Genomic DNA, 62,017 nt, shown 5'->3' on the forward strand with positions numbered 1-62,017 from the left:
TGTGCTCGCCAGGAATGTCAACTTACTTTAACTTGAGTGCTGCAGTGTCATCATGCAATATGGTGTGTAGCTCGGAATCTTCTTGTTGCACCCTGGCAAGCGCCATCATGTCCACAGGCTGAGAGACACTGGCCTCTCTAGAGAGGCAGTCCGCAACCACATTAGTGATGCCTGATATATGGCGGATGTCCGTACTAAACTGGCTAATAAATTCCAGTTGGACATAGTGCTGTGGACAGCAAATGCTGCTGTATTTCTTGAAGGCATATGTTAAAGGCTTGTGGTTGCTGTATATCACAGACCCTCGTCCCTCAACCACTGGTCGAAAGTACTTGATTGCTTGATATATGGCTAAAAGTTCCCGATCATATGTGCTTCATCTTTGTCGTGTAGGTGACAGCCTGTGCGAGAAATAAGCTAGTGGCTGCCAGGCATCGTCCACCTATTGTTGGAGGGCTGCACCAATGGCTAACTGACTGGCATCCACCACTACTGCCAGTGGACCTTCGAGCCTGGGGTGCGCCAGCAGTACTGCTTGTGCTAGGCTCTTTTTGTTTACTTTGAAAGCCGCATTCATCTCGGTCGACTGCACAGAACTGGTCTTAACCTTGGGACCAGCCAGTGCTGCGTTCAACAGCGTCTGTTGTTCGGCAGTGCGTGGTAAATGACGGCGGTAAAAACTGAGCATTCCTAAGTATCTGCGTAGCTCTTTTATTGTAGATGGCTTGTATAATTGCAATATGGCTTCAACCTTCTCAGTGAGTGGTAATGAGCCTGATGAAGATATTCGATGACCCAGGAAATCGACTTGATGGTGGCCAAACACACATTTAGCTGTGTTTAACACCACGCCATACTTCTCGAAACGCTCAAAAACTTCTCTCAGGTGCTGGCGATGTTTCTCCTTGAACAATGAATACACTAACACATCGTCCAGATAGGCAAAACAAAAATTCAACCTATGCAAGACAGAACCGATGAACCTCTGCGAGGTTTGAGCAGTATTATGCAAACCGAAGATCATAAACTTGCTTTCATACAACCCAAATGGAGTAATAATAGCGGCCTTTTGAATGTTCTCTGTTGCCACGAGAATCTGGGTATGCGCTTTTGCGCAGTCTATAACACTGATTACAGTGGCTCCGTGCAGTCCGTGGCTATAGTCTTTTAGTAGTGGCACTGGGTAGCGATCAGGCACGGTCCGTGAGTTGAGCACTCTGTAATCGCCACATGGGCGCCATGCTCCTCCCTTTTTGGATACTAAATGCAGTGCAGATGACCATGGACTACTTGAGGGTCGGATGATACCTTCTCGTAACACCGTGTCGAATTCTGTTTTAGCAATGGCGAGGCGTCCTGGAGCCAATCGCCTCGGCTGGCAAGACACAGTCCGTAGTTCTTATGTGGTGGACCATATCGTGCAAAACTTGCTGTGGCGCGCCTGGAGGCCTCGTTAAGGTCGGGAACTCATGCAGCAGCGAGCGATACTCCTCGTCTGCAACCTGTATAACCTTGACGTTGTATGTTCTGGCATCACGATGGCACCCAGTGGTCGTTAAGTCCGGTAACATTGTCTATAAGGCGGGAATTCGCTACATCCGGCAGGAGCTGATAGTGAGCTAATAAATCGGCACCGATTATTGCTTCGGCCACGTCTGCTACAGTAAAGTCCCATGTGACGGCAGAGCCTCATATTCAATTCTTCACGCCGCGTGCCGCACATCGCAATTGTTGAATTATTTGTGGCAGACAAGCTAAATGCAGTGGGTGGCCTGCAACAGTGCAGTGACGCTCTGGGCAGGATACTAAGGTCGGACCCTGTGTCTATTACGAGGGCTATCCACAAAGTACATTACGTTTTGTAATTAAAAATAAATAAAGTATTGGAAATTTTTTTTTATTATATAAAGATGAAAGCCACACTTAAATACTACTTTTCTACATAGTTGCCATTTAAATTAAGGCACTTATCGTAGCGATGGACGAGCTTGGAAATTCCTTCGTCGTAAAATTCGGCCGCCTGCGCCTTCAACCACCTGGTTAATCAGTAACCCGGTAGAAATACGATTTTTGTGGATTTCCTGGAAAGAGGCACTACAATAAACTCTCAAAGGTATTGCCAAACTCTGCACAACCTCAGAAGAGCAATACCAAACAAGCGCAGGGGAAAGTTGGGCTCAACGCCCGGGCCCACACGGCAAATGCCACTCCTGAAGTTCTCGAATCTTTTAAGTAGGAGTTGTTTCCTCATCCGCCGTACAGTCCCGACCTGGCACCGAGCGACTTCCACTTATTCCCAGCAATGAAGAAGTGGTTGGCTATGCAGCGTTTTGATGACGACGCACAGCTTCAAGAAGAGGTAACCACGTGGCTGAAGGCGCAGGCGGCCGAATTTTACGACGAAGGAATTTCCAAGCTCGTCCATCGCTACGATAAGTAGCTTAATTTAAATGGCAACTATGTAGAAAAGTAGTATTTAAGTGTGGCTTTCATCTGTATATAATAAAAAAAATTTCCAATACTTTATTTATTTTTAATTCCAAAACGTAATGTACTTTGTGGATAGCCCTCGTAAATACTTCTGGCCTGATACTCTGTCAGTACGAATAGGCGCCAGGATGCCGACCGCCGTTTGCATTTGGGTCGGCGCAGGGGCCAGTGCACTTTTTAGCCTGCTCACGAAATCTTCTGTGGTACCAACAAGTGGTCGGATCAGCATCTGAAACAGACTGAGTCGAGGAATGGCTCCTAGATCGTTTGCAGCTACGTCCTCTGTAGCGACTAGGACCTTCTTGTGACAACAGTGTGCCAATATGTGGGCTCAGAGCATCAACTTTGGCGGACAGAGCGTCGTAGTCTGCACGTGAAACAGGAAGGGCCACGGACGTGCCTCCACCAGACATTGTCACAGCACTAACCTGTTGGTTCGGAGCGATGGCATCTTGGATGCTGTCGGCCGGTTCCGCAAGTGTCCAGGAACATCTCTGTCTGCGATGCGACAATCGCCTTTACCTGCGGCGGCAGACAGCTGCTCCATAGCGTACGGAGGGAGGAGGAGGAGATTAGTGTTTAACGTCCCATCGACAACGAGGTCATTAGAGACGGAGCGCAAGCTCGGGTGAGGGAAGGATGGGGAAGGAAATCGGCCGTGCCCTTTCAAAGGAACCATCCCGGCATTTGCCTGAAGCGATTTAGGGAAATCACGGAAAACCTAAATCAGGATGGCCGGAGACGGGATTGAACCGTCGTCCTCCCGAATGCGAGTCCAGTGCATAGCGTACGCACAAGATTGTTGGGCACTGTTCCGATGTCCACCTTGCTGCGGAGGTGACGCAGGTACTGAGACGGTTTTCTGTCGCCTATATCTTCGAGAGTCAGCACTTGTCTTATACGGTCTTCCTACGATGCTGCAACTCTGCGAATAAACTCAGCCTTTAATCTTTCGTTTGCATTCTCCGTCGGTGGTGCCGTGATTATATCTTCACTTCGGAAGTGTATCGTTGCTCGAGCTGACTCACTATTAATGCAAACTTAGTCGTATCCGCTGTAATTCCGGCATAGCAAAAGCTGGCCTCAACCTGAACGAACCATAGAACTGTATTATGTGACCAAAACGGTGGGAGGCGAACAGCCAGTCTCGATACTGCAGGCAATTCCATTCTGTAATCAGTTTCGTCGCGGGACCGGTTTTCTCGGCGCGGATCACGTCGGGGTTACCACTGACAGGTATATTTTCGTCGTGTCGCACTTATTAAATATTCAAACACGCACTGAGAATATACTTGAACGGTTTATTACTTGATATTACAGAAAAAGAAGCACAGTTGCTATATGTAACTTATAAACAACAAAACAGTAACCAAGGAACAGAATAAACTTAAAAACAAAAGTTATAACTTCGAGGAGTAGGCAACAACATTATTCGGTTCTCCAAGCGGCGGATTCAAACTTGGCGGTTTACGCCATTCATTTGTTGTCGTGCAGTCACTGAATTCGCGACACATTACATATCTCGATATCTGTATTTATGGATGGCGCGAACGGAACTAACGTGTAAAGACACAGCAGTCAATGTGAGTAGCGGTCGCAACAGCGTGAAGAATTCTCACCGCATTGTAGATAGCTTTCCGAAAAAAAAAAAAAAAAAAAGCCCTGCTGTACATATTGGGAGTAGTGAAGTGAATATGTAATTAGAAGTGACTTTTTTATCTTGGACCCTACTAAATTTTTCAGTAAGGCGCGGACGTAAACATAGGCATTTCTACCAGTCTTTTTCCTACCACAATCAGATTTTATGCTTTCACGTGCATTAGCTTCGTCAGCCCACAACCAAATTGTTGCCTTTCAACCTAACCTGTACCTGGACCTCATGCGGCACTACAGATCAGCAAAAATTATATGTGTGTGTTAAAATTTGGCTGAAGAATTATCGGTTATTTTAGACATGTTTTCTATTGATGTACCTTCTTAGTGGTTTTGTTTTTTAAATTGCTTTGCCAGTGGGGAGGATATTTAGCACGGCATCATTTCTGCTGCAGCTGTTATGTGATAACAACATTTCTATTTGTTTTGTTAATTCACTTTTCACATGTAATGTTTTGTAAATCTTCTGATGGAGAGTCTTCAGCGATGTGGAGCAAGTGAAGTAATGAATTAGTAGCTAGAAGTATCCACTCCAGTGGATGCCAGTAAATTATACAAACAATACATTGTGACTAATTGTAATCTGCTCACACCAGAAATTACAAGAACTACTGCACCTCTTCGTATACTACTCAACTGTTGTTTATACCAACTTCTTTGACCACTATATTGTTATTCAATGGCATGTGACCCAATAGTCAAGATTCTCCCAACTCGTACGTCTTTAGTTTTGATGAAGTGTGTGCAAATATATGTAAGGGACCAGCATTAACTTTTACCAAGTTCCAGGTCCATCTGTAACTTTGTGTAAGCATGAAAGACATTTTCACAAGGGTCACCCTTTGCAAAATTGGAAGTTCATGAAAAAAATTTCACAAGTTTTGCAAGCCATTGTTTCTTGAAATAGTGATGAAGTCTCTGCAACTTACCACCATGACAACTTGTGCATAATACAGAAATGACGTTCAGTAAACCATGGCCATAGCACCATTGCTCTTGCCATAAAACTTTGTCATGACAAGTTTTTCTCATATTTGTTGTCATGACAAGTTTTTCTCATATTTGTGACTAAAAAATAATGGAAACCTGAAAACTGCACTGTCTGTTTGCTAATCAGCAAGTTAATGAAACTGTCATAAGAATGTCTTCACTATGTTATCAGAATTAAATATAAAAAATTACTATACCAAACTGTGCCCATCATTGACAATGTATGGGATATCAACACGTCTGATTTTATAATTAACACCACTGAATAAAATCATGTAACTCTTTCAGGAACACATATTTCAGTTCTGGTTTATTTCAGTTGAGGTGCAAAAATATGTCTTTAATTAGTAAGAAGTAAACAACTTAATGATATTAATCCTTGCATTGACCCACATTGGCTGTACTGCTATGTCAGGTAAATTACGATCTGAAATATTCTACCTACACAAGCTGAGTCTGAACCAGCTGCTTAGTTATCAAAAATCTCAAGGATTTGTTGACTGATTTACTTCAGGTTATTGCCTGGTACTGTAAATCTTTGGACGGACATAGGCTACGTATTGTTTAAATATATATGATATGTCCTCCCCCCGTGAACCATGGACCTTGCTGTTGGTGGGGAGGCTTGCGTGCCTCAGCGATACAGATAGCTGTACCGTAGGTGCAACCACAACGGAGGGGTATCTGTTGAGAGGCCAGACAAACGTATGGTTCCTGAAGAGGGGCAGCAGCCTTTTCAGTAGTTGCAGGGGCAACAGTCTGGATGATTGACTGATCTGGCCTTGTAACACTAACCAAAACGGCCTTGCTGTGCTGGTACTGCAAACAGCTGAAAGCAAGGGGAAACTGCAGCCGTAATTTTTCCCGAGGGCATGCAGCTTTACTGTATGGTTAAATGATGATGATGTCCTCTTGGGTAAAATATTCCGGAGGTAAAATAGTCCCCCATTCGGATCTCCGGGCGGGGACTACTCAAGGACGTCGTTATCAGGAGAAAGAAAAATGGCGTTCTACGGATCGGAGCATGGAATGTCAGATCCCTTAATCGGGCAGGTAGGTTAGAAAATTTAGAAAGGGAAATGGATAGGTTAAAGTTAGATATAGTGGGAATTAGTGAAGTTTGGTGGCAGGAGGAACAAGACTTTTGATCAGGTGAATACAGGATCATAAATACAAAATCAAATAGCGGTAATGCAGTAGTAGCTTTAATAATGAATAGGATAATAGGAGTGCGGGTAAGCTATTACAAACAGCATAGTGAATGCATTATTGTGGCCAAGATAGACACGAAGCCCACGCCTACCACAGTAGAACAAGTTTATATGCCAACTAGCTCTGCAGACGACGAAGAAATTGAAGAAATGTATGATGAAGTCAAAGAAATTATTCAGATAGTGAAGGGAGACGAAAATTTAATAGTGATGGGTGACTGGAATTCGGTAGTAGGAAAAGGGAGAGAAGGAAACTTAGTAGGTGAGTATGGATTGGGGCTAAGAAATGAAAGAGCAAGCCGCCTGGTAGAATTTTGCACAGAGCACAACTTAATCATAGCTAACACTTGGTTCAAGAATCATGAAAGAAGGTTGTATACATGGAAGAACCCTGGAGACACTAAAAGGTATCTGATAGATTATGTAATGGTAAGACAGAGATTTAGGAACCAGGTTCTAAATTGTAAGACATTTCCAGGGGCAGATGTGGACTCCGACCACAATCTATTGGTTATGAGCTGTAGATTAAAACTGAAGATACTGCAAAAAGGTGGGAATTTAAGGAGATGGGACCTGGATAAACTGACTAAACCAGAGGTTGTACAGAGTTTCAGGGAGAGCATAAGAGAACAATTGGCAGGAATGGGGGAAAGAAATACAGTTGAAGAAGAATGGGTGGCTTTGAGGGATGAAGTACTGAAGGCAGTAGGTAAAAAGACAAGGGCTAGCAGAAATCCTTGGGTAACAGAAGAAATATTGAATTTAATTGATGAAAGGAGAAAATATAAAAATGCAGTAAATGAAGCAGGCAAAAAGGAATACAAACGTCTCAAAAATTAGATTGACAGGAAGTGCAAAATGGCTAAGCAGGGATGGCTGGAGGACAAATGTAAGGTTGTAGAGGCTTATCTCACTAGGGGTAAGATAGATACTGCCTACAGGAAAATTAAAGAGACCATTGGAGAAAGGAGAACCACTTATATGAATATCAAGAGCTCAGATGGAAACCCAGTTCTAAGCAAAGAAGGGAAAGCAGAAAGGTGGAAGGAGTATATAGAGGGTCTGTACAAGGGCAATGTACTTGAGGACAATATTATGGAAATGGAAGAGGATGTAGATGAAGATGAAATGGGAGATATGATACTGTGTGAAGAGTTTGACACAGCACTGAAAGACCTGAGTCGAAACAAGGCCCCGGGAGTAGACAACATTCCATTAGAACTACTGACAGCCTTGGGAGAGCCAGTCCTGACGAAACTCTACCAGCTGGTGAGCAAGATGCATGAGACAGCGAAATACCCTCAGACTTCAAGAAGAATATAATAATTCCAATCCCAAAGAAAGCAGGTGTTGACAGATGTGAAAATTACCGAACAATCAGTTTAATAAGCCACAGCTGCTAAATACTAACGCGAATTCTTTACAGACGAATGGAAAAACTAGTAGAAGCCGACCTGGGGGAAGATCAGTTTGGATTCTGTAGAAATTTTGGAACACGTGAGGCAATACTGACCCTACGACTTATCTTAGAATCTAGATTAAGGAATGGCAAACCTATGTTTCTAGCATTTGTAGACTTAGAGAAAGCGTTTGACAATGTTGACTTGAATACACTCTTTCAAATTCTGAAGGTGGCAGGGGTAAAATACAGGGAGCGACAGGCTATTTACAATTTGTACAGAAACCAGATGGCAGTTATAAGAGTTGAGGGGCATGAAAGGGAAGCAGTGGTTGGGAAGGAAGTGAGACAGGGTTGTAGCCTATCCCCGATGTTATTCAATCTTTATATTGAGCAAGCAGTAAAGGAAACAAAAGAAAAATTCGGAATAGGTATTAAAATCCATGGAGAAGTAATAAAAACTTTGAGGGTTGGAAGGTAGGAGACGAGGTACTGGCAGAAGTAAAGCTGTGAGGATGGGGCGTGAGTCGTGCTTGGGTAGCTCAGTCGGTAGAGCACTTGCCCGCGAAAGGCAAAGGTCCCGAGTTCGAGTCTCGTTCCGGCACACAGTTTTAACCTGCCAGGAAGTTTCAAAAACTTTGAGGTTTGCCGAAGACATTGTAATTCTGTCAGAGACAGCAAAGGACCTGGAAGAGCAGTTGAATGGAATGGATAGTGTTTTGAAAGGAGGATATAAGATGAACATCAACAGAAGCAAAACGAGGATAATGGAATGTAGTCGAATTAAGTCGGGTGATGCTGAGGTAATTAGATTAGGAAATGAGACACTTAAAGTAGTAAAGGAGTTTTGCTATTTGGGGAGCAAAATAACTGATGATGGTCGAAGTAGAGAGGATATAAAATGTAGACTGGCAATGGCAAGGAAAGCGTTTCTGAAGAAGAGAAATTTGTTAACATCGAATATAGATTTAAGTGTCAGGAAGTCATTTCTGAAAGTATTTGTATGGAGTGTGGCCATGTATGGAAGTGAAACATGGACGATAAATAGTTTGGACAAGAAGAGAATAGAAGCTTTCGAAATGTGGTGTTACAGAAGAATGCTGAAGATTAGTTGGGTAGATCACATAACTAATGAGGAGGTGTTGCGTGGGATTGGGGAGAAGAGAAGTTTGTGGCACAACTTGACTAGAAGAAGGGATCGGTTGGTAGGACATGTTCTGAGGCATCAAGGGATCACCAATTTAGTATTGGAGGGCAGCGTGGAGGGTAAAAATCGTAGAGGGAGACCAAGAGATGAATACATCAAGCAGATTCAGAAGGATGTAGGCTGCAGTATGTACTGGGAGATGATGAGGCTTGCACAGGATAGAGTAGCATGGAGAGCTGCATCAAACCAGTCTCAGGACTGAAGACCACAACAACAACATATGATATGTAAGTGTATATAAGCAATACAATTGGGAATGCTCTTGATGGAATTACTTCATATTTTTACACAGTACCCTAATAAACATATAGACTGACATACACAGCATTTTTTAAAAATATATATGGTATACAAACACATATATACTATAAAGAAGAGACATGCTGTTCACCAATTTCTCCAGAAGTTCTCGATCAATTTACTTCAAATTTTTACACAGTACTCTAATAACCTGTTCAGAGAGATGTACACTACATATTTTTAGTATATAATGCATATGAATCTCTACTACTATATAAAAAAAGTTGTCATTTAAATTTGTTACCAAAAAGCTTGACTAGTTCGTGACCAATTTATTTCAGATTCTTACACGATACCCTAATAAATGTTCAGATGGACATAGGCCGCATATTTTTTTAAACACGTGTTGTGTATAAATATAAATACAAATATCTAATACATAAAGGGGAAACATCGTTAGCAAAAATCTCAAGAAGTTTTTGAATGTTGTACTTTAAATTGTTACACCGTACTCTGCTAACATTCAGATGGACATGGATTATGTGTTTTTTAAACAAAATTGTACAGATTTTTTGTTAAAAACAACTGTTAGAAAGAAAATGCTGTGCTGTGAAAATTGTGCAGTTTTCTATTCTTTCTAACAGTCAATTTAAAGTCAGATATCAGGGCATTTGAACCATTAGACAAATTGTTTCTTCCACATACATTATTTCTCAAAAATTGTATGTACAACAGTATGCTGTTTTGTTGTATTTGTTGCAGACAGTGTTGAGAAGAAGGAGGAATATTGTATTTATGGCTTGTCTATTTATTATTCGAATATTACTATGGAATGTGAATCATGCAAAACTTTGCAGTTGTTCTCATTTACAGATAAAAACTGCAAGAAATACTGTCATTGAAGCTACTGTCCTAACACATCCAGCAGCCAGAGAGGTCTCTCCTCCACCCCTTATATTAATGATCCCAACCAATTTACCCATTTTCTTTAAATGAATTCATTTCCCAATTGAGGATTTGTTTGCAATAACAATAAACAAGGCTCCAGGTCAGAGAGATGAAGAGGAGATGAACCGAACATTTGCTAGTCATTATATAAAGACAAGCCATTGTTTAACATAGTTAGCAAAAATCTCAAAAGTACTTGACTGATTTACTTCAGATTTTTACATGATACTCTAATGAACTTTTGAACAGACATAGGCTATATTTTTTAATATATATATAATATAAAAATATATATACACTGAGGTGACAAAAGTCATGGGATAGTGATATGGACGTATTCAGATGCCGGTAATATCACATACACAAGGTATAAGAAAGCCTTGCATTGGTGGAGCTGTCATTTATACTCGGGTGATTCGTATGAAAAGGTTTCCAATGTGAAGAGAATTAACAGACTCTGAACGCAGTATGGTATTTTGGAAATAGACAAATGGGTCATTACATATCAGAAATTGTTAAGGAAGTCACTATTGTGAGATCCGCAGTGTCAAAAGTGTGCTGAGAATACCAAATTTCGGGTGTTAACTCTCACCACAGACAATGCAGTGCCCAGTGGCCTTCACTTAATGACTGAGAGCACTGGCTTTCATGTATAATTGTCAGTGTTGACAGGCAAGTAACACTACGTGAAATAACTGCAGAAATCAATGTGGGACATATGATGACCATTAGGACAGTGCGGCGAAATTTGGTATTAATGGGCTATTGTGTATTGGGGGTTTCAGGTTGCTTAGGATACTTTGTCATGTCGCCAGGGCCACAGCCCTCCTCGCCTTACAAATGTCAAAGAACTCCACACATTTTTAGGTAAAATTGCTTACTGTCATAAATTTATTCCAGGTGCAGCCACATTGGCTCATGCCCTCCACAAGTTGCTCCACAAGAACATTATTTTTGAGTGGGTATTAGCCTGTGAGTGCTTGTTCATGCTTTTGAAATCTAAATTACATTCAGCGCAATGTTTGGCTACTTTCCATTCAGGCCACCAATAGGTTTTGGCTATACACACTTCTCAGTATGGAATCGGGGCCGTTTCTCACATCAGTATCAGGGTGGTACCCAACACCCAATAGCTTATGTGTCAAAAATGCTCAACTTCGCTGAGCAGCGCTACTCCCAGGTTGAAAAGAAGGTGGTTACTATCGTATAAAGTCCTCAAAACATTTAATGTGTTCTTGTACGGGTCTAAGTTCCACCTCATTACTGACCACAAGCCCTAATTATTTCTGGGACTGATGACCCTGTGGTTTGGTCCCTTTATACCTCAAACCAACCAACCGACCCTAATTACCTCCATTGTTGGGCCTTGTTTCTGTCTCGTTAAACTATGAAATACATTTTCAACCTAAAGCGTGACATGCTGATGTTCTGCCCTGGCTTCTAGTGGGATTGGATCCTACTTTTGATCAGGATGAACTCATTTGTTTTCACTTTGGTGTTGAGACGCAACATACAGTGGAAGTGTTTCCTATTATGGGCCCCTGGATCACATCAGCTATAATTGCTGTTCCAGTTTTGCTTCAGTTTGTTCACCTTGTTTGGCATGGTTGGGCAGATGGGCCTCTGTGCAAGGCTTCTGATCCTTTGCATAACTATTATGCCCTCTGTTACTGATTTTTTTATTTTATTTTTTTTATTTTTTTTTTTTTATACAGGGCCGAGTTTACTATATTCACCACACTTTCTATGACTAGATTCAGTGGCGAACTTAAGATACATTAATGGGAGTGCTTCTCAGTTAATAATTCAATAAGAGCATACTGTTGTAGGTGTCTGGTATTGGAATATTTTTGTGGCATCAATGGTGCTACAGTGCACAGTTCAGGAAGCTCTACATAGACCCATAAAGTTATGCTGGGGAAACTACGATGTTACGTTGTCAAAGGCATTTGTTTTGCATGTTCCAAGTCATATCTTAATAATAGGTGAGAGTGTCACATTAACAAATGATATCACAGGAATGAAACTAAATATAGAGAGAGGAAACATAAATATGGTTTATCACAAGGTTCAATGCTTGGCCTACTACTGTTCTTGATCTACAGAAATGATTTTTATAGAACTCTTCAAAAATAGCCATGTTTTCTGATGACAACTGTTCTGACAGAAGGTCCCATTACATTCACAACAGGGTATAGCCAGAAGATTATTGGAACAGGCTTACAACTGATCCGCAACAAACATCTTGACCCTTAATACAAGGGTGAGTAAATGAAAACCTTAAAATTTTTTTTAAATATTATTTACTGTGCAGAAGTGGTACAAAGCTGTATCACTCTTCAACATAATCTCCCCCACGCTCAATGCAAGTCCTCCAGTGCTTACAAAGTGCATAAATTCCTTTAGAAAAAAATTCTTTTGGTAGGCCGTGCAACCACTCATGCACCGCGTGGCGTGCCTCTTCATCAGAATTGAACTTCTTTCCTCCCATTGCGTCTTTGAGTGGTCCAAACGTACGGAAATCACTTGGGGCAAGGTCTGGTGAGTATGGTGGAAGAGGAAGACACTCAAAATGCAGGTCTGTGATTGTTGCAACTGTTGTACAGGCAGTGTGGGGCTTTGCATTGTCATGTTACAAAAGGACACCTACTTGCAGCAATCCACGTCGCTTTGATTTGATTACAGGCCGCAGATGATTTTTTAGGACATCTGTGTATGATGCACTGGTGACAGTCGTCCCTCTAGGCATGTAATGCTCCAAAATGATGCCTTTTTCGTCCCAAAAGAGATTCAGCATAACCTTCCCTGCTGATGGTTCTGTTCAAAACTTCTTTGGTTTTGGTGATGAGGAATGGTGCCATTCCTTGCTCGCTCTCTTTGTTTCCGGTTGGTGGAAGTGAACCCAGGTTCCGTCCCCAGTAACGATTCTCGCAAGGAAGCTATCACCTTCTCGTTCAAAGAGCCGAAGAAGTTCTTCACAAGCATCAACATGCCGTTCTCTTGTTTCAGGAGTCTGGCACCCATCTTACAGACACTTTGTGAAACTGGAGCACATCATGCACAATGTGGTGTTATGACCCATGACTAATCTGTAAACATGCTGCAGTGTCATTCAGTGTCACTCGGCAGTTTTCCTTCACTATTTGCTTCAACTGCTGCAATGTTCTGTGGAGTCACAACTCATTGTGCCTGACCTGGATGAGGAGCATCTTCCACTGAAGTGACACCATTTGTGAACTTCCTACTTCATTCATAGACTTGCTGCTACGACAAACATGCATCACCGTACTGACCCTTCATTCGTCGATGAATTTCAATAGGTTTCACACCTTCACTATGCAAAAACCGAATAACAGAACGCTGTTCTTCCCTGTTGCAAGTCGCAAGTGGGTCGGCCATCTTTATACTGATAGTGCAACGGTACATGTGCATCTGCACTATGCTGCCACCTACAGGCCATTCTGCACGCTGTTTGTAGTATGCTTACCAACTTACAGGATAACGGTGCGAAATTTCGATTTATTATTACAAATTTAAGGTTTTCATTTGACTCACCCTCCTATTACAAAAACTTATATTATGCAATTCCAAACACACACAAATAACTTGCAGGTACTAGAAGTAGAGATCAACTGACACACAAAGTATGAGGTTCCACATGTGTAGTTCCTAGGCATCCAGATGGATAATAAACTGAGGTTGAGTCATCATATAGAAAAGTTATACCAAAAAATCCTGTTCTGACTCCTTTGGACTCAGAAATCACTCTGTGTTTTGATTGCATACAACTTGATACTGTCATGTAGCATAATCTTCTGGAGCAATGTAGTTAAGATACAACAACAACAACAAAAAACCAACATTTAGTCTACAAAATGGTGGTATCTTGCAGAGGTCTCTTCATCAATCCTGGTAGTCTTACAAGGGGAAGACCTCAGATATGAGCAACGAATCTGACTAATATTCAGCTGGTCACTAATGTTCAACCTAAAATGGAAAGCCAAAGATATTGTGGCTTAACAAATCCCCCATTTTTGAGAAGACTGCCCCTAAAATATACAATGCACAACTGACTCAGAACTGACAGGACCGGTAGATAATTGAAAACAGAATATTTTTCATCATTGTATATGGGTTCAGAAAATGCATGTTTTCCTTGAAATCAACAAAACAAACTGTGCAATCTTGAACATGACTTGACATTCAGCAACCTTATTTAAGTTTTGATGAAGAGTAAAAAAAGCCAACTGGTTGGACAAATTTTAGTGCATTGACTTGGTTTCAGTATCAATTAGGATATGTTAGCAGTTTTTACCCTTCACTTAAGAAAACTGTTACAATTTCCACTTATATATCTGTAAAACACAGATCAATGAAATAAAGTGAACAAGATATCTGGCTGAGAAGCAGAGAGCATGGGTTCGCTTCCCAAAAGCATTTTGCATACTTCCTTTTTCGTTTTTATTTTTCCTGTGTCAAAATTGGTAGGAACAGGAGAGTTAATAACTTAAGTAAGACAATAAGGAATAATAACATGGTAGGCAAGTAAACTTCTCAAACAACTTGGGTTAGTAAAGAATTAAAATTTTAACCTCATTGTACTGAAACAATTCTGAGTCAGGCTGCTATGAATTCATCACAGAGGACTGCAGGTACCCAACTGCATGACATTTGTTCACTGCCAGGTGTGGCACAGAACATTATTTCAAGGCTTGAAAACTGCAATGTACTTCTGGAAACCCAGCAGGAATTGCCCAGATGTAGTGACTGATAGCATAATTCATGATCAACTAACAGCACTGATTTTTCAGGCAATTTTATCGTATGCATGGTACGCATCAAAATTAATTCCAGGAAAAGAAATATTTTAAACTGTATCATACTGTTAAGAGACAAACAACAGTATGGCCACAATGAACCAAAGTTTATTCTTCCTCCACATACAAGTGAAAAATAGCTGTGAACACAGGCACAAATGTAGAAACAATTCAGATATTCATATAAGCAGTTGCTGACAGTAAGTATGAACACAGTGTGAGAATATGTCCCAGCTGCACTGCACTTATAAAGAGGAGAGATCCGGTAGACGGCGTGGCGGATGTCTTGTGTGTACAAGTCACATGGCCCACCGCATGTGGCCTCAAGTGGCCAGTCCGTCCAGATGCTTTTGGTGGAGTATTTGGAGTACAGACAGCTGCCTGGTGCCACGGTTTCTATCTAAGTATTATACATCAATGACCTCTGCAGTGATGCCACAGGCAGAGGCGGAAGGAAATTCTGGGTTGGAACCAGTGAATAGGGGTGGAAGTGGCACAGTTGCAGACACCTGCGAGAGCTGCTCCCCCACAAAGTACCATAAGAGAGAACCAGCAACAAGGGCACTCAGTGTCAAGACCCATCACGAACTGTGCTGGCCGCTTGGTCAAGGGTGCTGGTGTTGAAGGATCCAAAAGCACCAGCCTAGCTGGCAGTAAAAATGCTGGTGGCAGTGCAGCATCATGAGAAGGCTCAGCAGCAGACACTAGGGGGGCTGGACCACAAAGGAGACATAGGAGGAGGCAACAACTACAAGGAGGGCAGGACCACCACCACCACAGCAGGGACGCCCTGGGAGGCTGGACAGGCAGAGAGAGGAGGTGGACCCACAGCCCTCGCTGTTCCACGGGGACACAGCTGGTCATGGTGGCACACCACCAGCCCATCACTGACGCACACCATACAGCGGCGGCTGGCTCAGCAGCTGTGGACCAAGGCCGTAATCCACTTTGGTTGGCGGCTAAACTCCCAAGCCCAGTAACTAACCACCTTCCACACGGATCAAGTTCGTATCTCACCACTGACTTCTAGTATCAGCCGCTCGCAGCTGACGTCAACAAGTGTATGGGCCTGAAGATGATGATGTTACAACATTGAAACTAGTTGCCAAAATAAAATCGACACCTTAAATACAGCTGGAGGAATTTCTTCATTTTTAATAGAAGGCCTATTAGTTTTCAGTGACCTAATGGTTGTTGTAATATCTTTGGTAGTTGTTTTGACGAAATTGATTTCTTCTGATAGATTAGGCAATGTCTGTATAAGTGTATCTCATTAGTCTGGTGTCAGTGGTCATTTTTTCTCCCCATGTTTTCATCTATTGTTGGGAAGAATCCATTGACTGAAATCGACAGTAATTTGAATGTAATAGCATCTACTTCATGGCTACTGTCATTTGTCTTACACAGTTTGTTTCTTGCCTATTATGATCCATATAGTTATTGCTGTGTGTATATTTTTGCTCATGAAGAATTTTTCAGTACTGCTTGTAGTGTAACTTCAAGTTTTTATTAAAACTACAGCTCTGCATTAAATTCAGCCCTCTTATTGGCATATTTGCTTTGCAAACAACTGAGAAATGGATGACATGGTATTTGGTGTTATACCTCATGTTAGGGTTTCTATCTGTTCCAATTATGTATGGAATGACTGTTTAAATGCCTCCGCACTCACTGTAGTTAGGCTAATGTCATCTTTGCGGTTGCTATTGGAGCACTACATAGTGGCTGAAGAGTATTCTTAATTGGTCCCTTAATACTGGTTCTTGAAACCTCAGAAGTAGGATTGTGCTAGATAATTAGCATCTTGTCTTTAAGGACCTTTCACTTCAGGTTTTCAGCATTTTCATTGTGCTCTCCAGTGCCCTTCTTTGTATACATTCAGTATCACTTGTCAGTGCAAATTGGTATGGGTCTCACACATTTGAACCATATTCTAGAATAGGTAGAATCTTGTAAGTAGTCTCCTTTGTACACTGATTTCACTTTCCTGGTATCCCACCAATGAACCAAAGTGTGCCTTCTGCAATACCTGAGCATAAGCAATCATTCTAAGTTCATTACATGTTCCCTTTTTTTTTTTACTTCAAACTAAATTGATGTATTTGTCCGTGTAACTTGGCAGCATGTGAGTTCAGTTTTTGGAGCTCATCCTTTTTTTTTTTTTGGGGGGGGGGGGGGGGGGGCAACTGCCTCCCCCTCCACAACTGTGTATGCCCTTGATTTAAACTATGTTGCCAATCTTTGCACCAATTTAAAATTTTATAAATATCTTCCTGAATATTTTTGCAGCTTATCAGATAGTACTTCATTGTAGATAAACAGATTACACTGTTCGACATGGGTTCTATTTCTGATATTAAAGTATGTGCTTCTAGACCATTTTACCGTGGGAAATTCAAATATGTAAACAAAATATCATTGTCAGGGATACTTTTTATGTAATATGTATATATATGTATATTCACAGTTCATGGCAAACACAGAGACGTTATAGAGAAATACGGGTATGTTGCCGCATCCAGTAGTGATAGAACGTGATAATTTCTTGTGCAACAGCAGGTGGGAAGAATCAGACATCATTAGATAATCCCCCACCACACCTATGTCATTAAGACCACCTGAAACATTTCATTAACTCGAACGGCGACAGCCGGTCGCTGCCTCGGCAGTAAAGCTCCTCGCCTCCTAGGGGCAGGTGCATCGAATTTACAACAGTGGTGTTAGCCGCAATTTGTGTCAGTCTTAATGAGTGGGTGTTTTGGCTGATAAGTAACTGTCATATTTCCGAGCACGGTTGAATTTTTTAGTTCCTGTGTGTAAACTGATTGAGCCTGGTGCTGAAGGTAAAACGACTGCTTGTTTTTACACATCAGCGTTCCTCTAGTTCCCTACTATTAATTTAATACAGGTGTATTACCAAAGTGGTATTTTTAAATTTGCAGAAATGCCACGTCGCGGATGTCGATATAAGCCGGACAACTTCCGCTACATCTGTGGGAAGTTCACTTTTGCCAGAAATAGGAAGAAAATTTCTTCAGTCATAAAGAAAGCATACAAACATTACTTTGGAGTAGAGGTAGGAGACCAAGATAAAGAATGGGCACCACATTTCTGTTGTGCTACATGTTACTGCAAACTAATTCAGTGGTGGAAAGGTAAAGAGAATGTGGCTTTGTTTGCTGTTCCCATGGTACGGAGGGAGCCTAAGAACCATGTTGTTGTTGTTGTTGTTGTTGTTGTGGTCTTCAGTCCTGAGACTGGTTTGATGCAGCTCTCCATGCTACTCTATCCTGTGCAAGCTTTTTCATCTCCCAGTACCTACTGCAACCTACATCCTTCTGAATCTGCTTAGTGTATTCATCTCTTGGTCTCCCCCTATGATTTTTACCCTCCACGCTGCCCTCCAATACTAAATTGGTGATCCCTTGATGCCTCAGAACATGTCCTACCAACCGATCCCTTCTTCTGGTCAAGTTGTGCCACAAACTCCTCTTCTCCCCAATCCTATTCAATACTTCCTCATTAGTTACGTGATCTACCCATCTAATCTTCAGCATTCTTCTGTAGCACCACATTTCAAAAGCTTCTATTCTCTTCTTGTCCAAACTATTTACCGTCCATGTTTCACTTCCATACATGGCTACACTCCATACAAATACTTTCAGAAATGACTTCCTGACACTTAAATCTATACTCGATGTTAACAAACTTCTCTTCTTCAGAAACGCTTTCCTTGCCATTGCCAGTCTACATTTTATATCCTCTCTACTTTGTCCATCATCAGTTATTTTGCTCCCCAAATAGCAAAACTCCTTTACTACTTTAAGTGTCTCATTTCCTAATCTAATACCCTCAGCATCACCCGACTTAATTCGACTACATTCCATTATCCTCGTTTTGCTTTTGTTGATGTTCATCTTATATCCTCCCTTCAAAACACCATCCATTCCGTTCAACTGCTCTTCCAAGTCCTTTGCTGTCTCTGACAGAATTACAATGTCATCGGCGAACCTCAAAGTTTTTATTTCTTCTCCATGGATTTTAATACCTACTCCAAATTTTTCTTTTGTTTGCTTTACTGCTTGCTCAATATAGAGACTGAATAACATCGGGGAGAGGCTACAACCCTGTCTCACTCCCTTCCCAACCACTGCTTCCCTTTCATGTCCCTCAACTCTTATAACTGCCATCTGGTTTCTGTACAAGTTGTAAATAGCCTTTCGCTCCCTGTATTTTACCCCTGCCACCTTTAGAATTTGAAAGAGAGTATTCCAGTCAACATTATCAAAAGCTTTCTCTAAGTCTACAAATGCTAGAAATGTAGGTTTGCCTTTATTTAATCTTTCTTCTAAGATAAGTCGTAGGGTCAGTATTGCCTCACGTGTTCCAGTATTTCTACGGAATCCAAACTGATCTTCCCCGAGGTCAGCTTCTACTAGTTTTTCCATTCGTCTGTAAAGAATTCGTGTTAGTTCTTTGCAGCTGTGGCTTATTAAACTGATTGTTCGGTAATTTTCACATCTGTCAACACCTGCTTTCTTTGGGATTGGAATTATTATATTCTTCTTGAAGTCTGAGGGTATTTCGCCTGTTTCATACATCTTGCTCACCAGGTGGTAGAGTTTTGTTAGGACTGGCTCTCCCAAGGCCGTCAGTAGTTCCAATGGAATGTTGTCTAGTCCGGGGGCCTTGTTTCGACTCAGGTCTTTCAGGGCTCTGTCAAACTCTTCACACAGTATCGTATCTCCCATTTCATCTTCATCTACATCCTCTTCCATTTCCATAATATTGTCCTCAAGTGCATCGCTCTTGTATAGACCCTCTATATACTCCTTCCACCTTTCTGCTTTCCCTTCTTTGCTTAGAACTGGGTTTCCATCTGAGCTCTTGATGTTCATACATGTGGTTCTCTTATCTCCAAAGGTCTCTTTAATTTTCCTGTAGGCAGTATCTATCTTACCCCTAGTGAGATAAGCCTCTACATCCTTACATTTGTCCTCTAGCCATCCCTGCTTAGCCATTTTGCACTTCCTGTCGATCTCATTTTTGAGACGTTTGTATTCCTTTTTGCCTGCTTCATGTTACTGATTGTTATTTCTGTCTAACAAAAATTCAGGGTTTTACAAACAAAAAGTCGAAGAGGCACATTGTTTACCCAGATCTGCCTTCAGCGAGAATGCCAGTGCAACATTCCGACAACCTTCCAGTACCTTCAAGAGCTCGAGGTCAAATTCCGAGTGACAGTGAAATAAGTAGTACTGAAGAAATCACAGATGATGGTTCTTTATATCACTGCACAAGTGAGTCATCGCCACATTCGTTAACACAGGCAGATTTAAGTGATTTAGTACGTGATCTAGGACTAAGTAAACAAAAGGCGCAGCTGCTTGGTTCAAGATTACAAGAGTATAATTTACTGCACCAAAGTACTAAAAGTAGTGTGTTCAGGCACAGAGAACATGCCTTTATTTCTTATTTTTCAACTGACGAAGCACTGACATTTTGCAATGATGTTGCTGGCCTGATGAACGTGCTGAACTTCACTTATATTTCACAGGAGTTGAGACTTTTCATAGATGCATCGAAAACAAGTCTGAAGGGTGTTTTGTTCCATAACGGAAATAAAATACCCTCTGTTCCAGTAGCTTATGCTAGTTTGACAAAAGAGAATTACGAATTCGTACAAAGGATGCTAAATCCATTAAAATACAATGAACACAAATGGAAAATATGTGCAGATTTCAAGGTAATTGCTATGGTACTGGGAATGCAACAAGGCTACACAAAGTATGCCTGTTTTCTTTCCGAGTGGGATAGTCGAGACCGAAATTCTCACTACGTGAAAAAGAAATGGCCTAGGCGAAGATGGAAAGTTGGCGAAAAGAATGTACAACGTGAAAGTCTGGTAGCTCCTGAATATATACTACTTCCACCGCTTCACATCAAACTTGGCCTGATGAAACAATTCGTGAAGGCCATGGATCAAACAGGCTGTGGGTTTGCATATCTAGCTACCAAATTCCCCCGTCTTTCAGCTGCAAAAATAAAGGAAGGTGTATTTGTGGGCCCACAAATCAGGGAGCTGCAGAAAGATGCAAATTTTGAAGCATGTTTAACTGATAAAGAAAAAAACGCATGAGACTGTTTCAAGATGGTGTCGGAAAACTTCCTCGGAAGAAGAAGAGCTACTAACTACAAAGCAATGGTGAAGGATATGATCAAAGCATATCAGGATTTGGGGTGCAATATGTCTTTGAAGGTACATATGATGGACTCTCATCTGGACTACTTCACAGAGAGTTGTAGTGATGTATCGGATGAACATGGGGAAAGATTCCATAAAGACATTTCTACCATAGAAAGGCCCGATGAAGGGAAGTGGGTACCTTCTATGTTAGCAGATTATTGCTGGAATATCATTCGAGAGAAGAAAGATTCACAATACAAGAGAAAAAAGTGATGTGCATTACAAGGCAGTGGCTCATTGTTTGTCAATTTTCTGGAAGTTCTCATGTCAAATAAATGCTTCAAAGTGTATACACAAAGGTTACTGTGTTATATGTTAGATCCCACCCTCCATTAATGTGATGAACTTATAACATCATAAAGATGTGCATTTGTTTGTCGAATTTCACCTCACGTTTGCTGCACTATATCAGAAACTGAAAAGAGAAATAAAATTGTGATTACTCATAAACTATCCCTGACAGAAAAAAAACAAAAACAGTTTTCAATTCAGCACTCAAAATGCAGCTAGGATCGCAATATTTTTTATCAGAAATAGAAAAAAAGGTTTTTTTTTTTTGTAGAACAGTGTTATCTGTGAAACATGATATTGTTTCTGTTGTCTGAGAGGTCATTAATAATAAATAGCTATTGATATTTGTGACATGCTGTACAGCTTTTGCCTGAAGGCTGAGCATCATCCGCAACATGCGGCAGGTACAGAGAGCAGTGACATGTGTGTGTGTGTGTGTGGGGGGGGGGGGGGGGGGGGTTGGCTCTTACTTGTACATTATCAGTGTTGAGAATGGATAATGTTCTGAAACTGGTCTGCAAATATAGATATGGAAATTTTTTAAGTATTTGTGGGATTCTTTTTCCTCTACAAACTGAGTAACACAGCTGAGGGCCCAGCCAATGCATCCTCAACATGCAGTTGCATCAAGAAATCTTCTTGTCTTAGGCACCGTTTCTCTCAGTTTGCGCTGTAATTGTTTTGACCCACTCTAAAGGATAAACTCATTATAGCACTATAAGATTTATTTATTTATTTTTTTGTTGAAAGATTTAAGTTTTCTATGTACTTGTGGCCTTAGTTAACATTTTTCCTATGTTAGCTGTGTGAACTCTCTGAGTCATGTAGTGGAGTCAGCATTTATGGGTCTGTAAAACTGTAAGTTTCTGTTCTTAGCTAAATCGGGCTGATGGGGTGATTTAGTGTCATCATCGATCACTGGCAGACAAAACATTAATTGTGGAGAATACATCTACTTCCAGAAAGGCAGTTGAATTTATAAATAAGAAGCCACTACTGCACTACGTTCTTCTACACATCTTGGGATTGTTGCTGTTGGGAACGTACCAGAGCTGGACTTCAACAATATAACTGAAAGATAAACTGCTACTCACCATAAAGATGACATTTTGAGTTGCAGACAGGCACAATGAAAGGACACTTCTTACACATTACCTTTTGGCCAAAGCCTTCTTCAGAAAAGCACACGCATGTCCCCCCCCCCCCAACCCCAAAACACACACGCACGTACACGTATATTCATTCACACAAGCAAGCACACACCTCTCACACATGACTGCCAGCTCCGGCAGCTCGGACAACTCCTTTTATGAAGAAGGCTTTGGCCAAAAGCTAATGTGTAAGTGCCTGTCTGCAACTCAGCATGTCATCTTTATGGTGAGTAGCAATCTGTCTTTTTTTCTTATATTCCAAGCTGGACTTTAGTAACTCTTTAAGTGCCCTTGATAAGTACCAATACCATACAGAATGAAATCGCTTTAATCACTGCTGAGTTTTACTTAACTGAAAAAGATTGGTGCATTAATCATAGAAAAGAGAAAATGCACATGAGTCATGAAACAATGTCACCAACAGGCATGTAATTAGTGGAAATATATTTATGCCAACATGTTCATTCAGATGTTCTAAAATTGTATGTATTGTTTGTCCCATAGTTTCTCGTCACAAGTGATCTCCAGTACTTGAAATAACGGAGTTTTAAATAATGAGAACAATTTTTCTTCCGAGTTACATAGAGATATCTGTTCCTGTCGCTAGATACTTTAATCCCGCAGTGTGAAATTTCTGTATATACATTTTGTAAAACGTTACATTCCTTAAATAACACAGTATCTTCAGTTGTTAGTTTTTGTGCCATTTTGGGGCTGTTTGGTTGTAGATATATATCGATATTTTATTTTAAGGTATTAATGATATAAAAATAAGTACAAACAGTTCAACAGAATTTTTAAATAAATCAATGCTAGAGAGGATTTTAGCAAGTGGTAAGACATAGATAGATAGTAAACTGTCATGGAAAGCCCGCGTTCAGGCTCTTGTTCAAAGACGTAATGCTGACATTTTTACTATTCGAACTATATCTGAAGTGAGTGATTGTTTGACACAAAAATTAGTGTACTTTGCTTATTTTCATTCGCTTATGTTGTATGGCATTTTATTTTGGGGTAACTCTTCCCATTCTAAAATGATATTTTAGGCTCAGAGACAGGTGGTTCGGGCAGTAAGTGGTGTAAGTTTATGAACCTCTTGTCAACCCTGTTCATGAGTCTGGGTTTTTTGACATTGGCCTCTCAATATATATATTCCTAACTGTTATTTCTTGTTAACAATATTAGCTTATTCCCAAGAATAAGCAGCTTCCATTCAGTTAATACTCGGCAGAAATCAAACATGCATTTCGATTGGACTTCCTTAACTCTTGTGCAGAAAGGTGTGCCGTATACTGCTGCATCCAATTTCAGTAAGCTACCACTATAGTTCAAAAATCTTAGCAGTAATCCACGCTCTTTCAAATCGAAACTGAAGAGTTTCCTCATGGATCACTCATTCTATTCTGTCGAGGAGTTCCTTGAAAAATTAAACTGATTCTTGTTGTATTGTTGATTGCGTTTACTTAAACTTATGACTAGACGTTTTTTGGGTTCATAAACATTTTATTTTTATCTGTTGTTACTTTTATGTTGTAATTTCAAGTACTGACACGTTCCATGACGTTTGAGATTTGCTCATCAATTTGGTCCTACAGAATGTGACTTGTAAATAAAAAAAATAAAAAAAAAATCACAAGCATAGTACCACATGGCTCAGTTTTGCGTCTGCTAATTTTTCTTTTACATGTACTTGACCTTTCTCTCAACATATAACAGATTTAGCACTTTTGGATGGTGAGAAAAATTTTGTTGTTAAACCTATTGGAAAACTGGAAATGGAAGAAATGCCACTCTTTATCAAATAAGCATTATGTGGTTCTCTACAAAATTGACTCTTCCCTAATTCTGGATAAGATACAGTATATTTTTTCTGTTCAGTAAATACAGTAACAGTAAATTTAGTGTCTGAGCAGTAGCTAGTAATAATAGCAGAATGTTCCAGTTTTTGGGTATGCATGTTGGTGAAAATTAGAACTATAGCTTCTCAGACAGTTAATTTGGCAGTTTTTTGTCCTTCACATCATTGCTATTCTAAAAAACTCAACATCTTAAAATCCTTTTCATGTTTCAGTCATTAATATTTCTTGGTGACTATTATGGTGCATTTCATCATTCAGATAGAATGTTGCAGAAAAGTGGAGCAAGAGAATGATGTGTGTTCCTCTCAGGAGGCTTGCAACTTTTTTGGGTGTGTGCATCTGGAACATGGGGCCCAGAGCCATTACACCATTCTTTCCTCTTCTGTGTTGCAATTTCTACCTTTATCTTTCCTATTCCATCACTTGCATTCTTCATGCTAGTTGCCTTGATGACAACCTTAACACTTTTCTTTAATTTATTCTTTGTCCCCATACGGGTTTGCCACTTTTTTCCAAATACTTCAGAAGTGGTGGTAGGCAAACCTTCGTGAAGGGTTCACCAAGTATCTGTGCAGTAGTAGCTCCCTGGAAAAGCAGGGAACACTGTAATAGTTTCTGAGCTGCGAATTCTTCGCATAAGCCATGCAGTGTATGTATGTCTTCTTTGCAACAATGAAACTTGAAGCCGGCCGGAGTGGCCGAGCGGTTAAAGGCGCTACAGTCTGGAACCGCACAACCGCTACGGTCGCAGGTTCGAATCCTGCCTCGGGCATGGGTGTGTGTGATGTCCTTAGGTTAGTTAGGTTTAAGTAGTTCTAAGTTCTAGGGGACTTATGACCACAGCAGTTGAGTCCCACAGTGCTCAGAGCCATTTTGCTATGGTTTTACTGGGTATTTGGGCAATCTCGGCTCGATTATGGGTGCACGGTGTATGGGTCTGTGAGACCTTCTTATTTAAAGAGTTTGGACGTCATGCACCATAAAGGGATTTGGTTGGCTACTGTAGCATTCAGAACAAGCCCCATACCAAGCCTCTGTGCAGAGGCTAGTGAGCCACCCCTTCATGCCAGGCGACAGCTACTTACGGTGCGCCAGGCAAATACAACATTGTCCACACCATACACACTTGCCTACCATACCGTTGCTCAGCCTCCACTGGAAAGGCTTTTTTGTAACTGGCAATAGGCAATGAGACCCTATGGGATTAGTGCACAGGACTGCCTTCTAGGAATGGGTATGGCTGGTCTTCATGTTTCGTATTACGGTGGGAGCAGATTTCCATCTTGGCTTCTCCAGAGGCCCAGACTTATTTTTGACTTGACGAATTTTCAGAAACATCGTATGTCAAATTGGACATTTCAGTCTCTCTTTTTTAACATTTTAGATACACATCACGGTCTCACAGTAGTGCACACGATGGCTCCAAACAAGTTAATTCCCTTGGCTGCTCTGTCATGTTTCCTGACCATGTCACCAGGATTCGCCTTCCTGACAAGTATACCGTTTCCTCAGTGGAGCTCCATGCGATCTTGAACACACTTCAGCAGATGCATCGTATTAGGGGCAAACAGTTTCTCATTTGCTCCAATTCCCCTCCCAGAGATCCGAATGGGGGACTATTTTACCTCTGGAATATTTTACCCAAGAGGACACACCACACAATAAAGCTGCCCCAGGGAAAAATTATGGCTGTAATTTCGCCTTGCTTTCAGCGGTTCATAGTACCAGCACAGCAAGGCCGTTTTGGTTAATGTTACAAGGCCAGATCACTAATCATCCAGACTGTTGCCCATGCAACTACTGAAAAGGCTGCTGCTCCTCTTCAGGAACCACACGTTTGTCTGGCCTCTCAACAGATACCCCTCTGTCATGGCTGTACCTACAGTACGGCCATATGTATTGCTGAGGCACGCAAGCCTCCCCACCAACGGCAAGGTTCATGGGGAAGAATCATAATTAATTGATCATAATTTGAAGAAAGAAATATTGTCTACAGTTATAATGCTAGAAGAAAAAAAATACCTTCATTACTCAACATTAACACTTTCGCTGCGGCATCGGTGCAGGCACGCAACTCTCCAGTGCAGCCCGGCAACGTGCGAGTGCGGGCCGGTAACACTCCAAAACGGCAGGTACCGCTCGTAACCGATGCTCCTAAGCACACCTCAGCTACGGGATGACGTCAAGACCTTGTAAGATCTGTAGGATCATGTTCTATACCGAATTAATGATGATACCTTAGATGCATTACTTCAAATAAGCTGCAACTGTATTGTGGTCATGTTTTGAAGTCTGTTTGCTGTCTAACACCCATAGGGGTCACACAGGCGTCATTCAAATGTTCATTAGCCGCCGTTACGAACAATATATGTTCGATAACTGACCACACAAAACAAAAGTTTACATGCTATGATGCTAGCTTAGACACTGCAACTAGACTGAGTAATCCGATAGTGAGCGCGGGCGCTTATAAGCGTCGACCACACTGGCTCATGGCTTGTTGTGACGCTCATAAGCGTCAGCCACAGCGAAAGCGTTAAGCCAGTTAGTGATTCAGTAAGGTGTTAAGTATTACCCACAAAAGTCTCATCACATACACAATAGTATAAAATATCTGACAAACAGCAAAGTGGATTATGAATGTAAAATGAATTGCTTGTGTTGAACAAATTCTGTCGACTCTATAGACACACTTAAATCGACAACCTGTTGCACAGCAGAGAAACAGATTTATTTTTATTGTTATATTCATCTCACTGAGTGGTGACAGGCTAATTTGAAGCCATTGTGGGGTCATTCTACAGATAGACAGTATTGTGCAGCCACCCACACAAGTTGTATATATTTAAACTTATTTGTTCCATATCTTTTGACAGAAATTGGCAAATGATCTGTGGAAAATGGAATTAACCAAGACTTATGGTTCTGTATGTAAGTCTTTTCCACCCTTTATTGAGTTTCATATTTTTAAAAAACCATGTAAGTACACAATGAAATTTCAATTCTGCTGCTGTGTGTGCCTTAAAATAACACTTCTAATAGGTTAAAACTGTTTGATGGACAAGAATTCAAATTCTAATCTGTGCCTGTTGCAGAAGACAAAAAACTTAGTTGTGTGGACATTGCTTCAAATGGAAGAAAGAAAATTATGGGTTTTGTTCTGGTGTGTTACACCGTTTTAATCTGCATCATGTTTCATATAATTACTCGACCTCCACTATTGGGTGGAGAAATGTAGGGTCCCCCTGAATAGGTCAGGCGTGCATTACACGCCGAAAGCGGCTACAAGGATAGCAGAGTACGTGTGGAGTGCACATGTGGGTTTTTTAGGTTAGAGAATTCCCTCCCTAGGCCCGACAAGACGCCTCCTGAGACGTGGCAAGGTAGGGTAGGCAAAATGCAACAGGGAATAACAATATTAATGTGCTAATAGTAAACTGCAGAAGCGTCTATAGAAAGGTCCCAGAACTGCTCTCATTAATAAACGGTCACAATGCCCATATAGTACTAGGGACAGAAAGTTGCCTGAAACCAGACGTAAACAGTAATGAAATCCTGAACTCAGATTGGAATGTACACGGCAGAGACAGGCTGGACAGTGAAGGGGGAGTCGTGTTTATAGTGATAAGAAGTGCAATAGTATCGAAGGAAATTGACGGAGATCCGAAATGTGAAATAATTTGGGTGAAGGTCACGGTTAAAGCAGGCTCAGACATGGTAATTGGATGTCTCTATAGGCCCCCTGGCTCAGTAGCTGTTGTGGCTGAGCACCTGAAGGATAATTTGGAAATTATTTCCCCACCATGTTATAGTTCTGGTTGGAGATTTTAATTTGCCGGATACAGACTGGGAGACTCAAACGTTAATAACGGGTGGCAGGGACAAAGAATCCAGTGAACTTTTTTAAAATGTGCTTTATCTGAAAACTACCTTGAGCAGTTAAACAGAGAACCAACTCGTGGCGATAACATATTAGACCTTCTGGTGACAAACAGACCCAAACTATTTGAAACAGTTAACGCAGAACAGGGAATCAGCGATCATAAACCGGTTACGGCATCGATGATTTCAGCCGTAAATAGAAATATTAAAAAAGGTAGGAAGAGTTTTCTGTTTAGCAAAAGTGACAAAAAGCAGATTACAGAGCACCTGACGGCTCAACACAAAAGTTTTGTGTTCAAGAAGGGACGTCGAACAGATGTGCAGAACTATAGACCTATATCTCTAATGTCAATCAGTTGTAGAATTTTGGAACACGTATTATGTTCGAGTATAATGACTTTTCTGGAGACTAGAAATCTACTCTGTAGAAATGAGCATGGGTTTCGAAAAAGACAGTCGTGTGAAACCCAGCTCGCGCTATTGGTCCACGAGACTCAGAGGGCCATAGACACGGGTTCACAGGTAGATGCCGTGTTTCTTGACTTCCACAAGGCGTTCGATACAGTTCCCCACAGTCGTTTAATGAACAAAATAAGAGCATATGAACTATCAGACCAATTGTGTGATTGGATTGAAGAGTTCCTAGATAACAGAACGCAGCATGTCATTCTCAATAGAGAGAAGTCTTCCGAAGTAAGAGTGATTTCGCAGGGGAGTGTCATAGGACCGTTGCTATCCACAATATACATAAATGACCTTGTGGATGACATTGGAAGTTCACTGAGGCTTTTTGCAGATGATGCTGTGGTGTATCGAGAGGTTGTAACAATGGAAAATTGTACTGAAATGCAGGAGGATCTGCAGCGAATTGACGCATGGTGCAGGGAATGGCAATTGAATCTCAATGTAGACAAGTGTAATGTGCTGCGAATACATAGAAAGATAGATCTCTTATCATTTAGCTACAAAATAGCAGGTCAGCAACTGGAAGCAGTTAATTCCATAAATTATCTGGGAGTACGCATTAGGAGTGATTTAAAATGGAATGATCATATAAAGTTGATCATTGGTAAAGCAGATGCCAGACTGAGGTTCATTGGAAGAATCCTAAGGAAATGCAATCCGAAAACAAAGGAAGTAGGTTACAGTACGCTTCTTCACCCACTGCTTGAATACTGCTCAGCAGTGTGGGATCCGTACCAGATAGGGTTGATAGAAGAGATAGAGAAGATCCAATGGAGAGCAGCGCACTTCGTTACAGGATCATTTAGTAATCACGAAAGCGTTACGGGGATGATAGATAAACTCCAGTGGAAGACTCTGCAGGAGAGACGCTCAGTAGCTCGGTATGGGCTTTTGTTAAAGTTTCGAGAACATACCTTCACCGAAGAGTTAAGCAGTATATTGCTCCCTCCTAAGTATATCTCGCGAAGAGACCATGAGGATAAAATCAGAGAGATTAGAGCCCACACAGAAGCATACCGACAATCCTTCTTTCCATGAACAATACGAGACTGGAATAGAAGGGAGAACCGGTAGAGGTACTCAAGGTACCCTCCGCCACACACCGTCGGATGGCTTGCGGAGTATGGATGTAGATGTAGATAGTTCAAGGTTCACTAATAGAACCTGCAACCAATTGTTGTTGATATCTGTGACAGCACAAATCAGTCAAAATGGCTTCTATCGTTCAGTGGAACATTAATGGGTTAAGGACCCAAGTGAAGGATCTGAAGCTGCTAACACAGGAACGCCCATTTTATGCCCCTGTCCTACAGGGCTATACAGTCTATCACAAGGATAAACTGACTGGGGAGAGAGCCAATGGAGGTGTTGCTGTGTTTGTAAATCATGCACACCACTCCTGTGCTCTCTCCCTAGTTACTGACCTGCAAGCAGTTGCAGTTGAAATTCACACACATCAGAGGATCACAGTTTGCTCGCTGTATTTACCTCCTTCTGATGCAGTAGACTCTGAAGCTCTCACAGAGCTTCTAGAACAACCGCCCTGCCTATTTCTCCTCTTGGGAGTCTTCGATGTTCACGCTGTCTTGTGGGGCTCGACCTCCACTTACCCTCGGGGTCGGGCTACGGAGGGCTTCAGGACATATCAAGAGCTGTGCATCCTAAACACTGGTACTTCCACTCAGTCCTGTGCTGCAACTGGCTCATTCTCGGCTAGTGACCTCTCTCTCTCTCTCTCTCTCTCTCTCTCTCTCTCTCTCTCTCTGGTCTCCAGCCCTTGCAGACTCCATTCAGTGGGAAGTTGTTGATTTTCATTCCAGTGACCACTTCCCACTATACTCCATTCATCGAAACAAGAGACGTTCTGTAAACATGGCAAGACGCGTGACCACAGCGCTGCCGTCGAGGGGTGTACAAGGCAGGGGCGTCAGAAATTAAAAAATGAAAGTCGTGTTTTTTATAATTTGGCACCTGAACGTGATAAAGTGATCCGAGAACTACCTTCCGACACCTTTTTTTACATTACATTGAAATTTATTGTCACTGAAAAAGTGAAATATGTAAGCTTTCAGGAAAAGTTGTTTTTTCGTGTTACTCTGTATTTATCACGCTGTATCTCCTAAACTGTGTGTTGCACAGCAAAATAATTTTATAATTGCCTTCAGTACTATAGTTGATGACGTCTCCAAATTTTCTGCCCAATAGAGTCAGTAATAGTGAAGTAATAAATTAAAATCTCACGTCTGATGCAGAACTTTTACCAAATCATCGTCCGAAATATAGTAAGCGACAAACTTTTCCCCTTTAAATTTTTTTGTGGGTTTGTAAGTGAGAAAAGTTTCAGAAAGGTTTGAATTTAATGTTGTAGTTTGTTTGAATGCAACGGGTGCAACCGTTTGTCCTTTATGAGCAATGTATTGTGCGGTTCGCAGGTGTGGCGCTCAGTCAGTGTGACCGTCTCAGTTGCAGGTGTGAGCTCGTTAGGGGATGTTGTACAGCGGCGGTTTCAGGATATCTTAAGTTCATCTGTAAGAACGCTTGAAAGATTAGTTGTTGATTATTAGAGTAAGTATATGTGTTTGTAGTCACGCTGAGCATTCACTGTTTATGTGCACATCCAATAGCATCGCATGGTTTCTTATTTTATATATTCACTTATTTCATTAGCATCACATACGGCTGTCCTCATTATGTCATCCACAGATTCAGCGAGCGAGGTCGACGTGTCAGTTCTGATTCCACCAAAGAAGCAAGCAAAGAAGAAATCATTAAGTTCTTCTGAGAAGCACATGGTGCTTAATGTGTATAAAATGGAAGTGTTACATCCAGAGCAGTCGATGAGTGACTGTTTTGAAAACAGCTGCAACTACAGGTGTTGGACGTTCTTCAGTGTATCGTGTGATAAGTGAGTACAAGGCCACACTCTCTTTGAAGTCTCCCAAGAAAGGAAAATTACGACAGGAACTTTCTGAAAGTGTTGATGACTTCGATAGAAATGCGATACGAAGGAAAGTACAAGAATTTTTTTTTTTTCATAACGAATTGCCAACAATTGACAAAGTCCTTACAGTCGTGAACGAAGATGCAGATCTGGGCAATTTTCGGAGAACTACATTTTATAAGTTATTGAGAGAAATGAGTGATGTCCGGCATGGATGCGATAGCATGCTAATAGACAGGGATAACACCATTTTATGAAGGCGGCATTATCTTTGAACCATTAAACGGCTGAGAGATGAAGGCAGACCCATTTATTATTTGGACGAGATGTGGGTAAACGCAGGACATACCCGAAGTTACGTCTGGGTAGATGACACTATAAATTCCTCAAAACAAGCGTTTATGTCCGGATTATCCACCGGAAGCTAGGGCCCATCAGGTAAATGTCTGATTATCGCATGCATTGGCAGCAAAGCAGGGTTCGTTGAACAATGTTTGTGGACTTTCGAATCCAAGAAAAGTGGAGATTATCATGAGGAGATGTGTGCCGACCTCCCCCCATGAACCATGGACCTTGCCGTTGGTGGGGAGGCTTGCATGCCTCAACGATACAGATAGCTGTACCGTAGGTGCAACCACAACGGAGGGGTATCTGTTGAGAGGCCAGACAAATGTGTGGTTCCTGAAGAGGGGCAGCAGCCTTTTCAGTAGTTGCAGGGGCAACAGTCTGGATGATTGACTGATCTGGCCTTGTAGCACTAACCAAAATGGCCTTGCTGTGCTGGTACTGCGAACGGCTGAAGCAAGGGGAAACTGCAGCTGTAATTTTTCCTGAGGGCATGCAGCTTTACTGTATGATTAAATGATGATGGCGTCCTCTTGGGTAAAATATTCCAGAGGTAAAATAGTCCCCCATTCGGATCTCCGGGCGGGGACTACTCAAGAGGACGTCGTTATCAGGAGAAAGAAAACTGGCATTCTCCCGGAGCGTGGAACGTCAGATCCCTTAATCGGGCAGGTAGGTTAGTAAATTTAAAAAGGGAAATGGATAGGTTAAAGTTAGATATAGTGGGAATTAGTGAAGTTCAGTGGCAGGAGGAACAAGACTTCTGGTCAGGTGAATACAGGGTTATAAATACAAAATCAAATAGGGGCAATGCAGGAGTAGGTTTAATAATGAATAAAAAAATAGGAGTGCGGGTAAGCTACTACAAACAGCATAGTGAACGCATTATAGTGGCCAAGATAGACACAAAGCCCATGCCTACTACAGTAGTACAAGTTTATATGCCAACTAGCTCTGCAGATGACAAAGAAATTGAAGAAATGTGTGATGAGATAAATTACATAGGGAGTGAAGGGAGACGAAAATCAAATAGTCATGGGTGACTGGAATTCGACAGTAGGAAAAGGGAGAGAAGGAAACATAGTAGGTGAATATGGCTTGGGGCTACGAAATGAAAGAGAAAGCCGTCTGGTAGAATTTTGCACAGAGCATAACTTAATCATAGCTAACACTTGGTTCAAGAATCATAAAAGAAGGTTGTGTACATGGGAGAATCCTGGAGACACTAAAAGGTATCAGATAGATTATATAATGGTAAGACAGAGATTTAGGAACCAGGTTTTAAATTGTAGGATATTTCCAGGGGCAGATGTGGACTCTGACCACAATCTATTGGTTATGAACTGTAGATTAAAACTGAAGAAATTGCAAAAAGGTGGGAATTTAAGGAGATGGGACCTGGATAAACTGACTAAACCAGAGGTTGTAGAGCTTCAGGGACAGCATCAGGGAACAATTGACAGGAATGGGGGAAAGAAATACAGTAGAAGAAGAATGGGTAGCTCTGAGGGATGAGGTAGTGAAGGCATCAGAGGATCAAGTAGGTAAAAATACGAGGGCTAGTAGAAATCCTTGGGTAACAGAGGAAATATTGAATGTAATTGATGAAGGGAGAAAATATAAAAATGCAGTAAATGAAGCAGGCAAAAAGGAATACAAACGTCTCAAAAATGAGATCGACAGGAAGTGCAAAATGGCTAAGCAGGCATGGCTAGAGGACAAATATAAGGATGTAGAGGCTTATCTCACTAGGGGTAAGATAGATGCTGCCTACAGGAAAATTAAAGAGACCTTTGGAGAAAAGAGAGCCATTTGTATGAATATCAATAGCTCAGATGGAAACCCAGTTCTAAGCAAAGAGGGGAAAGCGGAAAGGTGGAAGGAGTATATAGAGGGTCTATACAAGGGCGATGTACTTGAGGACAATATTATGGAAATGGAAGAGGATGTAGATGAAGATGAAATGGGAGATACGATACTGCGTGAAGAGTTTGACAGAGCACTGAAAGACCTAAGTCGAAACAAGGCCCCAGGAGTAGACAACATTCCATTGGAACTACTGACGGCCTTGGGAGAGCCAGTTCTGACAAAACTCTACCATCTGGTGAGCAAGCTGTATGAGACAGGCAAAATACCCTCAGACTTTAAGAAGAATATAATAATTCCAATCCCAAAGAAAGCACGTGTTGACAGATGTGAAAATTACCCAACTATCAGTTTAATAAGCCACAGCTGCAAAATACTAACGCGAATTATTTACAGACGAATGGAAAAACTGGTAGAAGCCGACCTCGAGGAAGATCAGTTTGGACTCCGTAGAAATGTTGGAACACGTGAGGCAATACTGAACTTATGACTTATCTTAGAAGAAAGATTAAGGAAAGGCAAACCTATGTTTCTAGCATTTGTAGACTTAGAGAAAGCTTTTGACAATGTTGACTGGAATACTGTCTTTCAAATTCTAAAGGTGGCAGGGGTAAAATACAAGGAGCGAAAGGCTATTTACAGTTTGTACAGAAACCAGATGGCAGTTATAAGAGTCGAGGGGCATGAAAGGGAAGCAGCGGTTGGGAAGGGAGTGAGACAGGGTTGTAGCGTCTCTCCGATGTTATTCAATCTGTATATTGAGCAAGCAGTAAAGGAAACAAAAGAAAAATTTGGAGTAGGTATTAAAATCCAGGGAGAAGAAATAAAAACTTTGAGGTTCGCCGATGACATTGTAATTCTGTCAGAGACAGCAAAGGACTTGGAAGAGCAGATGAACGTAATGGACAGTGTCTTGAAAGGAGGATATACAGGGTGTATACGACCCGGGAAATCCGGGAAAAACCCGGGAATTTTTTCATCCGGGAGAAAACCGGGAAAAACCCGGGAATTTTTCGGAATTCCGGGAATTTTTCACTGTTTTAGCTTTCAGTTAATTTTTTTTAAATTTTGGCTGCAGAATTGATTCTCTAGCAAAGAATGTTATTGTATCCTGCACTGCAGCAATAAAATATAAACGAGAGGGAAAAAAATAAAACTTTAGTGACAAAGGAAATGTGCAATTTACAACAAAAAACCGTGCACGCACAAGCGTTTGCAAATAGCAAAAATATGTCAAAGGCCGTAGGGCGCAGACTGTAATTCTTCGTAAAAATAAACTGCTTGCTATGAGCATGACGTCACAACTGTTCACAATAGGTTCATGTGACCAATTGCCAGCGGTCTTTTGCGCATGCGCATTTGACTCCCGTATAAGCAGTACCTTCTCCTTCTACTTGAAGTTTGGCTGTTAGCTGTGTCTGTAGCAGTAGCAAGCAGCCAGATACAAACGAGAAAAATTTTTCTCACGCGCCCCAGCTGCCAGATTCACACTTGCACAGAGTTGTCTGAGTTGTAGTGGGGAGGGGGTTAACCTCCACGTGACCCGTGTTTACGTTAAGTGATTTCGCTGCTTCTCTTCGTGTACAGCTCCCAAGTCAAATGAAAACAAAACGGATTTCTGTGGCTGGGGCAAAAATATATTATTAATTTCAGTTTTCTGATTTTATTTTATTTCCAAGTTAGTAGCAGTCAAGCATTAATCGCCTTGCAGAACAGTGAAGTTATTTTAGCAAGTTTGCTAAAGAAATTTGGCTTTATTAATCTTTCCGCTGAGGCAATCATTTTATTTGAAACGAAGTGTTTCATTCTACAGTATTGGCTAGTTCCAACTTTTCGCTGAATTTAAAGTGCACGTTATCATCTTCTGCCATATATGGCATTATGCCATAATAAATAACCAAAAATGAGATCGTAGAGTACTGGTACTCCGAGAAAATTTACATCCCAAAAACCACACTGAAAAGCTTAATATCAGATGGGACATACTTGTGAATCTGGAAAAAGGCAATTCGCACTTCAAGCCGAATTATGCATTTTAGTATGGTTTACGAAATTCCTATGCTCTTTGGAGTACCCTCTGATGCCCTGTTTCTTTTATGGTGTAATATAAGCTCTTTTATTGCACGAACATACTGGCTTCCTACACCACTGCAGTTGCACACGCACAATAATGCCTGTTTTCTGGTGCTCTCTGGAAACTGGTAAATCGAACCTATTTCTAACAGTCTTCGGATAGTATTGCGAACGGTGGTTAGAAAAGCGTTACTTTCAAAGTAAATTTCTTTTTACACAAGATGAATTACGTTACGTGTGAGAAAGTGGGATGGATATCTAAACCACAGAGCGTTCGAAACTGAACAGTTTGAGGACCAGCCACTTACAAGAGTTTCGAGCCGAGACATTTATGTCATAATATTAAATTTACTGGCACATTTGTGTGATGTATCTTAAAGTATAACACACGCAAAAAAGAACAATATTACATGTGAAAGCTAAGCTTCTGTTGTAGCGTGTTAATCTTAGAGACTAATATTATATGTGAAAGCTTAGCTTTTATTGTAGATATACGGTACTGTGTACATTAATGTAAACTGTTAACTTTTCCTCTTGAGTGTTCACGCTGTTTAACCAGTGATCTTGCTATTGGCTGACTATAACACGTGTCCTATGCTCTGAATAGCTGCTGCCATCGGCTGACGAGATCTCGTGGCTTGAGATATGACTCGCTTACAAAAGGACATCGCAACCTCGGTTTCAACGCTCCGCAAACTAACGCGCTGTGTTTGGTGCAATTCGAATTTATACTTTCGTAATACGAAAATATGCAACGAATATGTTGCTGCAAATCAAAGGTCTCTTTTTTTGTTATAAGTCTCTCCAAAACTTCTCTGCCCGTCTTTTTTTTTCGGGAAGTTCTACGCGATTGTATAAAACGTTAACCATTCAAAGAATTGATAAGTTTTGCAGTTCCGAGGAAAAATCTGCGGAAAGTCTGTCAGTTAGCACAGAAAAAGTGTATTTTCGCCCGGGAAAAAGCGTATTTTTTAAACGGGATATCCGGGAGAAATCCGGGAATAATCCGGGAATTTTTTTTTCCTTGTCCCCGTATACACCCTGATATAAGATGAACATCAACAAAAGTAAAACGAAGATAATGGAATGTAGTCGAATTAAGTCGGGTGATGCTGCGGGAATTAGATTAGGAAATGAGACTTTTAGATATAGTTAAAAATCACAGAACAGCGCACAATGAATACACTATAGATGAAATGGCGAAGAATTCAGGGAAACCTGTTCTCAGAATTCCTCCATCCCACTGTGAATTAAACGCCATCGAGTTAGTGTGGGCCAGAAGCAAAGGCTATGTTGCAGCGAAAAACAAAACATACAAAATGCTGGAAGTTAAAGTACTGCCAGAAGAAGCAGTAAGAACAGTGACTGCAGAGGATTGGAACAAATGCGTACTCCATGTCATAGAAAAAGTGGAAACTCAAATGTGGAAATTAGACTGCATTATAGGGGAGAGAGAGGAGCAGTTTGTTATAAACCTCAATGAAAACAGTTCAAGTTCGACAGAGTGAACCTTGTTTCGTACTTTATCATTATTATTACTGGTATTGTTATTAAAATCAACAATTAACTGTGTTTGAACGGAGCGTTTTGTTAGCAACCTGAATGAAAATAAATCTGCTTCGACAGAATGAACTCAGTTTAACATTATTTTAACATTATTGTTAAATTTATTTTCTTACATTGTTTCCCAGGTTTCTCACGGTCCGCTGTGGCAGGTCGGCAGCCAGCCGAACGCTGCCAGCTGCAAAGCATGCGCCAAGGATTTTCCACACCCCTACGTATCACGTGAACACCGAATGCTTTCTCTGGAAATGAGCTCACATGATACTGTTTATGTTTCGTCCCAGCTCTCAGTGAATAGACCTTCTGTATTCACGTACTGGATGGATCACAACCTGAAGACAAGCCGCCAAAATGGATGGTCAGCAGGGATAACCAGATGCTGGGCAGCTGTGTTTGAACACCACAATAGTTTCCAATGGGTGGACCACATCACACGAGTGATCCACCATGCCACTGACTTATCCATCCTACAAGTCTTCCGGTCATCTGAGGAGTCGACATGTGCCTTGGTGGACAGATGAGTGCCGTTTAGCAATCCGGGTCAGGCGCACAGCACTTCAACATTTTAAATGTCGATTGACAGCAGACAATCTCAGGGTCTTTCGAGTTGCGAGCACCAAGGCTTGATGTGTCATTAGAGAGAGTAAGGAAAGGTCATGGCAAATGTTCCTGGAATCCATCAACCATTCCACATCTACTAAAGTATGGGAACCATCTGGAAGATTTTCAGTAAATACAGCTGTTTACGAATAACAGCAGTACTGAAATGGGTGTATCCAAACAACACCCAGCCACATCTCTAAGGCACTGGCTGAGCATTTTGCTAAGACTATTGCCAACCAGGATCTGGCATTTCATCACTACTGTGGGACTGTAGAAAGGGGAAAATTGGAGTTCAGATCCATGAATTCTGAGACGTACAACTATCCTTTCTCCATGTGGGAGCTGGAGTCAGTTCTGTATGAGACTTGTGATACTGAACCTGGTCACGACCAAATCCAGTACTGCGTGCTTCATCATTTGCCAGTGGCATCAAAGGAAATCCTCCTCGAATGCTTTAATCTCATATGACAGACAGGTAACTTCCCCAACTCATGAAGAGAGGCAATTATGATACCTCTCCTCAGACCAGGAAAGGACTGAACATGTCCCAGTAATTATAGGAGTTTCACCATAACAAGCTGTGTAGGAAATACCCTAGAGTGAATGGTTGATTATCGTCTGGTCTGGTTGTTAGTGACCAGGCAACTCCTTAGCTGCTCTCAATGTGGATTCTGAAGATTTCAGTCCACTGACAACAACCTGACTCTGCTAGAGGTGGCTATTCAACAGACTTTCCTTAGTCAGTATTGCTGCATCGGCATATTCTGTGATATCAGTAAGGTGTATGAGACTACTTGGAGACACTGTATTCTTGCACAGCTACATCAATGGAGCTTTGTGGCCACCTCCCCATCTTTGTACGGTCTTTCCTAGCCCAGCTGTTTTTGGGATCCAAGTTGGTAACGTGCTGTCAAATCAATTTGAGCAGGAGAACGGTGTGTCTGAGGGCAGTGTTTTAAGTGTTACCCTCTTTGCCACAGGCATAAACAGTACCATGCCTATGATAAGGAGTCCTGTACAGTGCTCATTATTTGTGGACGATTTTTCTGTTTTCTATTCCTCCACCAGTGTTGCAACAGTGAGCTGTCAGTTGCAGCTTACATCACTCAGGTTATAGGAGTGGACTGCAAAGAGGGTTTCAGTTTTTTGCAGAGAAGTGTGTGCATGTGTTCATTTCAATAATTCTCATCATCTTTTTAATTTGTGTGACTTGCATATGAGGGACACCGTCCTACACTTAAGAAACTCAGTGAGGTTCCGGGGCCTAATTTTTGACTCAGAATTGTCATGGTTGCCACATCTGAGAGACCTGAAAGCCAGAACCCTCAAGGCACTGAACATAATCAAGCACCTTAGCCACAGGTCTTGGGAGCACACAGGGCATGTGTGCTCCAGTTTTATAGGGCTTTCTTGTATTCGTGGCTGGACTATGAGTGCAGAGTGTATGAATCAGTGAGGCATTCTTATTCGAAGATGCTGTCCACCACAGGTGCTTATACACTCCTGGAAATTGAAATAAGAACACCGTGAATTCGTTGTCCCAGGAAGGGGAAACTTTATTGACACATTCCTGGGGTCAGATACATCACATGATCACACTGACAGAACCACAGGCACATAGACACAGGCAACAGAGCATGCACAATGTCGGCACTAGTACAGTGTATATCCACCTTTCGCAGCAATGCAGGCTGCTATTCTCCCATGGAGACGATCGTAGAGATGCTGGATGTAGTCCTGTGGAACGGCTTGCCATGCCATTTCCACCTGGCGCCTCAGTTGGACCAGCGTTCGTGCTGGACGTGCAGACCGCGTGAGACGACGCTTCATCCAGTCCCAAACATGCTCAATGGGGGACAGATCCGGAGATCTTGCTGGCCAGGGTAGTTGACTTACACCTTCTAGAGCACGTTGGGTGGCACGGGATACATGCAGACGTGCATTGTCCTGTTGGAACAGCAAGTTCCCTTGCCGGTCTAGGAATGGTAGAACAATGGGTTCGATGACGGTTTGGATGTACCGTGCACTATTCAGTGTCCCCTCGACGATCACCAGTGGTGTACGGCCAGTGTAGGAGATCGCTCCCCACACCATGATGCCGGGTGTTGGCCCTGTGTGCCTCGGTCGTATGCAGTCCTCCTGATTGTGGCGCTCACCTGCACGGCGCCAAACACGCATACGACCATCATTGGCACCAAGGCAGAAGCGACTCTCATCGCTGAAGACGACACGTCTCCATTCGTCCCTCCATTCACGCCTGTCGCGACACCACTGGAGGTGGGCTGCACGATGTTGGGGCGTGAGCGGAAGACGGCCTAACGGTGTGCGGGGCCGTAGCCCAGCTTCATGGAGACGGTAGCGAATGGTCCTCGCCGATACCCCCGGAGCAACAGTGTCCCTAATTTGCTGGGAAGTGGCGGTGCAGTCCCCTACGGCACTGCGTAGGATCCTACGGTCTTGGCGTGCATCCGTGCATCGCTGCGGTCCGGTCCCAGGTCGACAGGCACGTGCACCTTCCGCCGACCACTGGCGACAACATCGATGTACTGTGGAGACCTCACGCCCCACGTGTTGAGCAATTCGGTGGTACGTCCACCCGGCCTCCCGCATGCCCACTATACGCCCTCGCTCAAAGTCCGTCAACTGCACATACGGTTCACGTCCACGCTGTCGCGGCATGCTACCAGTGTTAAAGACTGCGATGGAGCTCCGTATGCCACGGCAAACTGGCTGACACTGACGGCGGCGGTGCACAAATGCTGGGCAGCTAGCGCCATTCGACGGCCAACACCGCGGTTCCTGCTGTGTCCGCTGTGCCGTGCGTGTGATCATTGCTTGTACAGCCCTCTCGCAGTGTCCTGAGCAAGTATGGTGGGTCTGACACACTGGTGGCAATGTGTTCTTTTTTCCATTTCCGGGAGTGTAGAAGCAGTCCCTTACCCAGTCTCTGTGCTGAGGTTGGGGAACTGCCACTCACCATCCAGCGACAGCTCCTTATGGTGCAGGAGGCATGTAAGTCCCTTGCAACCCCGACTTTCACCCACATACAATTCTGTTGCTCATCCATCTCTGGAAAGCCTTTTTTTGCAACTGTCCATGGGCCACAGTGCCATTCGGGATCTGTATGCAGCGTGTGTTGGAGTCACTGTGTGTGGAACAAGTACAACCCCAAATCCAAGGTTTTAACCATCTGCCATCCTTGTTACTGCAGAGGCGCAGTGTCGTTTCAGATTTAGTGCAGTTTAGGAAAGATCGCACTTCTGCTTCTGATTTTAATTCCCTATTTTCTGACATTTTATTTGAGCACCACAAATATGTAGCTGTGTTTACAGATGGGTCTAAGCAGGGGGACGCCGTTGATTGCTCTGTTGTTTTCCCGGATCGTGCACTCGAGATCTGAATGACTCCAGAATTTATGGTCTTTGATGTAGAATTACATGTGGTCTTACAGGTACTGGAGCAGATGCAATGTTCTTCCAGTGCTGAATATATTGTCTGTTTCGATTCCCTTAGTGCCCTTCACTCTCTCCAACATTTATACCCAGCAGATAAAGTAACCCAGAATATCCAGGATGCTCTCCTCCAACTACGACGACTGGGGAAGAAGGTGTCTTTCTGCTGGGTACCAGGGCACATTAGTATTGCAAGGATCGAAAGGGCGGATCTAGCAGCCAAGGAGGCATGTCATGATCCTCAGGTATTTCAGTGTGCGATCCCCCTTCGTATTGTCACCACCCTGTTGAGGTACAAAGTCGTGTCGATGGGAGGACAAGTGACTGCAAGTGACTGACAACAAGCTCTGTATCATGAAGCCTACAACTCAAGCCATGGCGTACTTCCTTCCAGCCACATCAATGGGATGAGTTTCTCCTTACTCATATTTGCATAGGCCACAGCCGTATGATGCATGGATTCTTACTCCAGCAAGAGAACCCTCCAATGTGTAATGCTTGTGGCGTGCAGATCACGGTGTGCCATATTTAATTGGACTGTGATTTATTTTCAAATCAGTGGGCCGCAGCGGATTTGCCAATGGATCTGCAGTCCATTTTCAGTAATGTTCAAATGAATGTGGTTCAGGTGTTAAAGTTTTGTGAATTGTCCAATATTTTTGATAAGAATTTATGGAGGTGTTTTTAATTTGTTAATAGCGTGACTGGCTCACCTAAGTATTTTGTAAGTGGTCAGCCAGTCACACTTCCCTGTGTTTTTCTTTTAGTTCTTCCGTGTTTTAATTTCATGTATAGGTACTTTTCCTCTTTCTAATTTGTTTTAGTGCATGTGAGATGGAATGACTGTGTGCTCACTATGAGTGCAAGAATGTGCAAAACTGAGTTTATCTCCACATTCGTTTGTTTTGACAAGTTTAAGGCCATTGATGCCCATAAGGTACAAGCGTGTACGCGCCCACACACACACACACACACACACACACACACACACACACACACACACATTCTGTCATCTGGAGTATGTGTCTGTACAGCACTCCTATTTGTTACAGAAGCTTAATTTTTTTAACGTGTTCCAGTGCTGCGCGTTTAATTGTAAAATTATGCAGATTTCACAGCACAAAATGGTGATCTAAATATTGACGTATTTCATCGAATAGACTGTACTGATTGATTTCACATATAGATGGTGAAAGGTACTATGGTACTAGAATTCTCCACATCTTGAACAGCAACTTGTACAAGAACAATATTCAAAAGCATGATAGTGTTGTGTGACATTGTTTTCTCATGGGAGAATTTTCATTACAATACTCTGTTATTTGACATGAAGAAACTGTCACTCTGCAAATTGAGAAATGCTCCATGAATTACTATATCTAAAAAGATTAGGAGCATGTGAGTTCAGGCAGAATTGTCTGGTGGATTTATGGATACCTTAACTGTTGTTCTTGGAACAGACCAGTCTCACCAAGCAAGGTGACACAATGGTTAGCAAATTGAACTTTAATTCAAAAAGACCATGGTTCAGTTCCCTACGGAGCCATCTAGTTTTGAGTTTTTCATTATTTTATATGCCATGTTTCAATACAAATGCTGGAATGGTTCATTTGAAAAGGGCACTGCTGACTTCCCCAATCCATACTAGTACACAGGGTCTGATAAACTTGAGCCACTGCCATGCAATACTTTTTAAAAGAGGAAGCCACCATTTGACTGTGTATTATTATATTTATCTTTTGTACTATCCAGATACAGCTGTCATGCCATTATTAAGTACCTGTTATCCGCTTTGGATTGCCTTAACAGACATGACTTAATAACGGCCTAACAACTTTAAACATTGTACTTGATAATGGCATAAAATCCAAAATCTGTTTTCTACCTTGAAAACCTATAGTGTTCAGTTAGCTCTCTTCCTGTTCCATGATACGATGATCAGTCTTTGTCCAATCAGTAAAATTTTGAACTATGTGAGCACCTGACTGAATCCCAACTAGATTTATTGTTGGATCATTGTTTCCTCATCATTTTTACATAGCCAGCTTTCAAGAGTTCATAGATTAGTGGGACTAAGGTATATTTAGGTATAATATAATACTTTTTGTATAGATTCGGGTTCTCACAGCTGTTCACACAGTGTACTATGTAAATTTTGTGTTATGGTTGTAAAGTAGCTTACCAAATGCCACATGAGAGGAAAAATTATATACTCATAGCAGTTCTACCTATTCCATGGAATACACAATGTGTGTGTGTGTATAGACAGAACATGATAGTGCAGTGATTAGAATGATATGTTTTATGGATCTTGAAGATAGGTTACATAGCATTGTGCAGAGTCACGTGTAGCAGAGACAAGTTGATAAATGAGGTCGAGCACTACATGTCTACATGTGGAATGTGTCGAGAGAGATCTATGACAAAGATATGAGTATGATAAATGGCACAGTACATACTAAAGTGTATTGATAGCACAGGTGATTATGTCAGGTAGTTGCTAAAAGTCCAGCCTTTCCATAAACGTAACATTCATAGTCAATAAATGGGTTTTCTATTTGAAAAAGAAAAAAGAAAACTGGAGGCCTTATTTTTTAGACACACCTCGTAATTTGATGTGGCAGAAAGGCAAGTTTCCCAGCTTGTGGAATGAGGGAATTTTGACACCTCTCCTCAAACCAGGAAAGGACTGTATATGTTCCAGTAGAGTACTGGTTGTTGCCTTAATGAGCTGTGTAAGGAAGACATTGGAGGGAGTGGTCAACTGTCATCTGGTCTGGATGCTAAGGACCAGACTCCTCCTTAGCCACCCAGAAGATGTTGATCTACTGTTGACAACCTGACCGGCTTTTGGCTGCTTTTCTAAGTGAACAGCATTGTCTAGGAATATTTTTTGACATCAATAAGGCATACAATAGAATAGTCTCCCAGGGAACTGTTTTAAGTATCACCCTCTTTCTATAACCATTAATAGTATAATATCTACGCTAAGGAGTCCTGTGTGATGCTCCTGACTTACGGGCGATCTTGCAGTTTTCTATTCCTCCTCCAGCTTTGCAGTATTGACTTATCAGTCAAAGTTTAAAGTGAAGAGGTTGGACTGTAAAGATGGGTTTTTTTATTTTCTGCAGATAAGTGTGTGTGTGTGTGTGTGTGTGTGTGTGTGTGTGTGTGTGTGTGTGTTGGATTTTAATCATTTCCATAATATTTTTAATTTACCTAACATTTGAAAGACTTATTGAGGTTTCTGGGCCTAATTTTTTATTGCAAACTGTAGTGCTTTCCACATCTTAACAAATCCAAAGGCTAGGACCCAGAAAGCAAATGTTATGTTAAAATGCCTTGGCCATAGTTCTTGCAGAACGGGCAGGGTGCATCTGCTGCAGTTTTATGGCTTTCATGAGACTGTTGCTAGACTATGGCGCACAGTCTATGGATCTGTGAGATCATCTTATCTGAAGACTACCTGACATTATCCTCTACAGGAGAGAGGAGGGGAGAAATCAGCTAACCATGGGTGCTTACCAGAGCAGCTCCATACCCAGTCTCCCTGCTGAAGCTGGAGAACTGCCACTTGTCTCCTCACTGCTGCCAATTCACTAGCAACTGTAGTGTTGCTTGTCAAGCTATAGAACACCTTTTCTCTTAGTGCCCACAAGCAACAAGGCCGTTTGGGATCTGTATGAGGCATTTGCTGGAGTCTCTTGGCATGGTGCAAGTATAGACCCAAATCCAGGGTCGGAACTGGCTGCCACCCTAGTTATTGCAGAGGTCCAGCATAATATTAGATTTAGTGTGATGTGGGAGAAGCACCTCAACTATATAGCTGTATTAATGAATGGATTTAAACAGGGGGATACTTTTGGTTGCTCTGTTGTTTTCCCCGATCATGTCCTCGAGATCGGATTGTCTCATGAATTCACTGTATTTGATACAGAATCAATACATGATCGTGAGGGCATTGGTGCAGATGAAATGTGTTGCAACTGCTAAATTCCTCATCTGTCTGTCCTGAATGTCCTTAATTTTCTAAACCAGTTCTACCCTACAGATTAAGTGGTCCAGAGGATCCTGAATGTTCTTTTTTGCCAACAAAGGTGTAATAAGGGAGTGTCTTTCTGCTAGGTATTAAGGGAAATGTATGTAAAGGTTGTAGTGGCACCAACGTTAGTTTCAGTCCCTAGTGAATGAGACAGGAACTGAAATTGAGGGCAGCACAGCAAAAGCTGAAATGCTGAACTTCACAAAGGAAAACCCAGGGGAATTGCCCCAATCTAATCCTCATACCACTGAAAAGATGAGTGAAATCAGTATTAGTGTCAGTGGTGTTGAGAAATAACTCAAATCGTTAAAACAAAGCTCCAGGGCCCTATGGAATCCCTGTCAGATTCTGTACTGAATTTGTAGTTGGTTTTGCCCCTCTTGTAACTATAATCTGTCATACATCCCATGAACAAAAAACTGTGCCTAGTTCTTGGAAAAAAGCACAGGTCACACCTGTCTACAAGAAGGCCAGTAGAAGTGTTCCACAAAACTACCGTCCAATATACTTGACATCAATTAGTTGTAGAATCTTAGAACATGTTTTGTGCTCAAACTTAATGAGGTATCTTGAACACAGTGGCCTCCTCAATGCCAACCAGCATGGATATCGAAAACTTTGACCATGTGAAACCCAACTTGCATTTTTCTCACATGGCATACTGAAAGCTTTGGATCAAAGCAGACAGGTAGATGTAGTATTTTTTGATTTCTGAAAAACAGTTGACTCAGCACCACATCTATGGTTATTGTCAAAAATTTGATCATATGAGATATCAAGAAAAATTTGTGACTGGATTGAGGACGTTTTGCTAGGGAGTACACAGCATGTTATCTTTGATGCAGTAATTGTCATATGTGGAAGTAACTTCGGATATAACCCAGGGAAGTGTGTTGGGACCCTTGCTATTCATGTTATTTATTAATGACCTTTTAGACAATATTAATAGTAACAATAGGCTTTTTGCAGATGATGCAGGTATCTGTAATGAAGTACTATCTGAAAGAAGCTGCGTAATTATTCAGTCAGATCTTGACAAGATTTCAAAGTGGTGCAAAGATTGGCAACTTGTTTTAAATGTTTAAAAATGTAAAATTGTGCACTTCACAAAATGGAAAAACATAGTATCCTATAATTATAATATCACTGAGTCACTGTTGGAATCAGCCAACTCATAGAAATACCTGAGTGTAATACCCTATAGGGATATGAAATGGAATTATCACATAGGCTCAGTCGTGGGTAAAACATGTGGTAGACTTCGGTTTATTGGTAGAATGCTGGGGAAGTGCATCAGTCTGTGAAGGAGACCCATCGTAGAATATTGCTCAAGTGTGTGGGACCCGTACAAACAGGACTAAAATGGTATATTGAATGTATACAGGCAAGAGCAGCACGAATGGTCACAGGTTTGTTTATTCTATGGGAGAGTGTCACAGAGATACTGCAAGAACTGAACTGGAAGACTCTTGAAGACAGGCATAAATTGTCACGAGAAAGTCCATTAATAAAGTTTCAAGGCTTTGAATGGCTACTCTAGGAATATGCTACAATTCCCTACATATCAGTCACTAAGGAGTCATGAGAATAAGATTAGAATAATTACCACATGCACAGAGGCATTCAGTCAATCATTCTTCCCACACACTGTACGTGAATGGAATGGGAAGAAACCCCAATAACTGGTATAGTGAGGCATACCCTCAGCCATGTATTGCATGATGGACTGCAAAGTGCAGATGTAGATGTAGACATATTTGCTCAGCTTTCTTTCAGTCAGTTCTTTATTATAGGTAACTGTGTCATCTATCAAAAGTCCAAGTTTGCCATTAATACTACCTGCAAGGTAATATACAACATGAACAACAGGGATTCCAATACACTTTTCTGGTACACACCTAGAGTTATTACTACATCTGTTAAACACTCCATGCCCGAGATAACATACTGTGTCCTCCCTCCCAAGAAATCCTCACTCCACTCACATGTTTCGCTTGTCATAGGATGTACCATATCTACTTATTCAATGCTTGTGTAGCCTGCTTTGAAGGTTGTGGAATCTGATGTGAATATTGGTCTGTACAGAACAGATCAAGAGATATTGCCAGTATTTTAATGATTCCATTTGAGAATGTTTAGAAAATTAAGTAATGTGAATTGCCAGTTGCTTCAGTAATTATTATAATTACCCCTCGTAACATTTCTTGCAAAATATGTTTTATTTTGAGTAGTTCAAGAGTGTTTCGCCAGATCCCCTTTGAACTTACAGGTCGTGAATATAAAATGATATGAACTGTACTATGCACAGATGATAGACAGTCATTCTTGCAGTACCCCATCTGTGAGCAAATGAGCGAAGATTTTAACAAAACGTAATAACGTTTTTGCGATATTATGCAACTTCTAACACACATTCACATTTATTTGCTGAATATTGTTAAGACGATATCAGTTTGCAGAGCCACTGCATCTACACTTTTATATTTAGAGAAACTAGTGTGTACAAATTTCTTTTGATTTCATATCAGTGATGTCATTATATAATATTTCATTAAATGGATCACAGTTCTGCGAGTGAACTTGCACTGTCTTAGTGAACCATGTATCTGAAAAATCATTCTCTTGTTTCAGGATCTGGCTTCTGCAGAGTTCAGGGCAAGTTAACTTATATGGTTTGAAAAAATGGATCATGGGAAAACAACAGAAGAAATAGACTCATCAGTGACTGAATTAGTCAACTTGATGAATGATACTTTCACATGCTGCATGAGGAACTATCAAGCCTTACTGCCATATCTTGAGAAAAAGAATACAAGACCCAAAATATATCAAAAATTAGTGCTTGTTAATATAATGCTGAACAAGTTGAATGAAGAACTTGTTGGACTTAGAGTTGAATATGTAACTGTGTCGTCACATGTACTAGAAAGTGAGGCCGTTGTGTCTGAAAGAGGTAGGAAAAGAAAAACATCTGATGAGTCCATGGTAGGCAGACCTGAGACCAAAAGTATAAAAACAGAAGTACCATTATCCAGTAGCACTAAGTATTCCTCAGAAAATTTTGTATCAAAAGAAACTGGAGAAACAAGACATACCCAGGTGCAGAAGACTGACACACACAGGATGGAAAGTATAAAAACAGAAGTACAAGATTCCAGTGAAGTTGAAGATTTACTTGCTTTCCCCATTAGTCATAGTGAGAGTCCTACATCTCAGGCATCACTTGATACTAGAGATAATAGAGTGACTGTTTGTTTTGATGGTGATGAGGAAAGTGCATCTGTGGCAGATAGGCTTGTGAGGATTAATACATATTTTAAACCCATTGATACAATTACTCAGACAAAAAATAATGAAATGTGTCTTACATTGCAAAATTCCGAAAGTGAGACCAGAGATCAAGAGAAATATGAAGACATTGGCAAACTTCTTAGTGAAGATCATAATACTCACAGAGGACTGGAAAGAGAAGTTGGCTGTGCCACTTCTTTCTCTTACCAGGCAGAAAGACCTTTCAACAATAAAGAACCACCTGTTCCTTTCACTGCTTGTGATAAGGAATCTGATAAGTTGATCGAAATGAGAGCAAACAGTTGTAACGAGGTAGAGAAAAGAGCTCATTCTCCTATAAGATATGAAAAAGATTGTGTACCTGTTCAGAGGTCAGTGGAACTGTTTAGTCCAGGACATGAACTTTATGGTGTGATAAGGTACGAGAATCGGAAATTGAAATGTGTGTTGTGTGATTGTGAACTTGCCAATTACAAGGTAGTGTATGATCATGTGAATGGGAAAAGGCATCAACGGAAACAAGCTCCCAAGAAAAACAGCTGTGCTAAAAAGCCTGATGTTTCAAATAATAGTTCTGTAAGTACAACACCTGCTTCTGTGTGTGCTACTGTTCCCTGCTCACTTGCTGATACTGTTGCTATTGTGGACAAAGGTTATCAATTAGAAGTAATGGAGCACACAGTCAAATTAGATGATATGTGGAAATATTTTTCTGCACCACTTCAAATCAATAGAAAATATTTCTTGATTCATTCTGGTGAAGTGATCTGCTCTCTTTGTAATCAACGTATAGAAGAACGTGTACGCAGTGTAAAGATACATATTATAAACTGTAATCATCTGAGACGGATAAGAAGATTAAGAAGCTTAGAAACTGCTTGGAAGTCCTCAAATCAACAAATGTTGAAAGTAGCGGGCATTCTAGGTGGCTGTATTCCTAAGACTCAGTTTACTTTGCAAAATGATGGGATTTTTTGTAGAGTGTGTCAATGTTTTTGTGAAAATCATACTGTATTAAATCATTTGACGAGTCAAATGCACTACAGAAAGTCACACAAAATGGAATAAGTATAATATAAGAAAACAGAAACAGTAAATGATAAGAATCTGTGTGGTTATAACATGTTATTTTTAATGTAATTATATTATTTCCTTTGGTTTTATGTTATGATTCATTGGTTAAGGCATCAAGGCAGAGATTTGAGAAAATAGATAGAACAAATGGCACTTAATTAAAGAACTATTGATGAGGAGATATAAAGGATTTTCAATCTAAGCTCATAGACAACAGTTTTTAACATGTAGGAGTCTTTGGTCCAATTCATTTTGAAAATATTATGTTTCAATGGCTCTTCCCTTGCCCCATAGTTTTTAAGTGCATGTTTTTCTTTGTTGGGTAGTTTAAGTTAATTTTTATTTAACTGCTTTTATGTCTTATTGATCATATGTAAGACAATTTGTTATGTGAGTTACATCAGATGTTGAGGTAACATTTTCTCTTGCTGGTGCACCTGCACACCAGTCGACTATTCAAGCATCTTGTATGTATAACTGTTTTGTTTATCTATTCCACATTCTGTTATTGAAGAGAGGAGTTGCTGAATAGGAATGCTTTTAGTATTTTTGTTAAGTTATTTGTTTATTTATTTAATTTTAAAGTGGAAAAACTTGAAATTAGGAGGCAGGTAAGATTCAACAAGTGTTTGGGGGCAAAGCAATGGGTACCACATAGGTAAAGGAGTAACTACTTCAAAGACGATGGCCATCAGTGAAGAGTGAAGCGTGTTCAGGTAGGCCCTCAACATCTGCAAGAGGTTATTAATAATCACGTAAGAACCCTGGTGATGCAGGATAGATGCATCATGATCAGAGCACTTGCAGACAAGGTTAAAATTAGTATTGGATCAATTCAGTCCATTTTAATGGAATATTTATATCTCAGAAGACTCTCAGCACAATGTGTGCCAAAATTGCCAAGAACTGAGCAGAAGCAACTTTATTTGGAGATTGCACATGGCATGCTGGATACTGTGAACATTAATATCCAACTTTCTTAACACAGTGGTCACTGGTGATGAATTCTAGGTTCATAGGTATGACCAAGAAACTAAGTTCCAGTCATAGCAATGGAAGCATCCACTGTCCCTAAGACCCAAAAAAGTGAGGCAGGTCTGCAGCAATGTGAAAGTCACATTGACCAGCTTCTTTGACTCCAGTGGCCTGGTCCATCACGCGTTCAACCTAGAAGGTACTAATGTCAATAAGGAGTAGTACAAGGAGGTTTTGCTTCGCCTTCGTGTAGCAGTGAGATGCAAATGGCCGGACTTATGCGGAGCGGGACAGTTTAAACCTCCAATACAATAATGTGCCCACTCATCATTCTCAAATAATTCAAGTGTTTTGGCCAAACACAACATAGCTGTGGCCGTTAGCCTCCCTGTTCCCCTGAACTAGCATCTAGTGACTTCTGGCTTTTCCTAAACTGAAAAAGTCTCCAATAAAGTGACCAGATTTCAGAACAAGGAAGACATTATAAAGAATTCGTTGGAGCAGCTGCGCAACATACTAAAAGAGGGTTTCCAGCAGTGGCAGCAGTGTTGTGTACAAGGTGAAGGGGACTGCTTTGAATGTGACTAGTGTCAATTAATTGTATCTGAATAAAGATTCATGTTATAAATAAAAGTCAGGTATTTTTTATAGCTGGATTCCTTTCTAAAGCAGGTTACGATGGGTACATTACTCCTCCTCCTCCTACTCCTTCTCCTCCCATAGCCTTGGCCATAACATCTATTCACCATCAGTCCACTTCACTCGCATTGTACACATTGAATTTTTATGTCCAGTCATTCATACTGAGTAATGTGGCACAGAGGTTAAGATGCAAGACTCACATTTGGGGAAAGTGAGATTCAGACCACCATCAAACCATCCAGGTTTAGATATTAATCGCTTGTCCTAAATACAACAATGAATCATTTGAAAAAGCCGTGGATGATCTACCTCATCATCCTCTTCCAATCAGACACAGCGAGATGGCACAGTGAATGGACACTGAACTCATATTCAAGATGACAGCAGTTTAGATTGCCATCCAGCAATACAGATTTGGTTTTCTGTGCTCACTTACAAAAGGGAACAATCAATTTCTTTCCCCAGTATGAGTTTTTTCTCCATGTCGAATGCTGTCATCACTGACTGGCCATTATATCCTGATCATTCTTTCTTCCCATCCTTCCTGCAGTGTTGCTACAGGTTCTGGAAATAAGGGAATTTCAAACACATCAGGGAAACCTGGTAAATAACAGGGAAATTAAAAAAACAACATTGGAAAAATCTCGTTTTTGTCTCAGTAGATGAAATAGTTTGTTTACTGCAGTGTCATGCATCGTCACTGGCTGGGTGCAGCTGAGTACGTGTGCTGCTTCCCTACTCCATCGTTACCACTGCTTCTCTCCTTCCTACCACTCCCCTCAGCTTGCAGTTAGTGCTGCCACTTTTGCCACTAGCCTAGCAGCTGCCGACGAGAAGTTGTAAGCATGAGGACAGGTTTGTTTGGATCTGATTCTCAGAGACTGTAGATGCATTGGCCAGAGACGGTGGTCATGTGTGCATGAGTTGTGTCTGAGTGATTGTGTGAATGTGTGTGCACTCTTGTTTTATGACAAAAGGTGTGGATGAAAATTTAGTTGTGGGAAAATGATTGTCTTTTCTCTGTGCCTGCCTGTGGCTTAGCAATTGTCTTTACAGTGAGTTGCTATCTATCATCATTACTGATTCTCAGAGTATTTGAACAAGTTATCTGTTGCATGGATGGTCTCATTTCATCAACATGTTGTCTGTGGCTCGTGAATAGCTGGCCACATGAGTGGATTCCTGCAATGGGCCAAAACCACAGGCCATTTCTATGGGTATCTGTAATGGATTGGACCTGTCAATCTGAAACCATTTGGTTTCCACCAATGTGCAGGTCCTTCCTGTCGGATCTAGTCTAACTGATCTGCCCACAGGCCAAGTCTGTTTGTGTGTGGTGTAATACAGCAGATTTTCATGGTTTATCCGCGGACCCAGTACTGCATTGCTCCTCAGCAGGCAGGCCAAGGGCAATGGATTTCATGAATTGTGACATGTCTCACTGACTGTATGTAGTACATGTTATTTGTTCCAGTACAGTTTGGCATTTCAAAAGTAGTTTATATGTTAGAGAGTATGAATGGTAAGAAGAAGAAAATTGTGTCAGTCTCTGGTGGTTTGTATGGTATGTACTCACATATTTATCGGTGGAGGAAAAGTCACAAAATACGTGTAAAATAATAAATATAACACAGTGGGTAATAACTGACAATAATGAACGTAATAGAACCAACATTTTATTGGTGGCCACCTATAGTGTTGGTTTACACACTTCTTCCCCACCTTATACACTTCTTTCAAGAGGCCTACTTTTTTGTGAGGTTGTTTCTGAAATCAGTGAAGGTATTTTCAGCTTGTCTTGCGACTCCAAAAAAAATGTATTTTTGTATACAAATGTGTTTTGTTTTATTGAAATAAAATAACATCAGTGGTCTGAATGAAACACACATACCATTTGGCTTGCTTTATCCATCTAAAAACAGTTCATTACAAAAGATGTTGATGTTAGTACATCAGGTTTTCTCTCACAGCAGGAAATGCCATCTGCTTGCAAGATTTTTTCAGATATTTCCTTGTTTGCACTGTTGCTTCTTGTACCATAGCTGCAAAGACAAATTGTCAACATACCCTTGATACATCAAAATTTGGCAGGGAAAAATGCTGAAACTTGTGTGAAAATCAGGGTAATATTAGGGAGTTTCACTTGGGGGAACTTTTGGCAACCCTGTTCCTGCCATTTATGTATATTCATCTCTTTGCTGTGTGTGACCTGTTTCCTTTTTACCTTCTTAAAATTCCTGCCCCAACCTTCATTCTTCTTCACCCACTGTGTTCAGACCTGGCCGCAGGGATTTTGCCACCCCATACGAAAATTTTGTGTCCCCCCCCCCCCCCCTCCCGCATCTCCACCCTCCCCCTCTACCTGCCACCCTTCCTTGCATTTTCAGACATAGCCAACTTGGTCAATGTCGTGACACCTTATTTTCACATATTACGCTTACTTGTACATCTTTTTGACATGAATACGGTTTTAAGACCAGAGCCAGTTATGGGACACCGGTCAGTGAAACAGAAGTTTACAGTGTAAATACATCTTGAGCTATAATTCCAAAATTAATTATGTCAACCACAATTAAGTTATATCACTTGCAGAGTACGTAAGTAAAATCTGCTCACTTTTTTTCAATCCCTGAGCAGAGAGGAGCATGCAATGTGGAGGGAGGAGCACCACGACCATCATGAGGGGAGTAACAAGCAGGGAGTAGTTTTTGCAGTACTTTCAGAGCGCCCACAGTTTGCACTTCATACCAATTGCTCATTGTCGCGTAAACAATACGTGGGAAAGACAGGTTTTGTGAAAGCGTGTTTATCTTTGTGTGCAATATATATTTGCAGGACAATACCAAGACAAAGAAACACACATACAGCTGTTCCTTGTGCAGTGAATGACTGTTCACTGGAGTGCTGAATAGCGATAGATCTCATGCCAATTGCTTGTTGTGGTGGAAATGACACAGCGGTAGGACAGATTTTGTGAAAGCACATATTTACATACACATTTATCTTCGCATGCAATACATATTCATAACACATCACAAAGACAAAGAAACAAATGCACCCCTCTTCACTGTGCAACGAACGACTATTCACTGGAGTACTGAACAGTGGTAGATTGTTTACATTGGCAGAAGATGCAAAATTTATGAAATGTCCCAAAATACATCATAGAGTTCTGAGCAGAACTTCGGGTTTGAAGTGACACGAGGAGGGTGGGGGGGGGGGGGGGGGGGGGGGGGAAGTGAAATAGCCCCTCCAAAATGGTTTTGCACAGGCAGGTAACAGTTACAACTTAAACATATGTTTGCACATTTACCTAATATCACAGATATTTTTTTGTTTTGGCATCTTTGAACTCTTGTATGACACTTTGTTGAAATCCGGTCATGCGGTAACGTTCTCGCTTCCCACGCCCAGGTTCCCGGGTTCGATTCCCGGCAGGGTCAGGGATTTTCTCTCCCTCGTGATGACTGGGTGTTGTGTGATGTCCTTAGGTTAGTTAGGTTTAAGTAGTTAAGTTCTAGGGGACTGATGACCATAGATGTTAAGTCCCATAGTGCTCAGAGCCATTTGAACCATTTTTGTTGAAATCCAAACATTCAGCTAACTCATGTTCAATCGATGGCATTGCCAGCCCACACAGTTGTACCTGGCCCATTGTTGATCTTACATACGTTTCAAGCATTTTAAGCTTTGAAAAACTTGACACAGTCACCATCTGCATTAGTAATAATTCTTTAGGCTACACTTACATTAGGCGCAAAGCCATACTCTTGTATGAGTTTCAAAGTTGCAATTGGTTTGTTACAGGCTTTACCAACATTGAGACCAATTTAAGTTTATGTTTAAAATTGACACAACTAATTTCCTTAGCCTGTCAGTGACTAAAACTGTCACACAGTTTGGAACACTTGTCACTTAGAATGTCGGGTGGCATGTCTTTGATTTACTAATGTTGTAAAATAAATCAAAAGGCTCACCTGGGCATTTAAGCTATTTGAGTCGCTGACTAAGAGGACATGGTATAACGTCCACTACTTTAAAGTAAAAATCTATTTTGTACTGCATTTTGGGATGTTCAATTCTCTCATCTTCCCCTTCATGCTGGAACTGTTTCTGCTTTTGTATCTGTGTTTTACCTCCTACAGTCAAGTTTTGTATATCGAGTTGAGTTGCCACTTCCATAGCATGTGGTAGGTAACCATGGAATTTTAGGTCCTTCATGCAGCTTCTGAAGTACTCTGTTGTCTTTTTATGTAAGCCAATAGCTTTCAATATATCTGTAATAATACAGGGTGTTTCAATAAGAATATACATTTTACAAAGTATTATTTTGTCCAAACTATTGATCGCTGCGACTTGGCTCAACTGTTGGAGTAACGAATACATAGTGTGGTTTATATTAATACCTCTAGATATCAGTTGTCTTTGTTTTGCTTGGTAACCATCATATATTTAAAATGGCTACTCCGCAATAGAAATCATTTTGTGTTCTCGAGTTTGTGAAGTGTAATTCTGTGATTACAGTGCAAAGACGTTTCAGGTTGAAGTACCAATTTGATCCTCCGAATGGGCGGAACATTCGCAGATGATATCGACAGTTTCTAGATACAGGATGTGTATGCAAAGGAAAGAGTCCTGGCTGCCCTTGTGTTCCTGAAGAAAATGTTGCATGAATTCAAACTGCTTTCCAACATAGTCCTTCAAAATCAACTTGTCGTGCCAGTTGGGAGTTACAACTGCCTACAACAACAATTTGGTGTGTTTTGAGACATCGGTTGGTTATGAAGCCGTACAAGTTACACCTGTTACAAGCTCTGCATTCTGATGACAAACACAAATGTGTGGCATTTTGTAACAAGATTCTTGAAGCTATTGACAATGATAACACTTTCGCACAATGCATTGTGTTCAGTGATGAAGCAACTTTTCATGTTAGTGGTCAGGTAAACAAACACAATGTTCGAATTTGGGGCCTACAGAACCCATATGCAGCCATTGAACATGTACGAGATTCGCCCGAAGTCAATGTGTTTTGTGCAATATCCCAATCATCTGCTTATGGCCCATTCTTCTTGGATGGAAATGCGGTTAACGGTCAGCAGTATCTTGCTATGTTACAAAACTGGTTGTTTCTGAGGCTGATAGAAGACAACTTTATTTTTCAACAAGATGGGGCACCCCCTCACTGGAGTCGCCAAGTGCGTGAATATCTGAATGAAACTCTACCGAACCATTGGATTGGTCATCAAGGAGCTGGCGACTTAGCATGTCTCAGCTGGGCTCCACGGTTGCCGGATTTGACACCCTCTGACTACTTCCTGGGGGTTTCCTTAAAGATGTTTATGTACCACCACTCCCACAAAACCTGGAAGGGTTGAAGAACCAGATCCGTACTGCCATAACATCAGTGATGAAGGACATGCTTGCCTGAGTACGGGAGGAACTTGAGTATTGATGTGATATTGTTTGTGTTGCTGGTGGAGGACATTGGACATCTGTGATCCACACTTGAGAGGTTCTTGAATTGTGTGTAAAGTTTCATATTCGTATGTCTTAAAGTTTAATAAATATGTGCATTCAAAATACGTATATTCTTAAAGTTTAATAAATATGTGCATTCAAAATATGTATATTCTTTTTGAAACACCCTGTACTTTGTAGTTTTTTTTCTGACACACAACAGTTTATTGGGTGAGCATCCTTTGTTTTGTAATTTAACTTACATCATCACGTGCAAATCTGAATAAAACAAAGAAAGAGACCATAAACAACACTGCACAAAGACCATATCACAGTGATAAGAAATGTCTGCAAGACTGAATAATTACATTACAGTGGACAAGCCACCTTTACAGTCCAATCCCAACCCATTCTTCAAAATTTGGGAAATTCCATAAAAAGTGATAGCCATGGATTAAAATACGGCAGTGAAACTGGAACCTGTGAACAAATCGGACAAGAGAAAAGATTATAAAAGTCACCAGGGGAAGGGGGCAAAAGGTCAAGTATAGAGTAAACAGTACCTCAGCTCAAGCTACGCCACGATGGAATGCTGTAACTGCTATACTTGAACTGACGAGGTATCAAAATATAGGCATGCGCAGAAGCATAAATAACACCTGATGAACTGTAAGGAAGCAGCTGGAGGCTGGACATTCTAAAATAAAAATATTAATAAAGATAGCAAATGTCATGTGAATATCTCATAGACATAGGGATAAAAGCCTGGAATCTGTCGTAGGCCATTTATAAACAAAATATTTAGAATTAAAAAAATTAAAAATTCTTATAGTTTTTAAAAAATTAGAAAAAAGAATTTCTTTTAAATTTTCAAAAAGGAGAATGGTCCAGAAGATGAGGTAAGGGAGAGAGGGCGAATGAACCAGGCTTTTCATTTAAGAAATCCAAGCTAACCAAAATGGCTCTATGACTTAATTCAGTTTGAGGATTATGTGTTTGGTCTGAAGATTTTCTTAACACACAAAACATATCCAGCTCTCCAAGATATTAAGAATGTTACCCTGGCATTCCATATGCAGAATTGTAAGACCAGATGTAATACTAGAAACTGACTGACCCATTTTGGATAAACTCAAGGCAGGACTGGAACCCAAACCAGAAGTATGTTCCCTAAACTTAACTTCTAAGGACCTTTCAATTTGGCCTATACACTTAGACTGGTAGTCATCACAGGCGATGTCGTAAACACCTGATAACTTATGGAGCTGCCATTCCATCATCTCCTCGTGTTTATACCTCAGTTGTTTATTCCTTGGAATGAAATATGCTGGGACAATATATTTTGTAGCCAATTGTACACCCACTGTGTGAAACCATTCCATAGTGTAGAATCCTGTGATAAGAAACAATCCTAGGGACAATCTTCTGCACGTGGAGTAATGTAGGTGAAATATCCTGTTGACCCTGGGCAGGAGCAGTCCTAAGGCTCTTTTCCATTTTCTTTTTTAAAGGTGCTTGTTACTATTCAGGACAAAATCAGTGTGGTACCCATTAGATTGTGTATGAACTAGATGACCCTATATTCGTGTTCATAGCCATGGAATGTTAAGTAATTGATAATGCATTGATCAGACAGCTGCCGTTAGATGCTATAGAGGGTGGGAGGAAGAGCTGTGGATAACCAAATCCATGGTTCCTGGTGTCATATAAATGTCATACTCAAAAGAATTCCCTGTCATATTTACCGATATGTCCAAAAATGGTAAAGTCCTATTTACACTATGTTCAATTGTGACTTGTATATACTTACTGAAACCATTTAGATGATGGAGGAAATTGTTAGACTCAGGGTGGAACACTTTTATAAAAGAAAGACGTCATCAAGATAGCGTGACTGTAGCAGTAGTTTACTGTATACACAGGTAACTCACTGGGAATCCCATGTTCTAAATGAGTCATAACAATGTTTGCCAAACAAAACAACAAAGGGGAACCCAATGCTGGGGCACAGCTCTGAATGTAGATATCAACAAAATTGAAATAGTTGAAATTTAAAAATAAATCCAGGAGCTGCAACACATCCTCCCTCTCTTCTAGTGGTCTACCCCTCTAATGCCTGATATTGTCCCTAGCAACATTTTTAACGTGATCCTTGAGAATACTGAAGTACATGTTTTTGACATCTAATGAGACCATGGATATACCTGGGAAGACATGTAGACCAGAAAGTTTGCTAATTCATTCCCCTCTGTTAGAGATACTGAGATGACCCGGCAGTTGGAAATTTGTACCTAAATACTCAGCTAAAAATTTTTCAATGAGATTAGCTGGTCCACTGTTTGCTTTAACGTTTGGGCATATCAGAAACTGAGGCCTATGTGTTTTCACAACACCATATAATCTAGGAGGACTGGCATTAACAGGTACCATAATATATCTTTTATATTTATCAGGAAAAACTTTTAAGGATTTATAAGTCGTCTCTATGCTAGCTAGATATTTACAGGTTGAGTTAAATCTACTTTTTGTGATATTGTTGTCTTCAAAGAACTGTCACACTTTGCTTATGTAATGCGCTTCGTAAATAACTACTGCCGCTTTAGACTTATTGACACATACTGAAAGGATCTCATTGTTTGACAATTTTTTGTAAATATTAACTACAATACTGTTCCCTGTGGGAGACAATTATTTTATTAACATTGACTGCCACTTCATTGTCCATCTAGAGCTGAAAAAAATGGGTTACTGATCTATCAGTGTTTGTGAGGCAACCTGGCATTAATTGTGGGCCAGACAGTTTCATCTAGTTCTGGCCAAAAACAACATCAGTTAGATTTAAAGCCTTAGGGCCAAACTGAAACTCACATTCAGTAACAGAATTTTCGCCATGGTATTTCGACACGTTTAAGAGTTTGTTCAGTTGGCATTGGAAGGGTCTAGTTAGGCCATTTCATAGCTTTTTTCTGACTACATTAATGTGGAGTAATTTATCATAATATATGACAATTGAGCAAGGAATATAAAAAGATAACATTTACAAACTGCTAGCCTCATGTGCAACCATTCTGTTCATCTTTTCATCCTTGCTTATTTCAACCAGTGTTTCATAGACCTCTTCTGTGTCATACTTAAAAGTGGCAACTGCATCAGTCCTACTTTCCCATCTCTTTGTACTCAATGGCTTCAATATTAGGACAGACATACAACCATTCAAGGCTGCCCAGCATCGTGTAGATGTAAGAAAGAAGAAATAAATGTTTCTCACCAAACAATTGAGTGAAACTATGTAGCATCATTCACAACTAGATTTTGTGAATGACTACTGCAGGGAACATAAAATGCCTTAGCATTTGTGTCTAAAATCTGCTTTTGCATTCCTATGTTCTTGCCTTTCATATTAGAACCGTTTTCATAGCCTTTGCTCTTCATCTCTTCCAAATCTCTCTTCAATTCCTCCACCTGTTGTAAGACTACCTCTGTAAGCCCCAAACAAGAGATATCTTTTACAGGTGCACAGCCAGTAAAATGTTCACTACTATTTATACAAGTGTCAATGTCAGTATAATTGACATTAATGAAATGCATTATCATTGTCATTCGCTCAACACCAGAAATATCTGGAGTACAGTCCAAAAGTATACTGCAAGAGGCGACTGTTGGGTGGGTGGAAGTAGAAATGGTTCTGTGTCTGCAGGGTTTCTCCCAGTTTGCTCCTTGCCAGTTTGCCTCAGAAGGATGGTGGTTATGTGTTGTCTCCAGTAGAAAGAAGATTCAGAATTATTTATTTATTCCCACAAGTTACAAGCAGTGTCTTGACTCACTGTTGATATTGGCTGTCAATGCACATTGAGGAATCATGTTGTAAGCAACCTTCAGTCCACTCAAGGTAGCTGACATCATTTCCTTGCCAGCTGCTTGCGGTAGCAGTTGCCACCCATGGTGGCTTCACACTTGCTGTACCATGACACTGAGTCAGAGAGTGAAGGCAGTGAGCCTGTTGCACTTACGCATGCCAATTTGGGAGAATGCACTGTCCCCTCCCACTCACCGCCATTCTTCTACTACTGTTGAATCACGATGATGGTTGTCATGTAGCCATGTAGTATGGTGATCCTGGCCTGCTGATTAGGTAGGCCCTGCCCCATCTGCCAAAGTGCCACAAATGCTGCTGCCCTGACCTGGCATTATAGGGAAGATCCACAGATTCACCCATCTGTAACAGCGACAGGCTGTGGTGTTGAACTCTGCGAGTGGTGATTATGGCAAGATAGCCATCTTTCCCTGTAGCAGCTGTTGCTCAGTAGTGTGCAGGAAAGCTACAAAAGACTGGTGCCAGATGTCACTTTACTGTAATTGAGTGTGAACGTTATGCATGCCTTTGATCCATCTGGCCAACTGCCTTATGAGCTAAAATGCTGGGGTATTTATGGAGTGAAGTAGTCACTAATGTTTACCCGATGCCACATGCCATGACTGTATATATCTCACTGTTACGGAGGTGTCAGTAGTACTCACTCTGCCATGCTTGCTTAACGAGTTTGTTATAGTATAGGATTGGTTCACAAAAGCTCTTGGCACATGTCCTTGCATTAACAGTAGCATTTCTTTCGTCATGTAACGAAGATGATGTGGGCCTGTCTATTTGCCGTGGCTACTGCATTTCTGGTGAGGTCCGCTGTCTGGCTCGCCAGAAGTGCTGACATCATGTTTTTCCCTGACCTACTCTCAGTGGTAAAATGTTATTCTTCATGTCTTCCTCATGTCAACACCGCCGTAATGTAAGTGACAGTTTCACTGGGACTTTGCAAATTGTAGATGCTTGCTGCCTTGTACAAGG

At 41.1% G+C, this 62,017-nt stretch overlaps 1 protein-coding gene across 1 annotated transcript; it reads left to right on the forward strand.

Annotated features, from left to right (window-relative positions):
- The first annotated feature begins 3,979 nt into the window (after positions 1–3,979).
- Positions 3,980–51,708, forward strand: LOC126168310 (uncharacterized). The gene is made up of 2 exons (XM_049920545.1): positions 3,980–4,073; positions 48,367–51,708. Exon 2 carries the CDS (start codon positions 48,418–48,420, stop codon positions 50,092–50,094), a length of 1,677 nt encoding a protein of 558 aa, XP_049776502.1. The 5' UTR covers positions 3,980–4,073; positions 48,367–48,417; the 3' UTR covers positions 50,095–51,708.
- The last annotated feature ends 10,309 nt before the right edge of the window (positions 51,709–62,017 follow it).

The sequence above is a fragment of the Schistocerca cancellata genome, chromosome 1 (genome assembly GCF_023864275.1).
Source record: "Schistocerca cancellata isolate TAMUIC-IGC-003103 chromosome 1, iqSchCanc2.1, whole genome shotgun sequence".
NCBI classification, from domain to species: domain Eukaryota; kingdom Metazoa; phylum Arthropoda; class Insecta; order Orthoptera; family Acrididae; genus Schistocerca; species Schistocerca cancellata.

Bases quoted from the DNA above. Each gene is read 5' to 3' on its own strand.
- LOC126168310 (XM_049920545.1), top strand. From the start codon at position 48,418: ATGGATCATGGGAAAACAACAGAAGAAATAGACTCATCAGTGACTGAA.